The 67,760-nt window shown below is 37.6% G+C and overlaps 2 protein-coding genes across 7 annotated transcripts; both read right to left on the reverse strand.

Annotated features, from left to right (window-relative positions):
* Nucleotides 1–7,921: 7,921 nt before the first annotated feature.
* On the reverse strand, nt 7,922–23,995 carry CD200 (CD200 molecule). 4 transcript variants are annotated; one of them, XM_031455864.2, is made up of 6 exons: nt 23,861–23,995; nt 21,680–21,761; nt 18,261–18,581; nt 15,655–15,927; nt 13,596–13,703; nt 7,922–9,222 (listed from the first exon to the last, which is right to left on the reverse strand). In XM_031455864.2, exons 1-6 carry the CDS (start codon nt 23,870–23,872, stop codon nt 9,215–9,217), a joined length of 804 nt encoding a protein of 267 aa, XP_031311724.1. In that variant the 5' UTR covers nt 23,873–23,995; the 3' UTR covers nt 7,922–9,214. The 4 variants fall into 4 exon arrangements, with proteins under 4 accessions (XP_031311724.1, XP_031311715.1, XP_064351508.1 ...); XM_031455855.2 differs by having other exon boundaries at nt 15,534–15,927; XM_064495438.1 differs by lacking the exon at nt 23,861–23,995 and adding an exon at nt 22,960–23,203 and having other exon boundaries at nt 15,534–15,927.
* Nucleotides 23,996–24,431: 436 nt separating this feature from the next.
* On the reverse strand, nt 24,432–55,645 carry LOC116154271 (OX-2 membrane glycoprotein). 3 transcript variants are annotated; one of them, XR_004138091.2, is made up of 6 exons: nt 55,457–55,645; nt 49,879–50,217; nt 48,858–49,157; nt 40,173–40,306; nt 38,888–38,971; nt 24,432–24,604 (listed from the first exon to the last, which is right to left on the reverse strand). XR_004138091.2 is itself a non-coding variant. In XM_064495466.1 (6 exons), exons 1-5 carry the CDS (start codon nt 55,548–55,550, stop codon nt 38,937–38,939), a joined length of 807 nt encoding a protein of 268 aa, XP_064351536.1. In that variant the 5' UTR covers nt 55,551–55,645; the 3' UTR covers nt 24,432–24,604; nt 38,888–38,936. The 3 variants fall into 3 exon arrangements, 2 of the variants coding, with proteins under 2 accessions (XP_064351536.1, XP_031311755.2); XM_064495466.1 differs by having other exon boundaries at nt 40,268–40,306; XM_031455895.2 differs by having other exon boundaries at nt 40,207–40,306; nt 55,457–55,644.
* Between the last annotated feature and the right edge of the window lie 12,115 nt (nt 55,646–67,760).

A 67,760-nucleotide genomic window follows, 5' to 3' on the forward strand; every position in this document is an offset into this window, starting at 1 on the left:
ATAGATATGGATGAGATCATACAGGGGAGAGCACAGAGTGAGAAAATGAGAAGGTCTATATCCAAGCTTTCAAGAACTGCAGAATTTATGTTAGGCACAGGAGGATGGGATGTAAAGATAAGAGGAAAAATCAAGAACACATAGTATCTCAGATGATAGTGGAAGGGAGAGTTTAAAGAAAGGCAGTCTACTGTGAGATGCTGTGAGAAGAGATAAAAAACAAATTTGCTTGTAATTTTAAGAGATTTGTAGAGTTATCCCATCACATATCCCTGAAACCCAGGTTAAAAACTCCTACCTGTGGTTTCCTAAAAGCCAACGAATCAGATAACCTAACTGGATTCAAAATATTAATTCTTCACCATCTCAGAGACAGGGAAAATTATTTAGTTGACCTTAAAGTCAACTGCAATTATGTGAGTTTTTAATCCCTAAGTAGGTTAGTGGCCCAAAGAAAGAGAGTATAATAATACAAAGAAGGTAGCTTCTTTATTTTCCTGTAAGAAAATCTGCTCCTCCACAAACGTAGAGAGCATCAGATAAATCAGCTTCAGGGAGATGGCTGCACAGTTATGAAGCTCTGCCAGGTATCCCTGATCTCGTTTCCAGTCATGGTCAACACTGGCTTCCTCCTGCCCTGGAAACTAATCTTCCTGTTTGGACTTAACTGTATTATTCTTAACTCAAACAGAGATAATGGACAATGAAATGAATAAAAGCTGGGGATTCTGAGATGTGATTTCAGAAAACTGTAGTCAGAAATATGTAAATTTGATAAAATAAAACCGTAAGACTCTCAATTCCGTGCAATGAGCGCTCTTCCTCCTGACCACTCAACAACCGAACCACTACTCTGATTGCCAGAAGCCAGCAATTTTATAACTCTGCTCCTCAGACTCTTCTTTTTAAATTGAAATGAAGTTGATTTGCAATATTGTGTTAGTTTCTGGTGTACAGCATATTGATTCAGCCATACATATATGTATTCTTTTCAATATTCTTTCTCATTATAGGTTGTTACAAACTATTGAATATAGCTCCCTGTGCTAAACAGTAGGACCTTGTTTATCTATTTTATATATAGTAGTTTGTATCTGCTAATCCCAAACTCCTAGTTTATCCCTCCTCCCTTTCCCCTTTGGTAACCATAAGATTGTTTTCTATGTCTGTGAGTCTGTTTCTGTTTTGTAAATAAGTTCATTTGTGTCATTTTTTTAGATTCCATATATAAGTGATATCATATGATATTTGTCTTTCAATCTGTCTGACTTACTTCACTTAGTATGATAATCTCTAGATCCATCCATGTTGCTGCAAATGGCATTATTCCATTCTTTGTCATGGCTGAGTAGTATTCCATTGTGTGTGTGTGTGCGTGTGCGTGTGTGTGTGTGTGTATAGAGAGAGAACATCTTTTTTATCCAATCATCTGTTGATGGACATTCAGGTTGCTTTCATGCCTTAGCTATTGCAAATAGTCTGCCTCTTACACTATAGAGCAATTCCAACAATTAGAAAGTTCATCCTTTTACTTTCTCCCAATTGGTTCTAGTTCTGTTCTCTTGATCTTTGTGTTATGTTCCTAGGGCTGTCATAACATATCCACAAATTTGGTGGCTTAAAACAACAGAAATTTATTCCCTCACAGTTCTGGAGGCTAGACATCCAAAATCAAGGTTGTCCACAAGGCTACCCTCCCTCCAAAGTCTCTGTGGGAAATCTGTTCTTTGCCTCTTTGGTGGCACCAGGCATTCTTTGGCTTGCTGCCACATCACTCTGATCTCTGCCTTCATGGTCACATTGCCTTCACCTCTTCTCCATATGTCTCTTGTAAAGATTGTATTCATTAGGTTTAGGATGTGCCAAGATAATCCATTATGATCTCATCTCAAGGTCCTTATCTTAAATTACACCTGTCCAGACCTATTTTCTAAATAAGATCACACTCAGGTTCCAGGGACTCAGTTGTGGACCTCATTATCTTACAGAAGTGTGAAGTGGGCTGTTTGATGCACCAAAGACTGAGTTTTAAGTATTACTTACTGGAAATATTCTCCAAAACGTTTTGATCAAAACCACTTCAAAAATTTGTATCACACCAAAATCCTTTTCACCTACTTATATCTAGTTCTGCCCATTTATAACTGGAAAGATGCCTCAGTCCTCCCAAGCCTCCAGGGTTTTTCTTGTACCTGTTGTCATTGTTGTTGTTGTCGTCAAATAGTAAAGTGATGCTCTTTCATAGGTTTATTGTGAATATTAAATGACAACATGCCAGCAAATCACTCTGTCTGGCAAAATATCAAAGTGCTCAATAAATGTTAGCTGTTGTTATTATTATCACTATTCTTCTTCTGTTATAGTACTTTGAAGTTTTTAATGTGTAACCACTGACTCATCTGATTTAATAGTTATAATCCCACAGTCGGGTTGGTATTATGTCAGGAGACCTAGACTTGGCAAGATACTACCATAACGTTAGTTTAAGAATTAAATTTTATTTGCCTATTCTCTTCCCCCAAATGACTTGAAGCAATTAAAACACTACATATGGGAGGGAGGGTATAGCTCAAGTGGTAGAGCACATGCCTAGCATGCATGAGGTCCTGGGTTCAATCCCCAGTGCCTCCTCTAAGAATAAATAAATAAATCTAATTACCTCCTCCCATCAAAAAAAAAAAAAAGCAAATTAAAAAAAATACATATATAAAGTAGTAAATTGGGAAAATCAACATGTAAAGATCAAAGTATAAATTGAATTTTAATAAATACATTTCTAAATTTATTTCCCATTCATGACATTACTTCACGAAATTTCACAAGTTGTTTTTAAATACATGCAAGTAGGTTTATTCTGTCTGCCATTAAGTGTTACATTTCTCTAAGAGATGGATTTTTTCAGTGCCTCCCTCTGCTGCAATCTCTCCAGACCCAGAACAGTTGGGTGACTACCCACAGTGCTTGATAAAATGTTACCCACTGCAAGACACAGGCTGCTGTTCTGATTGCCATGGACACAACTAGTATAAATACATGTATAAAACAGTAAAGAGAAATGCAGTGTTGTTCTCTAACCACTGTACGGTCAGAAAATTCATAGATACTTAATCGGTATAAAAACCAGTTATCACGACTTCATCGAGTAACATCATCACCTCTATTCCATCTCAGCCCCCAAACTTGTGAAATCACTTGTTTTCTTTCTCTTCATATTTTCACCACTTTTGAATTGTTCTCTCTGATATGCTTAGTTTTCTGAAACTTGATGAGAGTGAGTGGAAATTCATTCAAGTCTACCCTTATAAGTGTTAGCTTCTTAAGTGGTTTGGGGGTATTCTTGTTTTTGTTTTTAACCTGATATATCTGGAAACTTTCCCTTCCCTACCCAAGAATGTGCTCACTTGCTCCCTCGCCCTCATTCTCTCTTTCCCGTCAAGATTCTCCCCTCAAGAAATACCTTTGCTGAAAACAATCAAAACTATTCTATCCAAGGGAAAGAGTTTTCCAAAATTTAAGCATCAGGTTAAAACCACATATTATCTATCAAACCAGTTGTTTACCTGTTCACTGCCAAGGAAGCTGGAGGTACATCAAAAACCAGTGATAAGAACAGCATTGAGCCTCACATAGGAAAGTCTGGGGTTTCAGTAAAGCCCCATTGTCTTGAAGCTATGTTTAAATTCAGAAAAGTTTTTCTTGGCTGAGCCAGCACCCTCAAGCAGATTCCATCATGCTGCATTAGAGTCTTTGGTCTGTAGCTATGTTGGGAATTCCTGCTGCCTGGTTCTCTCCTGTGTCCTGGTAAAGGATTGAGGTTTGTGTGATTTCAGCGAGCCATCTGACATGTTGAGCCCTGTTTTCTTATTTCTGAAATCTCTTCTGACTCTGACTTCTGATTCGTACTCAGTCTCTTACGGCGCTCCTCGGCACCCATGAGGAGACGCAGCCTTCCCAGGGGCACAGGTGCCAGTCAGTTCCGGACACGCTAGACCACATACTGTTGCTGACCTTTGTTTATACAAGATGGTGGCTTCCGATGACACTTTGGGGATAGGGCACGGTCAAATCAAATACAACTTGGTAAGCATAGGCTTCCCTTGAGGAATAGATTCTCTCTTTTCAAGGGATTTGTAAATTGAGGTTAGTCCTAAGACACAGTAGAGAAAAGTGTTTCCTTTCCCCAAGTGGTTCCAACCATGCATGGGCAGCCCCAGAACTGGCTTGGTCTCATAGAACGCACTGGGACAAGTAAGGGGGAATCAAATTCTAGGCTGCCTTTAGGCTATATTTCACAAACACTGGTCCAGGCCAGTGCTACTCACCCATGAAGGTATCCATGTGCTTCCCTCCAACTTCTTCCCCATCAATGAGATTTTAATGCTTCTTACCTGAGAGCCATCTGGTTTATTAGTCAACACATTACTTAAAAGCATTTAATTTAAGCCATCATCTGACTTAATTTTATGTGAGCTATTTACAGTATTGTCGTTGATTTATAAGAAGGGAAACCAATACAAGTTAAGGGAATTACTAAATACAAAGCTAAACACCACCACCAGATCCAGAATCCTGGATTTGAAGTGTATCAGCCGAGCAGCTGCGTTTCAGTGCCTTTCTGCTGCTGGACTGTATTCAGAACGCTGATGCTAAATAGAAAAGACTTTAACTTTTGTGTGTTTTTTTTCCTTTGGGCTTGTCCTCAGCATAAGGAGGTGCCAGATCATCCTGGATGGTGCAGTAGGGCCCCTGCTTGTGTTGAAGCAAAGCGCAGCAGTTTTTCTCTCTACTCAGCCCCTTATCTCCACCTCCACCTCAAGTCCACTTCTGACAAGAGTGCAGTTGCCTGTGGGAATGAGAAGGAACTGGGAAGCAACTGAGGACAGAGGCCTGTGCTGTTTCAGCGGGGGTTTGGAGGTCTCAGGGCAGGCACGCCTCAGCACGTAAACTTGCACATACTGGGAGATAGACCCTTTCTCACCCGAGCCTTTACAGCCACTCAGAAAGACAGACTTAATGCACATTTGATTTATAATTGAGGACATGTAAATTCGGAGAGATTAAGTGACTGGCCCAAGATCGCACGTTACTAAATATCAGGGGTGGAACTTAAATCCCATTCTTTTGGCTCCAAATCCATAATGCTTTTCTCTATGCCTCATGACTGACAATTTCGAAAAAGTCCTTTTCTACTCTCGAGTTCCATCATGCCCTCTCAGAGGGCAGGAGGGATGTTCCAGGGCAAAGTTGTTTGAACTACTCCTCTCTTCCATGATGTATTAGCATAAAACTTACTTGTTCAAGACATATTTATTGATGGTTTGTACTAGGTGCTAGGGAAAAGCAAGCAAGCAGGCAGATAAAAACCACTGCCTTTGTGAAGCTTACAACCCATTGGAAGGAGACAGATAATAAACTAGGCAAATAAAGCACAGCGCCTGCTAGATGCTGATAGGGAGGAAAAATGAAGCAGGAGAGGGAGCTAGAGAGGGTTTTTTTGGTGGGGGGGAGGAAAGAGCTTCTGTGGTCCTCCACTGAAAGAACATTCCAGGCAGAGGGAAGAGTAAGTGCCAAGGTCCTGTGGTGGAAACATGTCTGAATGTAGGTGCAATAGCAAGGAGGCTGGTGTGGCTGGCAGAGCATAAGCAGGAGAAAGAGCAGTAGGAGGTGATTTCAGAGAGTATCAGGGAGCTCAACCATGTGGAGACTCATAGTCCATGTAAAGTCTTTGGCTTCTACCCCAAATAAGATGGGATGCCTGAGAAAGTCTGTGCAGAAGGACATGGTTTGTTTTGACCCATATTTTAGAACAGATATGAGAATAGACTAAAGGGGGAGAAAGCAGAAGCAGGGAGACTAATTAGACAGCTATGGCAACAGTCTAGGAGAAAGATGATGGTTTGGGCCAGGTGGTAAGATTGGGGGTAAGAGCTAGATTCTCAACATATTGATAGAGCAAGTAAGATATACTAACAAGTAGGACAAGAGATGAATTACAGCACGAGTGGAGGGAACAGAGAGCACTGGGCAGGAAGTCTGGAATTCTGAGCTGGAGTTGCAGTCCCATCTAACCTTTTCAGTGTTACCCAAGGAAGGTCACGGAAAAGCTTGGAGCCTCATTTTTCACACCTATAAAAATGGGCTTAAATATTTTCCTGACCTCACAAGGCTCAAATGAATATGATGTCTATGCAAAAGTTCGCTTGCTTACAATTGAATCAGAGCTCTGTTGTGACCCTGAGCAAGTTCATTAGCCTAAGTGACTAAGGTGGGGAGACTGTAGTCCAATCTGGAATGTCTTCAGAACAAGATAGAAAACAAAAAACAAAAATGTGACAGTTGTGAGAAATTACTTTAGGAAGCTTTGTTTTTAAAAAGTTGAATCTCCTTCTTGATGAGCTAAGAATAACCATAAAAGAAAGTCCCCGAAAACTATTTTAACCAGAGCCTCATAATCTCTAGTCATAATATAGATTTTGTACTCTTTCAACTTGTATTTATGAAATATTACCTAGTTGGTGGTTTATAAATTCCCACCCCTCCCCCAAGTTCTCATATTCAGTTTTAGTTCTATTTAAGCACAAAATGCTTCTTTTGCTTTCCCCTGTCTCTGGAATTTTTCTAAATTTTTACTAACAAAAAAACTATGATTGAGTTTTTCTAAGTGACTCAAATGTTTACAACTTTCCCGGCCTTGCTTAAGCATGTAAAGCCCAAGCTGTCTCTTTCCAATTCACAAATTCAGAAAAAGCACTGGTAGGTAAAAGGCTCAGGATGAGTGTAGGGGAACTGGTGAGCCCCTCCCAGGGGTGGGGGAGCAGGAGTCACAAGGCAGAGTGGTACTCCACAGGGAGCTGCCTTCTCAGACAGAGCCATGTGCTCTGAGCTACAGCTTCCTCCTCCTCTCTTCATTCTCTATGACCCTCCCAATCTTTCCCATCAAAACCTACCTACGCAAGGTAAATGATAAGCCATTTAATAAGCCAAGGTAACTGATAAGCCATTTAATAAGCCAATTTATATTGAATTATTAGTGCGGAAGAAGGATTAGTCCCCAGGCTCTCTGCGCTTTAAGGGGAACTCCCAGAAAAGTAATGGCCTAACTCACATTATGGTGGGACGGTGGGATGTTTAGGCGTTGTGAAGACAGCTGTCTCGTAAGGAGTGCCTTTGGGAAAGACTCATGAAATCTCATAAGGTGGGCTCCTTCTCTGCCTATACTTAAAGTGAGCAGTCCTCAATATTGCCCCTGAGACCATTTCAGGGGATCCACAAAGTCAGAACTATTATCGTAATCACATCATTTCCTTGTTTCTCTTTTTCACTCTCATTATCTCACAAGTGTGCGGTGGAGTTAGTCACACAATGTGTGACGTTGTCATCACTCTGATGTCTAATGAAATGCATGCTTGTATGCTTTCTAAAAAAAAATTATCAGTTTTAATCTCAAGGATGGTAACTATCAACAGACATAATTCACTTTACAAGAAAGCTCTTTGGGGTCCTCAATGATGTTTTAAGGGTGTAAAGGGGTCTTGAGACCCTTCAATGTTTGAGAGCTGCTTCTTAAGTTTCCCTGTCTGATCTGGCAGCTGAGATACCAGAAATACAGCAAAACCAGAAGCAGGGTGGTAACGCTTACTAAATTTAAAACTGTAAGCCAACCCATTTGCAAATGTTGGTATCTAGAAGCAAAATCAAAACAGCACATGTAAGGAAGTGCTCCAAAATTGACCAGGTCACATCAAAAGGACAGGCACCAACATGAAGGAGCTCTCACTGGTCAGATCAAGGACATCTGATATGTGACCTTGTCACACAAATGTCAACAGCATCTTTTGGGAGTAAGAGCTAGAGGGGAGAGGAAGGCTTCACACACAGAAGGAAAAGACATAGATTATCATTAATTTACACATTTTCCACATTTCCCAAGAGAACATCATGCACCAAATATTTAGACACTTTTAATTACTCAGTATATTAATACAAATATACAAAATAATATAGAATTAAATAACATGAAAACACTTACTAAATATATAAATATGCCATTCAAAAGTGAAAACAATTTAAGTTTTAGTTCCTACATCACTGGATAGAGACAAGAAAGCAAAAGATACTGAACAGGTCACTAACTTCATCTTATGACTATTGAAGAGTTCATAACTGTTCTACTAGTTCGAACAATATGTTTACAACAAAGATTTGTACACCCATACATGCTTCCACTGCTTTTATGAGAAGTTAACTCGTGAAAAAAGAAGCTAGGAGACACAAAGCATTGGAACTGGCTGACTGCTATTCAGGAAACTCCCTAAATGCCTATGTTCATGATATGTTTTCATATTACTAGGCTGAATTTAAAATGACTAAAACAGGTCTGGGTCTTACCGTGAGACAAATGGGACAAGATATGCATGCTTTTTCAAAATATGAGCCGCTGTCTAATACTAACAATAATTAGTCGGCTATAAAAATAGATAAGTAAAGTTAAGGTTGCCAATGTTATTTCACGACAAATCAGTTCCAGTTTCATTGTGGTAAACATCACAGAAGTACATGAAGAATAGCAGTGACACTGAAGCTTCTAGAAAGACCAGTTATTAGCAAAACAGTAAGCAGGCAGTAGACTACATCCCAAGTGATGAGGAAACAGACTTATGGACCCAAGAAGAGGAAGGGAAGAAGAGACAGAGCATCAGCAGAAAGGCAAAAGGTAGTCTCAGAAAAGTTCTTTGGTCCTCAACCTTCCTGTATTCTTCTCTTTCTTTTTTATTCATTTTTTTTCCTGGAATTTCATCAGTTTTTGGAACTAAATGGCAAATCATCTGGTCCCACCTCTTAATTTTCTGGATGCAAACATGGAAGTTCACTGTGTTAGTGATGAACACAGAGTTGCCACCAGTTGGAGTCAAAGTCGGCGTCTGAGCAGTGGCTCCTGATTCTAAGTCCAGAATCCTTTCAACAGCACAGCACTGCATCGTTTCACAAAGTCAAGTCCTATAACAGACCTGAGAGGTAAAATGACTTCCTCTTGGAACTCACATAAGCTCTGGGTAGCCTAGATGGCGGCAGAAATTCTCAAAATCCTTAGGCTTTGACTCCCACTTCTTTTGCTCTGTTAGGTTCCTTGGAGAATGACCCCCTTTCTCCTGCTATCCTACTGAGTCAGATTCAAGTAGACCAGGGAATAACTTTCAGGGTTCTGTTGACTCCTCTAGGGCTCTGGGTAAAAGAAAGATCAAAATATTAACTTTAAACATTTATAATTTCTACCCTAATGGATTTTAAGAAGATAACAGGAGAATCAATAAACACAGAACTCTCCTGCACATCGGCAAAGATGAAGTAGACATTCCTGACCCAAGGTGATATGAGGGTCAGGGTCTCTTTAAAAAAATATAGGTAATTCTAGGAAATAATGGTTTGCACAATCATTTAAGTCTTGAAGAAAAAGAACATGTTCAAGAATTCCAATGTTCTACATGTATTTTATTTATAAGATCTTGAGTTCTGTTTGCTGTGGATACTCACTCGCTGGACGTTGGGCTGGGAATGGTCACAAAGTAAACAGATGGTGGTCCTTTCAAGGGCTATTAGCTTTCTAGCACTTAAAGTGGGAGGATGTGGGCCTCCCTACAAAGCACGTAGACAGTTAAGTAAAAGACCAGGGATTTAATCTTGGTGCCATGTCTCACTCTCTGTGTAACCTTAGGTCATTCTTTACCAGAACTTGCAAAGCCCTACATGTTTTAACGTTGCTAACGTTTCCAGTATCAGTGATCTGTGGTGAAAGACAGAATAGCTCAGGCAAGAATGCCCAGGCTTGTGGGCCTGTTAGCCATCTACTTCATGACTGGATTTTGCTATGACATTTTGATGTGATGTGTAGCATTTGCACCCATTCAAGGGCAAAATTTTGTAGAAAAGTAGAAGCCTTAGAATGCAAGATTTTCCCCAGCAATTCTAACCTGGGCAGTTCTGTAAAGATTGCTTAACACTTTTCTTATATATTACATTTCTGCTGCTTGGACCTATGAGGAAACTGGGGTAGGAATGAGGGTCACCAATCATCTAGCCTTAATCTGGGAAGCATAAGTACAATTATCTAGCAAAGCCAAGATTTTTTTTTTTTTTGGAAACAAATATTCTTTGTACCATCCTTCCAACTAATCAACAAATTCACCACCACAAATTGTTTATTGAGGAGCCCTCTTATGTGACATAGGACTAAGCTTAGAATAGGAGAAAGCAACACGATTCCACCCAGGATACAGTGTTTGACTAACACTGCCATTGGTACCATTGCGAAGAGTCCACTTAGAGGTTAGGTTATTATGAGGTGAAGTGAAAAAAATAGTTTAAAAAAAAACCACTTCTATCTGAAATAGTTAGATACTTGAGGAAAAGTGAAATTTGGAATATATGTTTCACATGATTGTCTAAATCTTCTATTGCTTTCCAATTCAGCCTTGACCCAATCAAACAAAAGAAAACTGCTACTCAAAGATTTCTACAAATTAGGTAATTGTCTGCAAATATCTGCCCCAAAGTGAAGGTTTTGTTTCTGAGAAGCTTATAATCACTGGTGGGTTGACTCATGAGAAATAAAAGATTATTCTCAACCTCAAATTTAACTTCATTGGAGTATGTATGGAAGGGGCAAAGGTACGCTATCAACTGGGTTTTAACAGAAAGAACTATCATGAAATGGTGGGAAATCTCCCTAGGAAATTTTAGTTTCTTCCCACTTTCTATTTCAGTAATAAAGGACTGATTCATGAAAGAAAAAAAAATGTTCTTTGAAAACCTATCTAATGTTGTATTATTATAGTCTCATGGGAAGTAACTGTGATGATCCCCCCAGGAATGGTGCAAAGAGAAATCGGCCCTGTCTCATCACACCTTCCTCCAGGGTGCAGCTTTACAGTTGAAAAACCCAACGTCATACTCTCTGATATTACACAGCATCACAAGCAAGGTGCAGGGAGTCTGACTTCTCCACGAGGATAACATCCATCGTTAGAGATTATCCTTCTGTCCACAAACTATGAATCTGCTTATGTTTTAGTGAGCAATGAATAAGTGATTTTAAGCTAAAACAAACTTTGTTATGGTCATTTATTTTTTAAAAAGGTGAACCTTACTTAACAGACTTCTTTTACTTACCAGATGCGTCTTACCACTGGGCAGCTCCATGGAGATGACTTTTTGTCTACTCATACTCAGTAAGCTCAAGAACTAATTCTTTTCTCCTCTACTCTTTCTCTCCCCACGAACTCGGAAAACATACACACACACACACACACACACACACTCAGGTCCCCCTCTCCACTTCTGTTTCTGTTCACATCACCATTTTTCAGGTCACCAGGTCCAAAATCTTAGAGTCATTTTTGACTAATCATGTTTCCCTGCCCATCCAAAAGTTTTCTGTTTCAGAAGATAATAGAAAGAAAAAGAGAGAGAGAAATAAAGTAAGAGTAAGTAGAGATGAAAGGTAAATGTGGTAGGACTATTCGCTTTCATCACAAATTGACAATCAGAATGCGATACTTGAAGAAATAAAAAAAAAAATGACAGCATCTTTGATGATTTTCTTCCTTTTTTCCCAACTTTTCATATAACTTAAGTTTTTGTCTTAACAAACCAGTATTTCCCCAACCTTGAGGTTTTAAGTCTCCAGCATAATTGACACAGGATTTTACTAGTTTTTAAGTAAGTGGGACCAAATAATCTGGTTGTTAAAACTTGTGAAACCAGACCAAAAAAAATCTAGTCACTCAAAATTTGTTACTGCACGTCCAGTGTAATTAACTGAATTGGCCGTATGTCATGAAAACACTGTCAGTAAATGGCGATCCCAGCACTTACAAGATTCATACAGATTTGGATGTTTACTTCATAAATGAGAAAAAGCCTGGGAACAGAGAGAAGCTGAATCGTCACTTCAGGAACTGAATAAGGCGGTGAACAATTAGATTTCCCAGAAAATACAAGACTTAATGAACAAAGGACAGTCATTTTGCAAACACCCCTTTCTAGTGAAATTTAGCTTGTGCTTGAATAGATTGTATTATAAGACTCTTATCCAAAAGGGACTTTTTAAAATGAACACTTTATACTTTTCTGCCTGCACTTTACAAAAGAATACAGAAAAGTCAGCAAGCACTAACAATAGCGCCTTTCAAGTCAGGAAACCATAACTGAAAGAATATTCCAGCAGAAATCAGGAGACCAGGATTCTAGTACCAGGCCTGCTGCTAACTGTGACCTCAGGGAAGAAGGTCAACTTCAGTTCCTAACTGGAAAAGTGAAATGTTTGGAAAAAGTAGAATCCAATGGGCCCTGCCTTTGTCATTTTGCAGAGAGCTCATGGGTTCCATGGGTTTATGTTTAGGTGCAATAAGATGATCTGATGTGCAGTCTCCTGTCCCAGACAGAGCAAATCCCTGTGTCTACTTTTGCAAAAGAGTCATTGACACCAGTGATGTGTTGCTTTTCTGATAAAATCACAAGAATTAATCTGGTGTTTATGTAAGGTTTATGCAAAATTAAGTGTTCTAAAAACCTAGAGCATGAAAGATATTCATCTATGAGACAAAATGAAAATGCAAAAAAGGTAGCGTTTGAGTGAGATTTTTTTTTTAATAGAAATGTAAAATAACACTCAAAGCCAGCAGTTTTTCTTCCCCCTCTTTCAGGCATCTGAGATGCAGAAAACTCCCCCATCACCACTTCGTCCTAGGGAAGTCCCATTACCTACAACAGAAACTGCAGCTCTGCATTAGCTTTAATAAATTATGTGCCATCTTCAGAAGCCAAGGAAATTTAATTCTCTCCCTCTAGCTGACCTTTCTGGGTTTATAGCGTCTCTTGTTTTAGGATGTCTCACAATGTTTTAGACTCAGCACCTATGAGGTTACTGAATTTACAATACAAAAAGGAAATTGAAAAAAATCACTTTGCAAATGTATCCTTTCATTCATTCACTCACTTTTTAAATGAGCATCTACTGAGGACCTGGTACACATAAGACACCATGCTGGATGTTGTAGGGCACGGAGAGAAATGAACGGTGCAGAAGTGGAGAATGATATGTCACAGTCATCATGAGTATGAATCACCTGTGTGTTGTCTATAGCGTCTGAGACATAGTGAGTGTGTGACACAGAAAGCACTACATAATTAGTGGTCACATTGGACGTATTCAGGGGAGCTGACCTGTGGGATGCTGTAAAAAGAGAAGAGATTGTCCAGGGTAGGAAGAACACAGCGTGGGCACCAAGACTTCTCTGGCTTTGCCATCAGACGATTCCGTAGTGATAGAATAAATATTTTCCACATTTCCTCTCCTCAACCCTGACTCTCAATTTACAAAATAATTAGCCTTTAAACAATCTTCACAAATGAAAAGCAGAAATGTTTCATGTCCAATTGCAAGAAAATGGTCCCAAAGTGTTTCAAAATAACATCAACATGTATGTATTTTGGAAACATCAAGCCAAATCCCCTTATTTATATCTTTGTGTGACCCCCCCCCCAATTGTCGTGAACAATCATTTCTTTTCGCCTTTGTACTTCCCTTAGGGACTCACCTCGGTCTTGGTTCCGACGGCGTTTCCAGTACAGTAGGATTGAGATTAAGACCAGAAGAATTACCAGGGAAACAATACTTAACAACAGTGGAACTGAAAACCAAAAGCCTGTGGATATTGAAGGGAGAAAAGGAAAAACAAGGTCATAAGTGGAAGCCGTTGAGGTAAGAAGTGATAAAGCCATACTTGTGATGAGTTTTTATTGGAGTTGAGATTCTGATGAAGATTATTCTTAGATATATACAAATTGAGGTCTTAATTCATGAGCTCATATTATGTTCATAACATTTAGATGCTAATAATTGCTAACATGTTTAATGTGGTTACTATGTAATAAGAGCTTTGAATATGTTATCTCATTTAATCCTCAAAATAGCCCATGAGTTAGGTATTACTACCATCATTAAACAGATTAAAAAATAAAAAACAAAAAACCCCCAAGGCTCAGAGAAATTAAGTTAGCCCAAAATCAATGCCATAAGTGGTAGAACAAGGCTTGGTCAGAGGTCTGTTTGCCTCCAAAGCACATATTCCTTGCCATACTGTCCATTAAAGGACTGTGTTTATTGAGGAAGTTTTAGAAAATACAGAGAAATATAAAGGGAAAAAAATCATGAATCTCGTGATTCCAATGCCCCAGGAATAACTCATCTCAATGTTTTTATTCTATTCCTTCTCGTCTATGTCCTTGTTATCATATCTCTTCCCAATAGCCCATAAACGCAACTTAGCCTGGATCTCAGCTCCTCGGTGTCACTGTGTAATACAAAGGCAGGTGCTCACTCCCTGACTCGGGCGCCTCCCGCACCTTCTCCATACCTTTCTAATGAGATTTATCACATCATAATTTAACTGAGCATCTTCAGATTTGTGTAACTTCAGTAGTTCTAGTGCTTGATATAATGCTTTAAGCATGGAAGATTTTTTAGTAAATTGTGGTCACAGGATGAACAAACATTACATGAGTGATGTATAAGCATTACAAATAAGTCAATTTGGGCATTCTTGGAAGAGGAAGACATGTTCCTTTTCAGGTTCTTGTTTTTCAGGGAAATTTACCCTTCACTTTGGCTGAATCTGAGGATCTTTTCACAAATGTCCAAATCGAATGCCTCTTGACCCATTTTGACAAAATGTTGACTTTCTGACTAGTTAGTTTTCAAGGACCCCAGAAATGACTACAGGAGATGTTCCTTGGAGGCCACCGTGCCAACAAGGCACAGGCTTTTCCAGATTTTTATTGTTCACAATGCCTCTCCGAAAAAGCAGCAGTATCTTTTTAGGAGGCTTATTCCTGAGTGCCTCATCGGAAGTTAGTGCTTAAAACTACCCAGAGAAAGAAAACTGGGATTGTTATCGCTAAAGGGTCTCGTTTCTAAAACCACTGCTCCCTTTATTCTCTCTCCCATAGTCTTCACCTCCTGAATCGATGAGACCCAGAGATAGCAGTTTAGATAGAAACACAGGCGAGCAAAAGGGGTCTTGAACAGGAGGCAGTTTACTTTTAAATGGGGTGAGGAAAACACCTCTGATCAGCCTTCTTCCCAAAAGCTCTGTTGCCCCCTTCCCACAGTGTAGACTATGCAGGGGTTTCATCACAGATGTCGCTTCCTCCAGGAAGACACCCTGATCCCTCCAGACTAAGCTGATGCCCCTGCTTCCCACCCTAGGTCCTCCCAAGGTGTAGCACAGCTTTCTTACTGAAGCATGTGACATGCAGTTTTTCAACTGCCCAGCCCCTCCTCTGCATTCCCTAGTGGACTAGAAGCTCTCTCTGTCACATTTCTGGCATAACAAATGCTCAGTAGGTGGCACAGAGGACACAATCAGCAGCTGGATCTCAGCAAAAACATTTGGTAAGTGGGCAGCATCCCACATTCGCCAAAGTAAAACCAGCATCATTGGCTTCCTCGACTCAGTTTTTCTTTGCCTACTTACCCCATTCTGTCTCTTATCAGCTCCTTTGCTAAGAGGCTGAGAGGCTCTGCAGAGCATTCAGCGCCTTCCACGCGTGTGTCTGCAGATGTGACCACCGCCATCTCGGCCCACTCTCTCTTACCTTTGTTCACCGTTTCCCTGTAGTTGGTCACAGTCCCCAGGTACAGCACCTGGCAGATCACCTCCTTCCCCACCTGACTCTTGGGGTCTTTGACCTGGAGGATGCTGGTGACAGATGTTGTCCCATTGGGGTGTGAGAGAATCTCAGTACTGTTCTCAATCCCCGACCCAGAGACCTTCCAGGAGATCACAGGGGCTGGGCGAGCATTGGCAGAGCAAGTGATATTTAGGTGGTCTTCAGAGAATTTGTAGTGAAGGAAAACTTTGGGCTGTACTGGGACAAAAAAAAAAAAAATGACCTGCCATCAGTTAAACATCTAGTCAGAGGCCCACACTCTCCCCAGAGATGAAAGAAAGATCTTTACAGAAAGACAGTGGGGGCTAGAAACATAAGGTGGCACCTCCGATCCAAACTGGGGCCTTCTCAGTTCCTTCTGTATCTAATTCTCTGACCTGCAGGATAGAGACTGACCTAGTACAACCCTGTGACAAGAAAGATCCTCTGTGTAGTTTGTCTCTAGGAGGTTAAGCTGCGCGGACAGAGGGTACCCTCCCCCTCCCCGAGCCTCAGTATGCTTTTCTCTTTTCCTTGTGCAACGCAACATCTCCGCCTTCTTCTAGATATCCCCTTCAAAGAGTTTGACAATGACCACCAGTCAGCACCTCTATCCATGTAGCCTGCACTTCTCAGAAGCACCAGGGCAGTTTCAGAACAGAGAGCCTATAGAGGGGCTGCCACTTAGAGATGGCCCTCTTCTGCTTGGAACTGGGCTAGTGAATGACATGTATGGAGCAGACTTGGAAAGCCCCAGTTTGAAATATCTATACAAAATGTAACTTAGGAATTCACAGCCAATAGTCAGAAAAAAAATCACAGAATGACAGTTGTAAGGACCTTGGAGATCACCTTCTGGAGTTAAGAGAAAATTAACTAGCTTATGAAAAAAGAAGATTATTTTTAGGTCAGCTGTACCCCATTCCCTTTCAAAAGTCCCTTGACTAATGAGTTCATTTTCCTTGTAATATACAGCTTATCTCTGCTGGGGAAATGCAAACTTGCCTTTCTGTGGTTGGCTTTGGAGCCCACAAGATGATTAAAGGATAGTGCTAAATAAAAATCTGTCTGACTTAGAGGGTCAAGGAGTGGGTGGGTGGCAGTAGGCTGGAGGAAATGGGCCCTATAGGAATGTGGCTCTGTCCAGAATGTCCACATTACTAACATCAGTGAGCCCTGGAGGAAGTGAGATAAAATGAAGGAAGACGAGTATGGTGGCATGGCCAGATTGGCTGGCAGGGCTCTCTAGTATATCAAAGAATGACTTAGATGAAAGCTATAAGGTGTGGCTGGAAAGGGTCAGTGTGGAAAAGAACTACAGGATTACCAGCTAGAAGACTCAGAGGCATCTGCTTTTCAAGCAAAAAAATATAATGAAAAGTAAGAGTAAAGAAGGGGGAATGGAAGAAAGAGAAAGATGAGCAAAGAAGAGAAAGAAAAGAAAAAGAAACAGAAATGATAAAACTATGACACAAGAAGGAAAAGGAAGAAAAAGGAGACAGGAAGAAGAAAGGAAGGAAAGGAAGATGGAAGGAAAGGAGAGAGAGGAAGGGAGGGAGAGAAGAAAAAAGGGGGCAAAGGAATAAAAGGAAAGGGAAGAGGGAGGGGGGATTGGAGGTGGGGAGAGAGACAGAAGGGGACAGAGAGGATGAAAGAAGTGGAAATCAACAAGAAAGCCTGATGCAAGATCCTGCAGAGAGGACTCACTATAAGCAAAATATTCGGTGTCGTCCTTCTGCTTGCATTCCTATTTACTGAGTTTCCTCCTATCCTCTGTTCAGTATTCTTACTGTGCTCAAACTCTCACTTTAACATTCCTGATAACCCTGCCTGTTTCTCTTCCCTTCAAAGACCATCAACAAGTGTGCCATGCTCCAATGTTACCCCTTATTTCTACCTCTCAATTCTTGATCTCAGCTAAGCATCAGTTAAGAGGAAAGGAACCTTGTCAAGCTAAGCCTTTTGGATTTTAAAAGAATGCTTATTATTCAGTTAAATCCCCAGTAGGCATCAGGTATGAAAAGCCTCATATCCCCTTATCAGTCCTGAGAAAGTGAGCCTGAAACAAAATGAGAGGGACGCCCATAACCAGCTCCAGGTGAGCCCAATCTAGCTTTGTCCTTAGATCTAAAAATATTAAAGCTGTTAGAGACCCAAGAGATGATCTATTTCACACTTACAGTGCAGATAAATAAACTGTGGTACAGAGAGTAGACAGGACCCTTCTAGGGGCATGTGATTGCTAATGGCAAAGCCAGGTCTGAACCATGTAACTGCTTACGAAGAACTTGTCCTCATTATGGTCCTTAATTTACTCTTGTTGACAACAGGATTCTTTAAGGCAAAGATAACTCTAGCCAGAGATTCAATATATCATGTAACCGTGAACTCTCCAAATAACCATAACCACAATTACAGTAGACGTGGAAGCCAAGTGTTCTCCCATGAGCCTCTGGGATTAGGATCCTGAAAAACTAGGCACTACCACTATGTTCCAGACATTCTTGAGAGTAACATTTCTAGCTAAAGACAATGTATTCAGAGATTCTCACCAGAGAGGGTGAGGCAGGCTACTCCTGAGATCTTCCCAGAACCAAAGGTATTGAAGAGGCACTTGTAACACCCCTCATCCTCCAAGGTGGTATTCCAGAAGGTAATGGTTGAGTTCATGAGTCCCAGTTGGGTGATGTTTATCTTGTCCTTATAGGCAGGCTGGACTACAACCCCATGGTTCTCGCTGAAGGTGATCATGTTTTCCGGGCTTACAGCCTTGATTTTTTGCCATGTCACAATCAAGACTTCTTGGGGATTTTGCAGAGAGCAGCTTAAAGAGGCAGGTGTGTTCAGCGGCTCTCTTACATCCTGGGTCACCACTTTCACCATGGAATCATAAAAGAACATTATACTTTAAATTTTAATACATACACAAATATACATTTTCTGATTTAAAAAAAACACATGCTTAAAGTCAAATTTAGGAAAGTTAAAAAAATGCAAAGAAAGAGAAAACATTTACCTACATTCCTGATGCTGCTAAAGAAATATAAGTTCAAATATATTTGTTCAGTCTTTAAGAGTAGAAAAACAAGAAAGCGAATTCCCGGTGACCAGAAATTGCATGAAGAATCCTTATAAGCCGAAAAGTAGGTGAAGTGAGGTTGAAGATGGCAACTGCCAGATAGGACAGAAGCATCACCAAGTGTGTTTACTTGAGAGGTATAAGCTAGGAATGAGAAAGGGTCAATGGGCAATAGGCAGAGTGATTAGTTTACGTGAAGAAGGTATATAGGCCTTAACCATTCCCTGCACACACTCTGCAAAGGAACGGGCAGCAATAGTGATGGCTGCCTTCAGGAAGCAGTGGTGAAGGCAGGAACATAAGACAGAGAGATATACAGGACAATGCTCCAGGAGGCTGACTGTACCAGAGAGCTTTGACAACCGAATGACAATCTACACATTCTCCCATTTTTACTGAATGCAGTGCAGAATATAAGGTATGGCAGTAATTCCTTCTCTCTCCAATACTGGCTATTCATGTTGATATGATAGATGACTCAATGGGAAATCTCAATATAATAACAAAAAGCCAAACATTCGAGAAAGCTAACAGAATGATAGAAGAGTAATAAACTTTACAAACCCAAGAACTCATACCAGATGAATAAAGATACCATAAATCAAAAAACACTTTGACACGAATAAATGTGGTATCTTAAGTGCGAAAAGGAAGCAGCATCGTAAATAGTAGAAACTGGAGATGTAGAAATGAGAAATATAAAATCTTGACAGATTGGCTGACTTAGCAGAGTGGTTATCACTGAAGAGTAAATTAGTAAGTAGGAAGATCAGGTCATGGAATTCTCTCAGAAAGTAGCACAAAGGGATAAAGATATAAAAGGTATTAGAGAGAAATTGAAAGACTGCACTATTTCAGTATCAGTCCAGTAGGACTTTTAAAAGGGAAAAAAAAAGGGAGACCAGAAGTCAAAAACACTGTAAGGGACAAAAATGTAGTTTTCAAAATGATAAAAGGAGGAATATAAAATAAGATATATTAATCATGAACCTTCATGCACCTACAAACACAACTGAAATATATAAAAACTAATAGAACTACAAAGAAAAATATATAAATCTACAATCATAATGGGAGAGTTTTTCATAGTTCTCTCAGATTTTCACTTGTATATATTAAAAAAGAAAAGCAGTAAGATCAAATATAAGGATATAGAAGATTTGAAAAACAAACATATATATACAAATTATTATATATGTATGTGTATAATAGCATGTATTTATAAATTTTACCCAAAAGAAAACAGTCTTTTCAAGCAACACGTGGAACATATCCCAAAACTGAATTTAGTGCACAAAAAATGACCTTGAACACTGTCCATAGTGCAATAACATTATAAATTTACATAATTCTTTTCACTCTTTAATTATACCAGAAATCATAGCAAGAACTATGAGTTACTATGAATGACAATGAGAATATCCTATATTAAAATCTGTAGAAACTGATAAAGCAGTTCTCAGAGGGAAATATTTAATCCTAACTTAATTTATTAAGAAACAAGAAAGATTGAAAAATGAGTACACACACATATCCAAAATTCCCACCCACCAAAAAATAATAAAAGGAGTTAGTTAATAAAGTTAAAAGTGTAAATTAATAAAATGGTACACAAAATGTAGACTTAATCAAAAACACCAAAATCTGTTTTTTCTAACACTAATGATACAGATAAAATGGCTAGAGTAATCAGGGAAAAAGGAGGCAGCCCAACAACATCCTCTCAACAACCCTGAACATCAGGAATGAACAGATGGGCACAGCGACACGTACAAATCAGGACCCCCGGGTGTCGTGTAAGTCTGGTTTTAGTGAGGGGTACTCTCAGTGGATGTGCAAAGTTCCAGGGCAACATCCGTTATTAGGACCGGCGTTTCCTAAACATTGGTTGAGATGTTGCAGAGCAGAGATGTGAAGAAATTGCTGCTTTAAGAATGGAGAGGAGAAAAGGGTATCAAAGCTAGAGTTTTAACACCTTGGGCGATTTTCCTCTTTGACTATGGAAGAAACAATTTAGTGGAAAGTTTACAATTCTTTGCTGCTTGTATGAAATTCCATTTAGAGTCCCCCAGTCGTAAATCCTGTGCTGCAGATGGTGTGACGCTACCCCTTCCCACCCCAAGAAGGCTGATGGAGAGCAACAGCACACAGGAGGAGATAAAAGCCCAGCAGCACTTCCTTCTGTGTAGCACAGGGAACTACAGTCAACATCCTGTGACAACCTTTAATGAAAAGGAATATACGTATGTATATGCATGCCTGGGGCATTATGGGGTACACCAGAAATCGACACATTGTAACTGACTATATTTCAATAAAAAAAAACCAAACGGGCCAGCAGCAAGGTGAGGGGTGGTGTCTTATGGAATCATGGAGAAAGGTCTAACACAAGTAGGAAACTCAGCAGGTAAGTGGGCAGTGCAGGTGTATGGTTTAGGCAATAGACTATGTGAACCTATGTAACCTCCCTATTTCATTATTTTTAATATTTTTCTGTAAAAGAGGGACACGCCTAATTTTAAGGCTTATTGCTAAATTACCTTCCAAAAAGGCCCTATTCACTCATATTCCCCCAAGTATTCCCAATTCTTTACAAACATAGAGCATTACTATTTTAATCATTATTCAACTTGATAGATGAAAAATTAATCTTAATTTAGAAAGAATTTTTACATCTGTTTTGTCTATGAAAACAGTTTCTAAATATCAAAGTCTTTGATAACAAAAATGGGGAAAGTAGAAAGAACCACTCCCACTCTTCCAAACGAATCACACGTTGAAATAATCCACGCAGACAGACGAAACAGCACAGCACAAACAATAGTGGCCAAATGGCTCCACTCTAGAAATTGTGTTTCCTGGATTCCAAGCAGGGCAATGGAGTATCTTTACCTTGTGCCTCGCATAGTATCAGAGCTGACAAGAACCAGATCAGTTTGCAGGAGAACAGATGACAGAAGAGCCTCCTGAACACCTGAAGACAGAAAGCAAAGGACAGAAATGGGCATTTGGATGAGGACAAGGCTAAGGAAGCTTTGATCTGATCGCTATGTCAGGGAATGTTGCAGCTACAGTTTAACCACTTGGAAACCTTTGGTTTTGTGGCAGAAAAGCAGCAGCGTGTCTCTCATCATGGTGGTCCCTAGCAATGGGAGGCCTTGGCGTCACGGCAAGGGAACAGTGAAACAGAAAACACAGGAAAGCAAGGCACAGATGCTTTCTGCCCTTGAATTTCAACCAAGTTCTATTACCATCCTCCTGAATTCCCCATTCCTGGGGACCAGGCACAGAGCATCCTTTTCAGGACACAAACTGGTGTCTTAGCATAGACACTAGTCAGTCCCTCTTTGCTCCCCCAGCCTAGGGTCAGAAAAGCTGCCACCTCCATCACCTTGTATTCTTCCCATCAACTCCTTCTTGGATGAACGTTTATCCTTGGTCTTTCAGCATTTAGGCTTTTAAAACTCAAATATTTAGGCTCTCGCTATTTAACAACTTTGGCTTCTGAAACTAAAACATTTTCTCTGACATTCTAATCCCATATCAATTTTTTTTAAACCATCATGCCACATTGAAATCCAGGCTTTAGCAAAGGCTGTGATGAGGAATGCAGAATAGTTTGTCTCTCAGCATGAAAAATCTGAGGTTTAAGATAGGCGAGAAAGCCAAAACACAAGATATGTGAACTGGGAGCCAGCAGTGGTCAAGAAACAGAAGCACAGTGACTGAGGCAAAGGGAATTAGAAGGAAAGGCCTGCTATTAAATATATACATATTTCCTCTGGCTGACTTGAGTTCAGGCAAGCACAAAGACTAGATGTGTAAGCTGGGACAGATCATTTTACATTTCTGAGATGCAGAAAAAATATTCCCAACCTTCTTTCTGTTAAAAAGACTAAATGAGGTCATATATGTAAAGCTCTTGGAACAGTGACTGATAGAAATAAGTACTAGATCAATGTTGCTGTTATCTCATTGGGTTACACTGAGAATTTAATACAGTGCCTAAGATATGGTAAATGCCAACATGTGTTACGTGGTTAATCAAATTATACAGAAATGGAAATGGATAAGTTCATTTAATAACCCTTCACAAGAGGGCCAGGGTTTACAGAGCCCTGGCTCTTACCTGATAGCTGCCTGCCTGGCAGCTCCATTGTCCCTATACGTACCTCGTTCCCTGAAAGCTTCTAGGTCCAAATCCTGACCCTGACATATATTACACAGTCACATGGACTTGGAGACATTTTCTGCCTGTTTCTTTGTGAAATTGGGTAATAATTCCTCCTTTGACGGATAGTTGTGAAGGTTAAGAGCATCTAGCACATGGTAAACATCACTTGAAGGCCTTTGTTAAGAAAGACATTGAAATAACCGGCTGTGGGGTCTTGCCAATAAACTATATATGAAAAAAAATATACCCTGAGGCATTACCTGTATTTGGATGTTAATTTTTATTGTTTTCTAAAATTATACCAGTGTAAATGAAAACCCTCTCCTTCATTTTGTCATGTATACAGATCCTGAATAAACAAAATGTCTGTCTCTCATAGCCTGGGTTTTAACCCTGATGTAGCCGATCGTTTATGGCTTCCCAAGGCAAAGGCGCAGAGGATGGAGAAAGAGGCTGGAGCGTCATGGAGGGAGCGAGCTCTCCCAGGGACAGTAATCCCGAAATTCACAACCCCACCCCAGCTTTCAGGGCCTAAACGGAGCCAATACAGCACCCTCTATCCCTGCCACCAGCGCGCGACCCCCAGGCCCGGTTCCCCTCCAGGGATGTCAATGGTCTTCGGAGAAGCGCCTGCGGAGCCACCGCCCGGCGGCATCCTTTCTCTAGCACGTTGAGACAGAGAACCGGATGGCCAGAACGGCCTGTAAACCATCAGCTAGAAGGCAAAATCAGCTTCTCTGCAAGGATAAGCGCTGAGAGGAAAGCGCTAGCAAAAATCCCAGCTCCGGACCAGCCTGAGGAGGGCCGCAGCCTGGCGCTCTCAGCCCGCCACCGCCCCAGGGCCGCCGGCGCGACACCGCCCACCCCGAGCCCTCTTTCCCTCGCCTGGCCCGGCTCACCAGCCTCTCCATCCTCGCTCCCGGCCGCGCGCGCTGGCGGGCTTCAGCTGGAGGTCCGGAGGGATCTCACGCCAGACCCGGGGTGCTGGAGGAAGGTCCTCGCCACTAGGAAGCCCCCCGCAATCGCAGTGATTCCCCGCCCCTCACTCCTCCCCCTGCCCCGCCCCCTTACTTTCCCCTGCACACACACATACACACACTTACACACATCACACACACAAAGGAGCCGAGGCCAGGTAGGTTAGTGCTAGGCAATTAAATGCCTTCTAAAAACATGCTCATCTTTTTTCTATCTTCAAACAGTTCGAATTTTTCAGAGATGGCAACTGGGGAAACGGAGAAAGTGTTTGAAAAAAATATACACTTTTCCCATTTTCATCTTACAGAGAGAAAGGATACAGGGCGAGATCGGAGGACGTGAAGCGTTTCACGGCATTCGCGCTGGGAGGAATGGCAGTCTGCGCTGTGGAGCAGGCATGTAGGAAATGATTTTTGAGCAGTGTTACAGTTTCCCCAGTTACCACCTCTGAAAAATGCAAATATTTTGAAGCCGAATCTAACCAAGAAGCACTTTACAAAAAACAAATGTATATTTATTTTTATCCAGAACCAAATTGTATCTTTAAGCCGTCAACGTCGCTCTTTCACCAGTGTGACTGGATTTCTTTTCTGTGAGGCATTTTCTAACACTTGCGTTGATGCTGAGGATTCTTCTTATTTTAACAAGTTCCAGAGTTCTTGGCTCTTAAAAAATAAACAAAGACAAACAGATCAATGAAGTGCTCAATTCCTAAAGCCTTTCCTGTTTGCCCACCAGCACCCCTCTGACAAGGTGCTGGAACAGAGCCTTTACTTAAGGATTCATGGGGCTGTAAATCCCAGGGCTGTAAATAAAAAATGACTGATTTTTTTTTTCAGAAAAACATTAACATAAAGTACACATTGAAAGGACCAAAAGATTCACAGAGTGGCAAACAGGCATTTATAAGAGAAAGCCAACTTAAGGACATATTATAATGAAATGAAGAAGATCAAAGTAAGGAAATCGAAGAGAAAATTCTTAAAGCTTCAAAAATGAGAAGTAGAGACACTGAAGAAAAGAAACAAAGTGACTTTGTCACAAGGCAGTGCTGGATGCAATGAGCTAATTTTCAAAATATTAAAGAAAATCAGCTTTGAATTCCACTTTGCCTTTTATAAATATTGCTACAAAGGTATATTTTAAAAAATACTTTTCACTTTTGATTGTGTTATTCATAGAGGAAAGTGCATACCTCATGAGTACACAGTTTGAATTGCCATAGAGTAAACATGCTTGCATAGCTGTGAGCAGATAAAACCCTGACGGTTCCCAGCCCCACAGAGCCGGTTCCACCCTCTTTGCTCACTCTTCCTGCACTACTGCCTCTGCCACCACCCACTGCTCTCTTACTCTTAGCATCATGAAATAGGCCTGCCTGTTAGTGAACTTGATATAAATGACATCATGGAGTATGTCCTCACTTGTATCTGGGTTCTTTCACTCAACAGTAGATTTGAAAAATTCATCCATGATTTTGCATGTCGCTGTGAGTCATTCATTCTCACTGCTGTATACTATCCCATTCTGTAAACACCACATTTATTTACTACTTTACTGTTACTAGACATTTGTGTGTTTTCCATTTGGGGGTTATTTTTAATAGTGGTGCTATAAACATTTTTATACATGGCTTTTCCTAAACATGTGTACATCATTCTGTTAGATTATTTTTTGTTTTATCTCTTCCTCTTCATTTTTAATCTTTCTCTATTCTTTTCTTTCCCAATTGTGTAGATGATATTTTGTGGGACTTCAATTTTTTAAAACTACTGGAAGACTCTGTCCTAAATTTTAAGAGCAAAATATTACAAAATGACAGGATGAAAAAAGATTTTGTTAAGCATATAAACCTCAGAAAATGTATTATATCAGGACTCTCCTTGAAAACACTTTTGAAAAAAGCATTCTGGAAAAAAGAAAAATGAACCCAGGAGGATGCTACATAGAAAGATATGCAGAAAGGACATATAACTTATCAAAATTTGTAACTGCCTAAAAAAGCAAGATTCCCCCAAATCATGTATCTATAATAAAATAATACAAAAATTCAAACCTACATGGAAGGACATAAGGGTTTAGGTAATAAGATTATGAGAAGTAGGTGAGAATTATGCCAAGATGTATATGCTTAAGAAATAGACATTAAAAAATAAATATAAGTATTATTCTTAGTAAGTTAGGGCAAAGCATCAAAAGAATAGCATAATGTATGACTCAAACTAGAAAAAGAATATTTAACCTAATGAAAGACAGCACAGGAGAAAATAGAAAAATATTACCAAAATGACATATAAAGGTAAAAATTAAATGGAAAAAAATGCCCTATTAGTAACTATGACACGTATGAATAAGGTGAAAACACAAAAGATAGAGACTTGGGATACAGATGAGTGAACCAAAGAGGGGAAAAAATTTCCTGCCATCATGGAAAATAAATATTACTTTAAAAATTCTTTGGAAGAAGGGTGAAGGTACAGCTCAGTGGCAGAGTGCATGCCTAGCTGTGGACTTACCATATATGGCTTTTATTATGCTGAGGTTAGTTCCTTCTATACCTACTTTCTGAAGAGTTTTTATCATAAATGGATGTTGAATTTTATCAAAAGCTATTTCTTCATCTGTTGCGATCATAATATGGTTTTTATTCTTCAGTTTGTTATTGTGGTGTATCACACTGGTTGAATTGTAGGTATTGTACCATCTTTACATTCCTGGGATCAATCCTATTTGATCATGGTGCATGATTCTTTTTAAATATTGTTTAATTTAGTTTGCTAATATTTTGTTGAGGAAAGTTGCATTTATGCTCACCAGTGATATTGGCCTATAATTTTCCTTTTTGTGTGATATATTTATCTGGTTTAGGTATCCAGGTGATGCTGTCCTCATAAATGAGTTCAGAAACAAACCGTATTCTGCATTTTTTGAAAAAAATTTGGGGAGGATAAGAGTTAACTCTTCTCTAACTGTTTGATAGAATTCACCTGTGATTTATCTGGTCCTGGTCTTTTGTTTGTTGGGAGTTTTTAAGTTACTGATTTGATTTCCGTACTGGTAATTGGTCTATTCACATTTTCTATTTCTTCCTGGTTTAGTCTTAGGAAAGTGCACATTTCTGAAATTTCTCCATTTCTTCTAGGTTGTCCATTTTATTGGCATATAGTTGCTCGTAGTAGTCTCTTATGATTCTTTGTATTTCTGTGGTGTCAGTCATAACTTCTCTTTCATTTCCAATTTTATTTATTTGGAACACTTCTCTTTTCTTGATGTGTCTGACTAAAGGTTTATCAATTTTGTTTATCTTTTCAAAGAACCAGCAATGAGTTTCATTGATCTTTTCTATTTTTTAAGTCTATTTCATGTATTTCTGCTCTGATCTTTATGACTTCTTTCCCTCTATTAACTTTAGGTCTTGTTTGTTCTTAATTTTCTAGTTCCATTAAGTGTAAGATCAGATTGTTATTTGAGATTTTTCTTGTTCCCTGAGGTACACTCGTATCATTTGAACTCCCCTCTCAGAAAGCTTTGGCTGTGTCCCATATATTTTGTATTATTGTGTTTTCATTTGTCTCCAGATGTTTTTTAAAATTTCTTCTTTGTGATTTAATGATTCGTTGGCTATTTAGTAGCATATTGTTTAGCCTCCATGTGTTTGTGTTTTATGCAATTTTTTTCTTAGAGTTGGTTTTTAGTTTAATAGCCTCAGGGTTAGAAAAGATGCTTCATGTGATTTCAATCTTCTTACACTTACTGCTACTTGAATTCTTCTATGAATTAGCACGTGATCTATCCTGGAGAATGTTCCATATGCACTTGAAAAGAATATGTATTCTGCTGCTTCGGATGGAATGTTCTGTATAGATCTACTAAGTTCACTTGGTCTGAAGTGTTTTTTAAGGCCACTATATCATTATTATTTTTCTGTCTGGACGATCTGTCCATTGATGTAAGTGGGGTGTTAATGTCCCTTACTGTTATTGTATCAGTGTAAATTTCTCCCTTTATGTATGTTACTATTTCCTTTATATATTTAGGTGCTCCTAGGTTGAGTGTATATATGTTTGCAATTGTTACACGTTCCTGTTGGACTGATCCCTTTATCAATGTGTAATGTCCTTCTTTGTGTCTTGTTACATCTTTGTTTCAAAGCCTATTTTGTCTGATACAAGTATCACTTCCCCAGCTTTCTTTTGATTTCCATTTGTGTGGAATACCTTTTCCATCCCCGTACCTTCCGGCTAGTGTATCTTTAGATCTGACATGAGTTTCTTGTAAGTAGCATATATATATGGGCTTTTCTTTTCATTCAGCCACTCTGTCTTATTTTATTTCTTATTTTATTTCTCTGTCTTATTTTATTTCTTATTTTTTATTGAAGTTTAATCGATTTACAATGTCAGTTTCAGGTGTACAGCAAAGCAATTCAGTTATACATATACATACATATATATTTTTTCAGTTTCTTTTCATTACAGCTTATTACAACTAATTGTGCTATACAGTAGGTCCTTATTGTTTATCTATTTTATATATAATAATGTGTATCTGTTAATCCTAAACTCCTAATCTATCCCTCTCCCCTTTCCTTTTTGATAACCAGTGTTTTTTTTTTTTCTATATCCATGAATCTATTTCTGGTTTGTAAATAAAATTTGTATCATTTCTTTAAAAATTGCACATATAAGTGACATCATATGATAGTATTCTTTCTCTGCCTGGCTTCCTCCACTTAATATGATAGTTTCTGGGCCCATCCATGTTGCTGCAAATGGCATTACTTATTGTTTTGTATGACTCAGTAACATTCCATTATTTCATATATGGAGAGAGACAGAAATATATAGAGATATAGATAGATAGATAGATACCACATCTTTTTTCATTCATCTGGTGATGGACACTTAGGTTGTTTCCATGTCTTGGCTGTTGTAAATAGGGCTGCTGTGAACATTGAGGTGCATGTATCTTTTCCAACTATAGTTTCTCTGGATGTATGCCCAGGAGTGTGATTGCTGGATCATATGGTAAGTGCATTTTTAATTTTTAAAGGAACCTCCATACTGTCCTTCATAGTGGCTGCACCAATTAACATTCAAACCAACAGTGTAGGAGGGTTCCTTTTCTTCACACCCTCTTCAGCATTTATTACTTGAAGATTTTTAGTGATGGCCATTCTGACTGGTGTGAGGTGATACATTATTGTAGTTTTTATTTGCATTTCTCTAATAAATAGCAATATTGAGCATTCTTTCATGTGCCTGCTGGCCATCTGGATGTCTTTGGAGAAATGTCTATTTAGGTCTTCTACCCATTTTTTGATTGGGTTGTTTGGGGTTTTTTATGTTAAGCTACATGAGCTGTTTGTATATTTTGGAAATTAGTCCCTTGTCAGTTGCATCATTTGCAAATATTTTCTCCCATTCTGTAGGTTGTCTTTTTATTTTGTTAATGGTATCTTTAGCTATGCAAAAGCTTTTAAGTTTAATTAGGTCTCATTTGTTTATTTTTACTTTTATTTCCATTACTCTAGAAGCTTGTTTGAAAAAAAATATTGCTGTGATTTATGTCAAACAGTGTTCTGCCTATGTTTTCCTCTAGTTTTATAGTATCCAGTCTTACATTTAGGACTTTAATCCATTTTGAGTTTGTTTTTGTATATGGTGTTAGAGAATGCTCTAATTTCATTCTTTTAGAAGTAGCTGTCTAGTTTTCCCAGCAACATTTATTGAAGAGACTGTCTTTTCTCCATTGTATATTTTTGCCTCCTTTATTATAGATTAATTGACCATAAGTGTGTACGTTTATTTCTGGACTTTCTAACCTGTTCCGTTGATCTGCGTCTCTGTTTTTGTGGCAGTACCATACTGTTTTGATTACTGTAGTTTTGTAGCATGGTCTAAAGTCATGGAGCATGATTCCCCAGCTCCATTCTTCTTTCTCAAGATTGTTTTGTCTATTCAGGGTCTTTTAACATTTTTTGCTCCAGTTCTCTGAAAATGTCATTGGTTATTTTATAGGCATTGCATTGAATCTGTATATTGCCTTGGGTAGTATGGCCATTTTAAAAATATTGATTCTTCCAATCCAAGAACATGGCATTTCATTCCATCTGCTTGTGTCATTTTCAGTGTCTTTCTTCAGTGTCTCGTGGTTTTTGGAGTCAGGTCCTTTGCCTCTTAGTAGGTTTATTCCTAGGTATTTTATTCTTTTTGATGGGTGGTGAATGGAATCATTTCCTTAATTTCTTTTTTATGCTATTTTGTTCTTAGTGAATAGAAATGCAACTGACTTATGTGTATTGATTTTGTATCCCGCAACTTTACCAAATTCATTGATGAGCTATAGTACTTTTTTGGTAGCATCTTTAGGATTTTCTATGTATAGTATCATGTTATTTGTAAACAGGGACAATTTTACTTCTTCTTTTCCAATTTGGATTCCTTTTTTTTTTTTTTTTCTTTTTCTTCTCATACTGCTATGGCTAGGACTTCCAAAAGTACGTTGAATGAAAGTGGTGAGAGTGGGCATTCCTGTCTTGTTCCAGATCTTAGAGGAAATGCTTTCAGCTTTTCCCCACTGAGTATGATGTTAGCTTATGGCCTTTATTATTTTAAGGTATGTTCCCTCTATGCCCACTTTATGAAGAGTCTTTATCATAAATGGATGCTGAATTTTATCAAAAGCTTCTTCTGCATCAATTGAGATGATCATATGGTTTTTATTCTTCAGTTTGTTAATATAATGTATCACATTGATTGATTTGTGGATACTGAATCATCCTTACCTGTCTGAGATAAATCTCACTTGATTTGGTGTATGATCCTTTTAATGCTTTATATATTTCTATTTCCTATTATATTCTTGAGGATTTTTGCATCTATATTCATAAGTGATATTGGCCTGTAATTTTCTTTATTTGTGTGTGATATCTTTGTCTGATTTTGGTCTCAGGATGATGGTGGCCTCATAGAATGAATTTGGAAGTGTTCATTCCTCTGCAATTTCTTGGAATAGTTTCAGAAGGATAGGTGTTAACCTTTCTCTAAATGTTTTGTATAATTCACCTGTGAAGTCATCTGGTCCTGCAGTTTATTGGGAGTTTTAAAATTACTGATTTGATTTCTGTACTGGTAATTGGTCTATTCATATTTTCTATTTCTTCTGGTTTAGTCTTGGCAAATTGTACCTTTCTAAGAAATTGTTACATTTCTCAACCTTGAAGAAATGGCCCTTTGTATGAGCTATCATATGCATCCCAGCAGTGCACTCAAGGACCAGGGTTCAGCTGGTCCCAGGGTAGAGTCTGGCCTGCATTTGTGGACGCCTTCCACAGGCTGTGGGATTGTTGTTTTCTTACTTCTGGTATCTGCCCCTTGGTAGGTGAAGCTGGACTAGAGGCTTGTGCAGGCCTGGCAGGAGGGGTTGGTGCTTGCCCACTGGTGAGTGGGCCCAGAGGTCCAACATCAAGAGAAGAAGTCTGCAGAGCATTTGTTTTTGAAGACCACCTGGGCTTAATTGCAGGAGCTCCATAGGATAGGGGGAAACAGAGACTTCACTCTCTTGGATCACACACAGAATCTCACATGCACTGGGACCAGGGGAAGAGACAGTGATTTCATAGGAACCTGGGCTAGACCTGCCTGCTGGTTTTTGGAAGGTCTCCTGAGAGGTGAGTGTGGCTGTGGCTCCCCCTTGGGAAATAAAAGCTGGTGGAGAACATTTGGGGAGTATTCATCTGTATAAGCTTTCCCTGGAGGCTGACATCTGGCTTGGATTATTAGCACCAAGAGCTGGCTCCACTCAACAGCCTGTAGGCTTAAGTACTGGGACACCTCAGGCCAAACGATATACCAGATGGGAACACAGCTCTACCCATCAGCAGACTTCCTGAGCCCACAAATGCCTCTAGATATGCCCCTGGACATAGCCCTGCCCGCTAGAGGGTCAGGACCCAGCTCCACTTATTCAGCTTTTGCTTGTGTATAAATTTTTACTTTCTCCATCACATATGAATGAAAAACGTGATGGGTAGAGTATTATTGTTTGTAGGTTTTTCCTTTCGTCACTTTAAATACATCACACCTGCATTCATTCTAGCCTGCAGAGTTTCTGCTGAAAAGTCAGCAGGAGTTCCTTTGTGTATAACATTTTGCTTTTCCTTGGCTGCTTTTAATATTCTGTCTTTAATTTTTGCCATTTTAAAAACAATGTGTCTCGGTGTAGTCTTCTTTTGGGTTTTTCCTCTTTGGGACTGTCTGTGCAACCTGTACCTGGATATTTGTTCTTTTCCCAGGAGAGGGAAGTTTTCAGCTATTATATCTTCAAATAAGTCTCTGCCACTTTCTCTTGTCCTCCTGGGTTTCTTATCATGAGAATGTTGGTACCCCTGATGTTGTTCCAGAAGTCTTTTAAACTGTCCTCACTTTTTAAAGTTATTTTTTCTTTTTCATGTTCAGCATCAGTGATTTCCACTACTCTGTCTCCTCGTATGCTGACCCATTCCTTTGTGTCATCTAATATGCTGTTGATTCCTTCTAGTGTGTATTTTTTATGTAAGTTATTATATTCTTCAACTTTGTTTAGCTCTTTTTTACATTTTCTAACTTTTTGTCAAACTTATTACTGTGTTCATCCATTCTTCTCTCAAATTCATTGAGCATCTTCATGATTATTACCTTGAACTCTTATTAGGTAGATTTCCTATCTCCACTTTGCTTAGCTTTTCTTCTAAGTTATTATCCTGTTCCTTCATTTTGAATATATTCCTTTGTCATTTCATTTTTCCTGATTTTCTGTTTTTATGTTTATGTATTAGGTATGTTTGTTACATTTACAGATCTTGGAAAAGTGGCCTAATGTAGAAGATGTTTTATGGTGCCCTGCAGCATACTCCCTTCTGTTAAACAGAGGTATATGCTCTAGGGATGCCTCTAGGTGAACTGCATAGGCCCTTTAATTGTGGCAGGACTGGCTACAGTGGGTCACTGGTAAGAATGGCTGGCCCCTTGCCTAGTTGATTGTCAGGCCCTGCCTAGTGTAGTGTCTGCCAGACAGACACTGGTGGGTGGAGCCACGTCCCGGAACTGGTGCCAGCCTATTGATTAGTGGGTTTGTGTCTTATTGCAGATAACTGTGGTATTCAGGAGGTCCTGGGGATAGTGCTGGCCCACTGATGGGCAGGACTGGAGCCTAGGAGGTCCTGTGGATGATGCCTGTCCACCACTGGGCAGGGCCAGTTCCCAGTGCAGCTGTCTGCAGAGGTCTCTTAGTTAATGGGTTGATTTTTGCCTGCTGGTGGGTGGGACTGGGTTCTGGTATGTCTGACTGTGGTGGCCTGGGGTTCTCAGGGCTGGTGCCTACCCACTGTTGGGTGAGACCAAGTCCCAGGACTGGTGCTGACCCACTGGTGGGCAGGGTCAGGTCTCGCCAGCATCTGTGTCCTCAGGGTGAGTGCCAGTTGCCTCCTGCCTCTTCAGGAAGCTCTACAAGATCAGCAAATGAGTCTGACCCAGGCTCCTTTCAATTACTGCTTCTGCCTTGGGTCTCTGAGTGTGTGAGATTTTGTGTGTGCCCTTTAAGAGTGGAATCTCTCTTTCCTACAGCTTTCTGGCTCTCCTGAATGCATGCCCCACTGGCCTTCAAAGCCAGATGTTCTGGGGACTCGTCTTCCCAGTGAAAAACCCCCAGGCAGGGGAGTTTGATGTGGGGTGGACCCCTGGTTCCTTGGGTGTAACCTCTGCAATTATGATTATCCTCCTGTTTGTGGGTCCACGTAACTGGAGGTGTAGTCTTGACTATACTGCGTCTCCCATCCTCTTACCACCTTATTGTGATTCCATCTGTATATCTTTAGCTGTAGAAGATCTTTTTTTGCTAGTTTTTAGTTGTCCTTATTTATAATTGCCCTGTAAATCATTGTAATTTTGGTGTGCCTATGGGCAGAGGTTTGCTCAGGGTCTCCCTACTCCACCATCTTGACAAAGTCCAAGCCTGTAAGAGGCTTTTAATGTGCTGTTGAATTCAATTTCCTGTTGAGGATTTTTACATATATATATATATATATATATATATATATATATATATATATATATATATATATATATATATATATATATATTAGGATATTGGCCAGTAGTTTTTCTTTTCTTGTGATGTCTTTGTCTGGCTTTGCTATCAAGGTAAAGCTGACCTAGTAAAATGAGTTTGGAACTGATGCCTCCTTCTCAATTTCTTGAAAGAGCTTGAGAAGCCCTAGTATTAATTCTTGTTTAAATGCTTGGTGGGATTCTGTAGTGAAGCCATCTAGTCCTGGACTTCCCTTTGTTCAGAGGTTTTCGGTTACTGATTCAGTCTCCATACTGGTTATATTTCTGTTCAGACTTTCTACTTCTTCATGATTTAGTTTTGATAGGTTGTATGTTACTAGGAATTTATCTATTTCTTCTAGGTTATCCAGTTTGTTGGCATATAATTTTTCATAGCAGTCTCTTACGATATTTTTTATTTCTGTGCATCAGTCATAATGTCTATTCTTTCATTTTTTATTTAATTTATTTGAGTCTTCTCTCTTTTTTTGTTAGTCTAGTTAATGGTTTATCAATTTTATCTTTTCAAAAACGAACTCTTAGTCTAGTTGATTTTTTCTATTTTCTATTTTATTTAATCTTTGTAACTTCCTTCCTTCACCTAACTCTTGACTCAGTTTTTTGCTTCTTTTTATAGCTCCTTAAGAAGTAGCATTAGGTTTTTTGTGCAATTCCTATCAAAATTCCCATAGCATTTTTTACAATAGAAAAACAATTCTATAATCCATATGGAACACAGAAAGCCCACAAATAGCCAAATCAGCCTTGAGAAAGAAGAATGAAGCTGGAGGTATCACACTTCTTGATTTCAGAATATAGTACAAGGTTACAGTAATCAAAATAGCTTGGAACTAGCATGAAGAGAGACATACGGATCAATGGAATAGAATAGAGAACTCAGAATTAAATCTACACTATACAGTCAACCGATCTTTGACAAGGTGCCAAGACACATAATGGGGAAAGGACTGTCTCTTGAACAAATGATGTTGTGAAAACTGGATATCCACATGCAAAAGGATACAACTGGACCTTTATTTTACATCATACAGAAAAATAAACTCAAAATGAATTAAAAACTTAAATGTCAGAGTTTAAACTGTTAAACTCCTAGAAAACTCCTAGGGAAAAAACTTCATGACATTGGTCTTGGCAATGACTTCATGGAAATGACACCAAAAGTACAGGCCACAAAAACAAAAATAGACAAGCAGGACTATATTAAGCTAAAAAACTTCTGCACAATGAAGGAAAAAATCAGCAGCGTAAGGGCCAACCTACAGAACAAGAGAAATACTTCCAGAGGTCTTTAAGAGTCATAAAACCCATCACAAGCATGCAAATGTTGGTTTCTCGCTGTACTAATGACATTTAAAACCATAGCCTATTCATGTGTTTTCCAGTTATGGAACAGGAAACAATCACTCAGGTACACAGGCAAGTAGCTCTAGGATGGCGACAGCATTTGGTCACTCTCAGGGTTTGTCCTCCTTCTGAATCTCAGAGGTCTTGTAGCAGCCCTGAAGTGCTTGCACATGGGACTGTTCTAAGCCTTATTTCTTCCGGTTACAGTCACATCATTTGGCCTAATAAGTTTCTAAAACTAGTTTCTATTTTATTTAGGGCAAGTTTCCAAGTGTGTTTTTAAATTAATCAGTGCTAGTAATAAAAGATAACATGATCCTGAGAAAAATTATTTCAGACCATGTATCTGATGAGGGTTATCACCAAAATATATTTAAAAATTACTAAAACTCAGTAGCAAAAAAAACCCTATAACCCAACAAACAAATAGGCTAAGGATTTGAACAGATATTTCTTCAAAGAAGATATAAATGGCCAACAAGTATATGAAAACATACTCAATGACACTAATTATCAGGGAAATGAAGATCAATACCACAGTGAGATATGACCTGGCATCTGTCAGCATGGCTATTATCAAAAAACGAAACACAACAAGTGTTGATGAGAATGTGGAGAAGTTGGAACACTTGTTTGCTGCTGGTGGGAATGCAAAATGGTATGGCCACTATGGAAAACACCATGGAGGTTTCTCAAAAAATTTAAAATTGAACTATATATAATCCAATCCCACTTCTGGGTATTTATGCAAAAAAAATTGAAATCAGGATCTAAAAGAGATATTAGCACCCTTGTGTTCATTGCAGCACTATGCACATTAGCCAAGGTGTAGAAACAACCTAAATATTCATCCAGAAATGAATGGATAAAGGATATGTGGTATGTACAAACAATGGAATACTATGCAGCCTTAAAAAGAAGGAAATTCTGCAATATGTGACAACATAGCTGAACCTCAAGGGCACTATGCTAAGTAAAATAAGCCAGTCACAAAAGACAGGCGCCGCACGATTGCACTTGTGTGAAGTACCTAAAATAATCGAATTCATAGAATCAGAGAGTGAAATGGTAGTTGCCAGGGGCTGAGGAGACAGAGAAATGGGGAGTTACTAATCAATGGGCATAAGTTAAGCAACTTACAAACAAGTTCTAGAGATCTGCTCCACGTTGTACTGATAATCAACAATACTACATCATATGCTTAAAAAATTTTGTTAAGAGGATAGAGCTCATGTTAAATGTTCTTACCCCAACAAACTAAAAAATAGAAGTAAGAGGATAAAAAATTATGAGAAATTGAAAACTGAATAAGCCAACAATTTTGAAAGGAACTCAGTTGAAATGAAAGAATTCTACTACCAAAACATCCATAAATCCAGATGGTTGTTAAGGAAAAGAAATCGCTCTCGTACATATTTCTAAAAGAAGAAATACTAAATGACTAAACCCTTTCTTTGAGGCTAGTGTTAATTTCAAAACCTAATTTGTAATCTTTATTTTAAAGCCAAAAAATAAAACTATAGTCGTGTTTTACTTATAAAGTGGAAAAAAAATCCCAGAATAGTTTAGCACTAGAAAATCTGTCAATGTAATTTATCATATTAGTGGACTGCTTTGGAAAATTCGTATCATTGTCTTAACAGGTACAAAAAATTATTTCTTAAGTTCAACAACCTATATATGATAAAACCACAGAAAATGGAAATAATGAAACATCTCCTAAACTTGATAATGTGCTTAACAGCCAAAAACTGTAGCAAATATCATACTTAGATAAATTTTAGACATGGTCTTTAAATTCAGAAATGTTTTAAAGCAAAAATGTCATTATGTGCAAGACAGATGGTTATTTACAGGGAAAATCATTAGATCAACAGAAAAGCTTTGAATAAATAGAGTTTAGCAAGGTTTCCAGCTACAGGTTAACTTCAAAATCCATAACTGTTCCTAAACCACTAATAATCAGCTAGAAAATTTCATTTAAAAATGATACCATTCATTATAGTGAACAGATTAAAAGTACCAGGGAATTAACTTAACAAAAATTACATAAACCCTGCAGAAAGAAAATTTTTAAATTTTCCTGAAAGGCGTCCATGAATAAATGGATGACATATTTATAGGTGGAGCAAATTACACTGTAAAGATATCGATACTTCCAAAATTAAATTAATCTAAAAATTCAATGTAGGACTAACCAAAATTCCAGCCACATTTTTTAAAGAACTTAGTAAACTTAGTTCATGATGTATGCGTGTGCTTGTGCATCTCTGAATTGAAATATCAAGTTAAGAAAGAAAAGAGGGAAATCTCTCCCTATCACATTTTAACACATAACAAAAAGTCGTCGAAATAAAAACTATATGCATTTAAAAAAAAAACAAAAAATTAAACAATGGAACAAAAGTTCCACCTGAGAGAGATGGAAATGGAGTTCATAAGTAAGAGAAGGGAAGAACAGATTGTATAGAAGCTGATGGTGGGAAATCTGAATCATTATATAACAACATTTAATACTATATATCAAGTCTACATTATGTACAAAGGTTTAAATACCTATATATAAAATAGAAAAAATAGGAAGCTAATAAATATGATTATATTTTTGTGAATTTAGGTGAATGAGGACTTCTTAAATAAGATCCCAAACTCAAACTATTGGGTGAAAAAATGTGGATTTAACAACATCAAAACATTAAAGACTTCTTTTAATGATAAAACTGAGAAATTTAATGGAGTTATGCAAAATAGGGAGAAGTAATCGGTATCTAGTACATAAAGGATCTAGGATATAAAGAATTTCGGCAAATACAGACAGAGATCATATGAAGATGTAGACAACAACATTACAGAAACAGACTTGCAGACATAGTAAACAATCTTATGGTTACTGGGTGACAGGAGGTGGGAAGGGATAAATTTGGGAGTTTGAGATTTGCAAATGTTAGGCACTATATATAAAAATAGATTCTAAAAATTCCTTCTGTATAGCACAGGGGACCATACTCAATATCTTGTAATAACCCTTAATAAGAAAGAATATGAAAAGGAATATATGTATGTATATGCATGACTGGGACAGTATGCTGTACACCAGAAACTGACACATTATAACTAATTGTACTTCAATTAAAAAAAAAAAAAGAATGTTACAGAAGAGGAAACCTGAATGGTTAACAATACATAAGACATGCTCATACTTAATAATCAGAAAAAAATCCCGTAAGTCAAAGCAGTCATTAAACTGGTAACAGTGGGAGAAGTGAATAGACAGTGAATCAGGGAATGAGTAGAAACATTCAAAGACATTAATATTAATATAACCTTATCTGAAAGCAGTAATTCATGAAACTGGATATGTAAACAATCTTTTTCTTCCATTTATTTTTAAAATAATGATTGCTGCTACCAAATGGAAGATTTAATATGGAAGGTTAGTTGTCTTAAATTTGAAGTATATACAATGACAACAAAAATTACGCATCTTCCAATTACCTGTGCTCATTCGGGTGTGTGGCTCATTCGGGTGTCCAGTTAGGTTATCTCAGGTGGAGCGTGTTTTGAAGCACATTCTCTGACCTACAGATATAATGACAGTAATGGATCCATTGTTGAATCAGCCCAAACCCTCCCCCAAATGGAGTCCATTGTAAGAGCATGTGCTCTGAATTAAAAATTGAGAGATTGAAGCTCTCCTGACAGACAAAATATCTTTTCAATAATATTTTTGATCACTGATTTTTAATAATGTTTTGATATGATTTATAAATTTCCTGGAGAAATTTCCTACTATACTCCCAAATTTATAACTCTGGCCCTTATCATCTCTGTAAATTTCAGGTACTTAAATCTGGTTCCTTGTACTCCTTGGTTTTAAGTACTTCAATGGATTGATATTGCAGATAGTTAAAAGCCCAAATGCCTGTCCAGGACTGTGGGCCTTATCTGTTCTGGCCCCCATTCCTATTTTTTGAAGTATTATTCTATACTTCAAAAGGTTACACTGACCTTCTCATTTTTCTTGGGGCACACCAAGCTCATTCCCACTGAAGGACCTATACTAACTCCTTTTTTTGCGTGGAATGCTCTGCCAAGAACTTTACTCATGACTTTTTTCTGACCTAGTTCTCAGTTTAAATGTCATCTCCCCAAAGAGATCACTCAACATCAATTAGCCCCATGATCTTTTTCAATTATATCATTCTGCTTTGTTTTCTAAATAGTACTTATCACTACCCAGTATTTCCTTCTATCTTTTCTTGACTACCCCTCCCCACTGGGACATTAGCTTCTGATGGCAAAGAACTTGTCTGTTTCAGTTGTGTCTCTGTCTCTCACACTGGGAACAATGCAATACATAGACCCTCAGGAAGTATTTGTTAAATCACTGAATGGATATTTCATTATACTAGTCCTGTAAAGTAGGACCACTGTCATCTTACTGTGGCTCTGTCAGGTAGATTTATCTCAAACTTCCAACCTCAGGCTTTTTTTTACCACCCAGTAGTCCTCCTCCCACCAGTTGTCTGAAGTCTATATGCTCTCTCTTGTCAAAATCTGTCCTCAAGAAAGAATCTTAAACTCAATTTACCAAAAGCATGAATGATTACTAACACCCTACCTTTGTAACAATCCCAAGTAGAGTATCATCTTAATAAGGATAAATCCTTGACTGCAAAATCACCAAGGATATGGAAAAGAGTTTTCCATGATTCTTTTTATGATCCAGAGCCCTTGGGTTATTTTTTTCCAGATTTGAAACTAGCCTGATTTTACTCACCTTCTCTATCAGGACAGGTAGTAATAAAACTTACTTTTTCTTTCTCAGAACAATACAGATGATAAATGAAATACATAGAAAAATTATAAGCACACCAACTATATGCAGCCGAGTATAAGAAGAACGAGCAGAACCTGAAAAACACAAATCAGAAACACATTCTTTGGGACCATACCTCTTTTTATACACTGTACTGTCATTTTGGTACCTTTGAACTGCAATGCCCTTGATTTACCATTGCCTTGTTGACATTCAAATCGATACTATTAGATTACTTGCCATACTGAATTTTATAAAAGAATATACTAATCTGCATTCAAATCAAAGACAGATAACATTTATTATCATCCTACCATTCTCAAGAATTAACAAATGGTATAGCCATTTAAATATTCACTTAGATATAATCACATAAACATGATTAAGCAAAATGTAATACATTCACTTGATGAAATATTATTCAATTACTAAAATGAAATTTCCAAAGATTCCGTAATACCCTCAGAAAATAAATTTATAATAATAATTAGTATTTAAGATTAATAGTCTAAGCAATGTGATAAGCATTTTATAAAGATTATGTAGGGGAGCAATATTTGCCACCCCAATATATGTCTCTTTGACATAAAGATTATTTTAGACTGATTGTAAGAAGCTGCAAACACAGGACAAACACTGAAAATCAAGTAGAACTTACCCTTTTTGTAACAGACATGTTCATGTATATAAGAGAAATCTCCATTTGTTCCAGGAGGAGGTGGATGACCCTAAATCTCTAGAAACTTGTCAATTGAGGAGGCAAAATTTAAATCTACATAATAAACTTACCCTTGTTTATAGTGCTTTTCCTGGTAACCTCCCATAACTAACTCCCCACCCCACCATCTTCTTTTGTCTTTAGCTGAAGATGGTACTTTACATGATGTCTTCAGTCCTTTCAAAGACCTGCTCAGTTTTCTTGGGTATCTCCCATGTATACATGTTACTAAACTTTTGTTTGTTTTTGTCCTGTTAATCTGTCATACAATTTTAATTATTAGACTCACCAAAGAACCTAAAAGGGAAGAAAGGAATACTTTTTCAACCTCTTCATTTTTTTATTAAAGTATATTCAGTTTACAATGTTGTGTCAGTTTCTGGTGTACAGCATAATGTTTCAGTCATACATATATATGTATATATACTCCTTTTCATATTCTTTTTCGTTATAGGTTACTACAAGATATTGAACATAGTTCCCTGTGCTATACAGAAGAAACTCGTTGTTTATCTATTTTATATATAGTAATTAGTGTCTGCAAACCTCAAACTCCCAATTTATCCCTTCCCACTCCCTTTCCCCCTGGTAACTATAAGTTTGTTTTCTATGTGAGTCTGTTTCTGGCTTGTAAATAAGTTTATTTATGTCCTTTTTTCAGGTTCCACATGAGTGATATTACAGCATTTTTCTTTCTCTTTCTGGCTTACTTCACTGAGAATGAAGATGATCTCCAGGTTGATCCATGTTGCTGCAAATGGCATTATTTCATTCTTTTTTATAGCTGGGTAGTACTCCATTGTATATATATACCACAACTTCTCTATCCCATCACCTTTTGATGGACATTTAGGTTGCTTCCATGTCTTGTCTATCGTAAATAGTGCTGCTATGAACATTGGGGACACCCCTCCAATTGTTTACATCAACTAGGTGAGCACAGTTATTTGGTACAAATGGCAAAATGGAGGCATTGAAATGTAAGAAAATTGCCCAAAACTACAGTGATTAGGTGACAAAACTGGGGAGCAAGTGCTGTTCTGTCTGATTCTAGGGTCTGTACTCTTAAGTAAAACACAAATTGTAAAATTTTGAGTATCAACACTTTTACAGTAGCTATTTTGACCACAATGTTTTTAAATTGCATTATAAACTTCACTTCTTTCTATGTAGACTTCTGAACATAATGTTATCTTTTGTTGCAATTTAAACTTAACAAAGGCCATTTTTTATGATTATCAATGGTATTTCTTAAATGTAATATAAAAATGAACCTAAACTTTGTGGATAGACTTTTAGGAAATTTGCACTTATATTAAATTGCATGAACTACTGTGCATTTTACATTCTTAGGTCTTCTCGTGATTGGCTGTTTTTGTCCTCTTTCTGATTGTCAGATTGATGTCATTTTTCTGCTCATTGTAAACTCTCATTCCTTTTTAATTTGCTGCTTTAATTTTCCAGTACCATTGAAGGAAAAGAGAAATCCTTGTTAGCAATTACTTCTTCCCTGAAATACTACTAGAAAGTCTATGTGTTTTAGTTGAGGAACGTTGTGCCATTTATTTTTGACTGTTCAGCTATCACTTTGTCTCAGTTTCTAGTTTTAACTATGTTCTTTTTTCAATGAGATGCTACATAGCTCATTCAAAGTTGGTGGAGGAAGCTAAATGGGAAGAATTTGGCATGAAAATATGAACACAGCTCTGAAGTCAATGGCAACAGAACACAGAGGAAAAAACTCTATACAAGGTTTCAGCAGAATCACTGATTTATACCACAAATACTTGTTACAAAACTAAGCAAGGAGAAGTCCTCTTCTGAACTGATGTTACTTTTTACAGACATTTATATCTCAGTGAGAAGTGAAATTAACCAGAATAATCTACCCAATAGTTTGATGGGTGATACATGTGCTATTCAATTGGCATAATTCATTCTCATAATTTGGGGAAATTTACTAGGAAACAAAAAAATGCTGATTAACTCCAGTTTCAAGAGATACATGTAACAAAAATAGTTATTTCTACTCTTTCCTGAGGCTCCATGAAAATAATAGTAACAAAAATAAAATGATTAAACGAAAAATAACAAACAGAAGAGAGATCTTCATTAGCAAAAGGTTTAAACAAACTTATGAAAGATGTAAAAAGCATAGAGGAATGGCCTATAAAGGTGCAGGATGAAAGTCACTGCAGGCTCGGCTACGTACAAAGGAGACTATATGAGCAGAGAGAGCCTGGAGAGCCTGGAAAGGCTCAGGATTCAGAAGATAAAGAGAGGAAGAGTGAATCACAGAATAAAAGTTGCAGTCAAAAGCATCCACTTCCATATCCCAAAGCACAACTTTGGACAGACAAATGTTTACCCCTCAGGCAAAAAACATGGAGGGAAAGTAATTTACTTAACATATGGGAATAACTAGGCACCAGAGTAAAAGGCCTCCACATTCTGGCTTTTAGAGTCTCCTGGCTAATTGCTGCCTGTTCTCTTCAGCAGCCAACTACAGGATTGTTGGATCTTTTTCTTTAAGGAAAATTAATCTCTTCACAAGACACAATAAACCAAATAAAGAGTCTGTAAACTTTCAGTCAAGGCTCAGAGGACTTTGAAGGTAGACTGTAATCAAAGTGAGAAATACTGAGTAAAAGAAACATAAAATTAAAATGATGGTAGTGGAGGTGAGGAGGGGATTGGTGGAGATAACAAACGGGATGATTTAAAATAACTTTAATTTGTGACATTAATTTTAAATTGTAAAGGCAGTTCAGAATTATAAACCTGATTGTCAAAAGAAGGAAAACTGAATGAAAGAGTTTGAAGACAAATTTTAGAAAATCTCCCAGATAGCTTAAAGAAAAGAAAAAGAGATATAAATATTAAATAATAAAATAATATAAAATCCAATCTACATGTTTTATTGCCCACTTAATCGAGGTTTATCAAAAGAGAATGTTAAATGAACAGGGGGAAATTCTCAAGGAAATGAGGAAATATTCAGAGTTGAAGGATTGGAGTCTCCAGATTGAATGAACTCACCAAATACCCATCACATCAAAGATTAAAAAAAAAGACAACTAAAAATAGCACTAGGAAGTTTCAAAACTCGAACAATAAAGAGAAGATACTATGTTACCAAAGAGAAGATACAATAATATTTACTATTGCAATTTTCAGATTGACATTTGACTTCTCATCAATAACAATGGATGGTCAAGGCAGTGGAAAAATACTCTAGAAGTTATGAGGAAAGAAGGATGATTAAACTAAAGTCGTATAAAGAGCAAGCTGTCAATCACATGTAAAAGCATTATAAGACTGTAGGATATATCCTGTGGCCTGTTAGCATGACCACCAGACTCACTAAGAAAATCACTGGTTGTTCTAATTCTAAGCATTGAGTTGAACCAGGTTGCATAGCCTGGAGAGGCTGAAAATAATGAAAGAGAGTGGTTTGTGTTGACCTGAGTGTATTATGCTTTACAATAGTCTCATTTTGTGTTAGTCATCATTTTGTGCTTTACTTAGATTAATCCAGAGATTGCTTAATTCAGAGATTGATGAGATGTCCTAGGCCTAAATAAGGTTATGTTTAGCCCATCTGGACTGCTTACTAAAGTGCTCATTCCAACCATCTTGTAGTTGGCTATTTGCAAACTGTTAGATTTCCAAAAACTGTGATGTCTCCTTCACTCATTTAAACTTTATGATTCAACATCATGGAAGGCTAGTGATGCTTTTTGGGTCTTGGTGAATGTGACAGATTATGGAGATATTTTAACCTTTTCATCATTATAAAAAACAAAAATATGAATTATGTAAAGTTATCTTAATAAAACAGGATATCTTCTTACAAAACTGACATTTAATATTGTCACCCACCCATAGCAATTTTATGAAAGCTATCAAGATATAAAACTGAAAATTAAACACCTTAAGTTCAATTGCAGGCTGTCCTATCAAATCAGATTCTGAAAAAGTCATTAGCTTGTGCTTTCTGCAGAAGATACGCTGAAGTACTATAGTCTAGTTTCTAAAATGATCTGTAATAAAGTAGTTGCCTTCTCAATGAGTATTCTGGAAAAAGAAAATATTTCACTCTCATTTTAACGTCTAGAAATTGAAGTGTTATTATCTGAATACTAAACACTTACAGTGTGATTAGTATTAGCTAGCTGGTCTACTCCGATATTATTAAGCTGATTTGCAGAAGTTGATATCTCCCTTGAAGAATGTTGCTAATCCCTTTGCTGTATATTTTGATGTTCTTTAGATAAATAAATTTTGTTTGATTTGCCCAAGTGATGTCTGTCAATCCTTCAGTTCATATTTAATATTGAAATTTGTTGCAACTCTGTTCATGCATATTGGAGTCTGAAGTGGGAGAGACACAAAAACCCTAGACTCATTATACCTAAATCCTTCAGGGAAATCATTAAGGTAATTTGAAAAAGAGAGAGAGGAAATATATTGTTTAAGCCATTACATCTTCTGATAATATGTGATTTGAAAAAGCTAAGGCTTTAACAGAAGAGGGTATGTTTCAGCAAAATATGTACATGTGTTTGTTAACTTCCAGAAATCTGAGATGTAGCCCACTAGTTTGAAAAACCATCCAGAAATAAAGGTCAAGGGATGAGACTTAAAATGCCTTAGGCTATGATTTAAGACTTAAGTTAAAATATATGGAATGTTATGAAAAGATGCTCAATATAGTTAATTATCAGAGAAATGCAAATCAAAACTGCTATGAGGTATCACTTCACACTGGTCGGAGTAGCCATTGTTAAAAAGTCCACAAACAATAAATGCTGGAGAGGGTGTGGGGAAAAGGGAACCCTCCTACACTGTTGGTGAAAATATTATTTGGTGCAGCCACCATGGACAAAAGTATGGAGATTTCTTAAAAAACTGAAAATAGAGTTACCATATGATCCAGCAATCCCATTCCTGGGCATATATCCTGAGAAAACGGCAATTGGAAAAGATACATGCACCCCAATTTTCATAGCAGCACTGTTTACAATAGCCAAGACATAGAAGCAATCTAAATGTCCATAGATAGATGAATGGATAAAGAAGTTGTGGTGTATATATATATATATATAGTGCTATAATATATCACATACATATACACAATGAAATACTACTCAGCCATTAAAAAGAATATATACACAATAATATATACAATGAAATACTACTTAACCATAAAAAAGAATGAAATAATGCCATTTGCAGCAACATGGATGGACTAGAGATTGTCATACTAAGTGAAGTAAGTCAGACAGTGAAAAACAAATAATCACATGATATCACTTATATGTGGAATCTAAAAAAATGAGACAAATGAATTTATTTACAAAACAGAAACACATTCAAAGGTAGAAAACAAACTTATGGTTACCAAAAGGGAAAGGAGGGAAGGGATAAATTAGGAGTTTAGGGTTAGCAAATACAAACTACTATACATAATATAAATAAATAACAAAGTCTTAAAGTATAGCACAGGGAACTATATTCAATATGATGTAATAACCTATAATAAAAAAGAATATGTATATATATGTACGACTGTATGCTGTATGCCAGAAACTAACACAAAGCTGTAAATCAACTTAACTTCATTTAAAAAGTATATAGTATTTTGAAGGTAAGGATGACACAACTATAGGCTTAACTGTCTGAAGCTCTGTGACAACCCAGAGAAATGTTATTTCTTTATCAGATGCATGGAATCATTTCTTTGCATCTCCTAGTAACTCATTAGGATATTTAAGTGGGATACTTCATGGCAAGATAGTCACCAAAACTCTAGGCTTCTATAAAGGAATGAGAGCACTTGCTCTAAAATGTAGAGAAGGCATGACTGCCTTGGGTCCCTTGTTTAAACAGAAAGGAGAGAGTACATTATTCTTTGACACTAGAAAATGGTAAAGATTGTTTGGTTTGTCATTGGACCTTCAGCCACAAGATCCAATGTATTCTTGTCCTAACTCAAAAGGAAAAGTTGGAAGGGAGGTGAAAAGAGAAAATCCAGCTCTTTGCAATTTGGAATAAAGTTGAGAATTTGGCATGTTTGCTCTGAAAGGAGGAACTGATCAAATTCCCAGGTATTAAAAAGTGGGAAAAGCCCTCAAAGTTAGTGGAAGTTTCATAATAGGAAGCTTTGTTAGCCTTGTCTTAATAATGGTCAAATGATATTCCCTAATTATATTAGATTTAACCTTATAAAATAACTAATTTTATAGATAAAAAGATTGAAATATTATCAATATCACATGGTTCAACCTAATATTATTACAGACACAGCTATTAAAAGAACTCCTTATGAGTGACTTCAATGGTTATCCACTGAATTAAACAAATGATGACAGTCACATACAGTGACTGGTATGGTTAGTTGGCCCTCCAAAGAACAAAATTTGTGAGCCTTGAAACTAACAAAAATTGGATAAAAAGAACTGATAAACTTAAGAGAAAAATTATTATTTTATTGCCTATGGAAAACATAATATAAAAATAGACTAATTTATAGTTAATACCATAGAACAATGACTATCATTATCTGTGATATAGTGATGTGATATTATCATAGATTAAGAGGTAAGCAGGATTCACCCACCATAACTGACATCTAAACTTATTCTGTAGTATTTACTCAAACATAAAGGTATCCAGAAAGTGTGGGGAAATGCTAGAATGTGAGTAGAATGTCTACTTTTCTTCAGGAGGCGGATATCTTCTGGAGGAAGAGATGGAAACTCTAGCTGGCAGATAAGCCAGGAGCTCTTCTCTATTTCTATACAATATATTTAAGACTATGTAATGAGGGCAGGAAACTGGGCTTTCTCACATCTAGAAACTGGGGTCAAAGCACATTAATTTCTGAACATGATGACAAGAGCTCTGTTGACAATGAAGCTATGGAAATGCAGTTGTAAAAGATGAAAAGGTAATAGCTCGTATAAAATTAGATAATAAGATAGGATTTTAAGGATGCGTAATTTCCAAGTCAACCACTTAAAGATGGATATAGAAATGTATAGTTAACCAACTATCAGAGGAGGGGAAATGAAATAAAAATAAATAATTAATCCACAGGAATTCAAGAAGAGAAAAAAAAAAAAGACATAAAACTGGTCAGATAATAAATAGTAAGGTGGCGAATTAAAACCCAAATACATCAGTATTTGTACTGAATATATAGAGATTAAAGGTTCTCATTTTAAAAGATTATTAGGTGGAATATTTAATTATTTAAATTCTACAGAAATGTATATATTTGAATTATTATTTAAATTCTTTAGGGAAGTTATCTGTTTTGAATTATGGCTTTGAAACAGAAGATACCATTGACAAAGCTTGAAAGGAAGATGGGCAAGCAGAAGTGGTAGCTAACAAAGGCTTTCTATGGTGAATGAAAAAGAAAAAAGGTTTAACCATACTGTTGAAAGTTGCAGAGTTTAAGCAGCAAAAGAACTATATTGAGAAGGAAAGGGACTTTATGAAAGGAACAAAAGTTGAAGGAGCCTAATCTTCATTGACTGTAGCAGAAATTTAGGGAAAAATATGTAATGGAGATCAATTAAAAATTTACCATGTAAGTGGGGTATAGCTCAGTAGTAGAGTGTGTGCTTAGCATGCACAAGGTCTTGGGTTCAATCCCTAGTACCTCCATTAAAAAAAATAAAACTAATTACCTCCCCAACAAAAAGAGAAAAAATAAATAATTTTTTTTTAAATTTTGCAGTATAAGAACAGATACCCCTGAAGCAGGGCTGGGGTAGATCCTATCTTCATTATTTGATTCTCTTAACCATGTGGGTGTATTATCCTGATTTATAGTTTTACAAATAGATGGCCACACAAATACTTGTGTGAATTTTAAAGGTGAATATTCCCCACTGTTGGTTATTACTTCTACTTACATTCTTGTTTGACTGTCAGAGGAATGATCTTCTTTTCATTCTTCAGAGGATGATCCATGTGCACAGTCAGGTGTTGGAGTCTGAGGGACCTCACAGTCTCTAAGGAGACGTTATACACTTTAGTGACAGTGACTGTGCCATTGGGGTTCAGAGCAAGGGATTCCTCTGGTGGATTAATCAAGACTTGTAATGGGAAAAGAGATATTTGAGGAGCAGGTTTTCCCACAGCTGAGTAAGTAAATCTAAGAAAATCTTCACAGTCAAGATTGGACTGGAGTTCAGTTCTTAATTCAGATAGAGCTGAGGCAAAAAAGAAAGAGAGAGAGAAACAAAATTAATATAAAAATACGTCATCCTAGATTTCTATGGTGTTAGAGGTGGACTCGCCAATAAATTTTTCTATGAAAATAAAATGTTGAAAACATGTCCATCTCAAATACCTCTCCCCACATTTTTACAAAAGCTCCCAATTCTACCTCCTACACCCACTATCCTCCAGTTTGAGAGGGACAATTGGTATCTCTACTTCCATTCAGCCTTAAACTTAAATTATATAAACCCTTAATACTTTAAATTTATAGAAACATAATGAGGGAACAGTATGACACTATCACTATCCCTTCAATGGTCTGTTAATTTGAAGATTGGGAAATTCTTATTCTCTTAGCATCTTTTTTCCTCTTTCTCCTCTACTGTCTCTTTTTCTTCTCCTCTATTTTCCCAGTGAAAATCCTAATGCCATTCATGAGATTCATCCAGTGGACTAAAGGCAGTGCAGTGTAGTACCAAAAAGTCTGATAAGAAGTCTGAAAACCTAAAAGCTGTGTTAGGTCTTGCATTGTGTGGAAATAGGCAAAGCATGTGACCATCATTGGTTCCTGTTCTGTTCTTCTGTAAAATAAAGGACTTTGCCTGAATGAACTCTATTATTGTTGTTCCTTTTCTAAAATTCTTTCTCTGGATCTTAAACTTCAAAGACCACATCCCCATGATTTTGACTCCACATAAAAAGTTTATATACTTATAATGTTAAGGCAGATTTGTCCTCCATAGCGTCCATGTGGGAAAATATTAAATAAGCATTTGTAGCAGGCTTCATCTTCAAATGTCACTTCACGGATAGTTATGAATGAACAATTCAATTCAATGGCCTCACAGTGCAGCCGATCTATATATGGTGGAAGAATATTTTCTCCATATTTACTGCTATATGTGCCAATATTTTGTGGCAAAGAATCTTGAATCTTCTGCCAGGTAATTTGAACAACATCTGCTGGAGTTGTTAAATTGCAGAAAATTGTCACATTTTCTCCCAATACAGCTGTCTCATTATTTTTGTGCTTTATCCTCTGTGGATAATCTGAAAATAAAATCCAGTACAAATTAAGAGAAATGTATTTTCATACTACCCTAGACTTACCACATGATAGCACTTATCTCTCTGTTTCATAGTTATCTTTTTATTTGCCTCTCTTCCTCCATTAGAAAATAAATTCTTCTATCTTCTTCACCACTGATATGTAGTCTTTGAAAATGTTTCTGGTATATACTATCTAATCAATAAATATTTATTAAATACAAAAGTTGAAACATAAATTAAACAACATAAGACGAATAATGATAATTTTGATGAATTTCTGAAGGCTAACTGCGACCTAGCTAGAGGGTGATGAACTCCTCAGGGACCTAGTCTTAGGGAGAACCCCAGGTTTTATAGGTTTCACCAGCTGGAACTCCACCAGTTCTCATGATACAATGCCAAAAAAATCACCTCATAACTTTAGCAAGAGGAAGGGAATGTCACCATTTTAAAATAAGCCCAGCGCATGTTCCATAAAAAGACTTACTACCCAGGAAATAAGACTTTACCAGAGCCTTATCTCATGTGGATGGAAGGACAATGACCCCGCTCCAGTTTTCTTTAGCTTCCCTGTCTCATTTAAGTTGGGGAAGGAGGAAAAAAATAGGTAAAAAATTTTGAAGGTCATAGCCGAAGGACACAGGCCTACTAAAAGAGTGAGGTTTAACCGTAAGATTTTTCTTTATTGCACAGATTTTATTTTGAAAACAACCCAGAGCTTATTTCCAAAGTGATGTACTTTATAGTCTTTGTTTTACGATTTTTTTAAACTTTTAAATTAAATTAAATTAATTTTTTAACACCTTTATTATGATATGGCTCCTGTACAATAGCCTACATGTATTTCAGATGTACGTTTTGATGAATTTTGATGGTCTCTCTAACTGTAAGATTTTTAAAAACTTCTCCTCCTTCACTCTTTACCACCACATCAACAGGGCTCCAATATGATAGTGGATTACAGCTGAAATGGTTGCAAGTCTCAGGCTTTAATAAATAAGGAGTTCTTAGGGAAGTTCAAATCAACAGGGGAAGCAAAAACAAGGAACTACAAGAATTTGAAGCCTTTGACACCTAGACCTACAGAAGAGTCAACACAACCCAACTCCTAGCCAGATTAACATAAAACCCATGCTAAAGCTCTATTTACCTTAGTTCCTATTACCTGAGGTATCACATCTGGATATTAACAAAAAATTATAAGGCATGCTATGAGCCAAGAATAAAAATAGTCTGAAGAGACAAAGCAAGAATCCAAACCAGACTCAAACACAGTATTGTAAAGAAAAAAAGTTGCCTGACATTCCAGTTCTTTAAGGATCAAGCCATTAACCACTGCAGTCACCCACCAACAGTGCATCTGAGGGGAATTCAAGATGGAGAAAACAGGAAGCACTCTGTGCTCTGGATATATCAGCCCTGGATAGTTAAGACACATATCTAAAGAAAAATTTCAGTGACCCCAGGTTCTTGCATCTTCCTATATACAGAAAAGCACTAAAATCATTAACTTGAGAATGAAATACTTAGACATAAATCTAACAAAATACATACATGATCTGTATGAGGAAAACAACAAAACTTTGATGAATGAAGTCAAAGAAGAACTAAATTAATGAGAGATATTCCATATTCACAGATAGGACAACTCAATATTATCAGTTCTTCCCAAGTTGATCTGTCAATTAAATGCAACCCTAATCAAAATTCCAGCAAGTTATTTTATGGATATTGATAAACTGATTCTAAAGTTTATGTGAAGAAGCAAAAGACCCAGAATAACACAATACTGAAGGAGAAAAACAAAGTCAGGGGATTGGTGCTACCCAACTTCAAGAGTTAGTATAAAGCTGCAGTAATCAATACAGTGTGGTATTGTCCAAAGAACAGACAAATAGATCAATGGAACAGAAGCGAAAGTCCAGATATGGACCCACACAAACACAGTCAGCTGTTTTTTTGGCAAAGATGCAAAAGCAATTCAATGGAGGAAAAATCATCTTTTGAACAAATGATGCTGCTGGGGGAGCTGGATGTCTGATTACCTTCCTAGGGATGCCATGACAAACTACTACACACTTGGTAGCTTAAAACAATAGAAATGTATTTTTTTCACAGATCTAGAGGTCAGAAGCCCTAGATCAAGTTGTTAGTAGTGTTGATTCCTTCTCTCCAAGTTTCTTGTGGTTGCCAATAATCCTTGGAATTCCTTGATTTGTAGGTGCATCACTATAATACCTGCCTCCATCTTCACATGGTGTTCTATGCTGTGGCTCTATGTCCTTCCCTCTTTTTATAAGGATGCCATCATTGGATTCAGAGCCCACCCTAACGCAGGATGATTTCATTCTTAGATCCTTACCTTACTTTCATCTGCAACGACCTTATTTCTAAATTAGATCACATTCTGAAGTTCCAGATAGATACGAATTGGGAACAGGGTGTAGTGGACACTATTCAACCCCTGATAACATTCATATGCTAAAAACTTAATATAGACATCTAACTGAGTTTCACAAAAATTAACTCACAATGGATTTATAGACCAATAAAAATGCAAAACTATAAAACTTCTAGAAGAAAACATAGGAGGAAATCCAGCTAACCTTGGGTTTGATGATGAGTTATTAGATACATTACTAAAAGTATGACCCATGAAGGGAAAAAAATTCATGAGTTGGACTTCATTAAAGTTAAAATTTTTTGTCCTGTGAAAAACAATGTAAAGGGAATATAAAGATAAGCCATAGATTAGAAGAAAGTACTTGTAGAATACATATGTGACATAGGACTTTGTCTTAGTCCTTTCAGGCTGCTGTAACAAAATACCACAGACTGAGTGGCTAATGAACAACAGAGATGTACTTCTCACAGTTCTGGAGGCTGGAAGTCCAAGGTTAGGATGCCAGCATGACTGGGTGAGGGCTCTCTTACAGTCTGTACATTTCTCATTGTATCCTCACATGGACAGGCACTAAAAAGCTCTGTGGATCTGTTACAAGAGCAGTAATCCCATGTATCAGGGCTGTACCCTCATGCCCTAATCACCACCCAAAAGCCCCACCTACTAATACCATAACCTTTATGGGTTAGGATTTCAATATATGAATTGAGGGAGGAAGTGTAAACATTTAGACTATAGCAGACTTGTATTCAACATATACAAAAAATAGCAAAACAAACAACTTAATTTAAAAGTAGGCAAAAAATTCTGAACAGACACCTCATCAAAGAAAATATACAAATAGCGAATAAGCACATGAAAAAATACACAAAATCTCTTGTCATCTGGAAATTTCAAATTAAAACAATAATGAGATTTTACTACATACCTATTAAAATGGTTAAAAAAATTATAATACCAAATGTTGGTGAGGATATGGCCAAAAACAGAAATTCTCATTATTGCTGATAAAAATGTAAAATGGTATAGCTTTGCATGACAGTTTGGCAGTTTCTTACAAAATTAAACATACACTTAATGTATGATCCAGCAATTGTGTTCTTAGGTATTTACGCAACTTATTTTAAAACTTAGATCCACACAAAAATCTGCATAGATGTGTTTATAGCAGCCTTATTCATAATCACCAAAAATGAAGGCAGCCAAGATACTTTCAATAGGTGAATGAGTAAATGATCTACATTTATATAATAGAATATTTCTCACCTATAAAAAGAAATGAGCTACCAAACCACAAAAAGACATGGATAAACTTTAAATGCATATTACTAAGTGAAAGTGGTCAGTCTAGAAAGGTTATATACTGAATGAGTCTATGTCATTCTGTAAAAGATAAAACCACAGAGACAGTAAAAATACCAGTGGTGGCCAGGGATTCAGAGGTTGGGGGAAGGTTGAATGGGTGAGGCACAGGGGAGTTTTAGGGCAATGAAACTATTCTGTGTGAAGCCAGAGTGGTTGATAAGTGACATTATGCATTTGTCAAGATGAATTGAGCATTACAGCAGGTAAAGTGATCTTTAATGTATACAACTAAAAAAAAAACAATCATTTAGGAGACTGAGGATGCCAAGTAATAAAGACTGTAACCTGAAAATCTAAGTTTATTGCACATGTAACCTATATAGACATCAGAGTTGATAGGGTATACCCTGACTCACAGGGTATTGTGAATATCAAAAAAGAACATGTAGATGTAATGTCAGTTATATGGGTTATATAGTCCCTACCCTCAAGGAAAGATCCAATAATACATAAGGAAGTAAAAAAATAGCAATATAGAAGAGTTAACAAGCTATCACTATCTCCATAACAATTTCTATAATTGTGCTTACCACACAGTTTCATCATTACTTTTTCACATGCTTGTCTCCCTTACTAGATTCTGAGTTACTTGATGACACTACCAATCTTTCCCATTTTTGCATTTTATTTTATTTTTTTAAACATTTTTTATTGACCCATTTTTGCATTTTAGATGCAGAAGTAAATTAAGGAGAAGTAACATAATGGTTTCCTCTACCTCTCACACTTTTTGTCCTCAGCATATATCATCCCACATTCAAATTTTGATTGAACCGTCTAACTAAACTCAGATGATACTTCCCCCAGTAAAAAAAAAATTCTTAACTAGAAGCTACTATGAGTTTTTTTTCTCTATTGAATTTCTATAGAACATTAGTTATTGCCTTGACCATGAACCAAACTGGTTTTAGATGGATCTGAGTTAAATATATTAGATGGATTTGAGTTAAATTATTTTAAATGACTAGAAAATAACAAGACTTGAAATATTTACTAAATTTTTAACGTGTTTCAGGTGTACCTCAGTTTGTCATGATAAGTAAGCCCACAAAAAAAATCCCAACAGATTTGACAGCATAAAAATGAAAAATTTTTTGACCAAGAAAAGCCTCAAAACAAATAAAACCTAAAAGGCAAATGGGCTGCAAAGAATACTGCAAAACAAACTAACTTGCAAAGAGCTCATTTGCCTCCAGCAGGTTTCTGGCTCTCTAGTTTATGAGACTTGGGCTCACTTCAGAAGCAGGACTCATTACATTTCTTTCATTCTCTGTTTACAAAGTCACTATTTCAAATATGCTCAACTTCAACTGTTTGCTAATTGCCAACAACTCAGATACGTACGTGATTAACATGCAGACCCAAACATAATCCTCTATCTAACCTTATAGAAGTAAAAAGACTACAGTCTGGTATTTATTTGCCATTGATTTCCAGCCAATGCACTTGAGAGAAAAAATTAAAAGTTACCTGATCCTCTTACCCAGAGGGAAAGCATAAGGAGCTGGATAGCAGGATGGAGTGGGAAGCCCATGAAATTCGTTGATAAATTCTTCACTAGCATTGGGAGTTTCTCACTTTCTACCTGAAACTCTGGAACTCAGATGGAACTGTTGGGGTTTTCCTCCCAAACCTGTTACTCAATAACCATTACTCTGGTAATCTGTTAAAACTTGATTTTTATTTTTGGACTTCCTTGCTTGCCTAATCCCTGGTTATACCACACCCAAGGAACTATACTCAATTTCCTGTAATGAGCTGTAATAGAAAAGAAACTGGAAAAAAAAATATATGCATGTATATGTATAACTGAATTGCTTTGCTGTACACCTGAAACTAACATTATAAATTGACTATACTTTAATAAAAAATAAGAATAAAAGAAAAAAGAATCTTAGGTTTATGCCTAAAATCATAAACATATCTGCCCATTGTTCTGTAACTGTCCTGTGATTCATACACAGGGTTTGAAAACTTACCTGCTAACTTGTAAGAAAATTTAATTAGATCTCCTATTGAGAGTGTTACTAATGAGTCTTTGAAGTCCTGCTATTTATGTACATAATGTACATTAAACTAGTATATCCACAATGAGATCTAGTGAAGACTGCTCTCTGCAGAGGTATGCTAAGTTTCTAAAAATCATTCCCCTTGGCATCTACATCTCTACAACCCATCTCCTCAAACAGCTGGAATGGGAAAATCAAACACAGACACAGGTCCCTTTCATCTTCCTATAAACTCCCCTCTCCACATACAATTTTAAATACAGGGAAAGCACTCCTTTCCTGGTGCTCTTGGTTTCTATTTTTCTCCTTTAAACGCCAACCCAGCCACCTGCTTATTGGCACTTTATGCACATGAACTCATACCAGCTTCCCCAGAATGTCTTCCTCCTGCTGGAATCCTGGAAAAGAAGTGCTTTTACTACCAGATCATAGCATACTTTAACATGAACAATTCTTTTGAAAGTGAAGTTTTTTATTTCTTCTTGCATCCTGGTATTGCTGGTTTAATGATTAATGTCTTCTGGACTACATATCTTGCCTTACAACTTAGGGGTAGTGATCTTTATCTAGAATGTCCTAGAATTACACTTTATTAGCCAAACAGACCAGGGATGGGGAATGAAACCAGAGCTAGGGCTGGGGCTTGGGCTTGGGCAAATACTGTTCTCAGAGGAGTACTGTTGGGCTTAGCTTCTCTAAAGTGAGATCATTAACCAGCCTCCAGTTAGTACACATACAGCCACACTTCACCCCCAACACGAACAAACACACGCGCACTGTGTGTACACACAGAACACATTTTGGCAATAAGCCTTCTCTTTTCTTTTTGTCACTATAAAAATTACCTTTCCCTCTCATAACTTCTCCCTCAGCTCCTGTCTCAGGAAATCAAAAGCCTCTATTGGCACGGACTGTCACTACCCGCCACTCCCCCACCTCATATATCAATATTCATCTCTTTCCTATGACTCTAGGTGTTGGAGGTCTTTTTTCCTCTGACTTCCCTTAAGATAAACCTTCCCGGTATCTAAATTCTAGCTTCTAAACCCACTACCCACCTGAGAGCTGTTGCCTTGGTTAATGAAGCAAGAAAACTCAGTTTTTAAGGGAAAATGAAACTGACACTACAAATATATTACCTCTGGTTCGGGGTCATCTCTGAAAAAGACAGAAGACTCATCGTGAATAAAAGGTATTAGGATTAGATGCCCAGCAGTCTCTGACTCAGTGAGAAACACTGCTGCTATGTTAGGGGACAGGAAGTTATATTGAGGGGAAAATCCATCCCCTGATCCTTTTCCTGTGAGTAATAAAGATGTGAACTCAAGCATTATAACTTTAAAGAATGACTGGGATCCCAGCAAAGTACTCTAAAGGAAACCATGTCTAAAGAATTAAAAGAAAGTATAAGAATGATGTATCACTAATATAAAATATCAGTTAAGAGATAACAATTATAAAAAAAAGAGTGGATAGAAATTCTGAATTATAGAAGTGTAATAACTAATGAAAAATTCACTAGAGGGGCTCAATAACTGGTTCAAGGAGGCAGAAAATAGAAACAATGAACTTGAAGATAGATCAGTTGAGGTTGGCTCTTCTGAGGAACAGAAAAAAGAAGACTGAAGAAGAATGAACAGAACCTCAGAGACCTGTGGAACACTATCAGAGCACCATCATATTCATAATGAACGTCCCAGAAGGAGAGGGGATACAGAGAGGGGACAGAAAGAATATTTCTTTAAAAATGACTGAAAACTTTCCAAATCTGATGAGAAACATTAGCCTCCATATCTAATAAGAAAATCAGCAAACTCTATGTAGAATAAACACAAAAAGATCCACACAAAGACACATAATAATCAAACATAATCAAAGACAAAGAGAATCTTAAAAGTAGCAAAAGACAGGAACTCTTATATACAAAAGATTTTCAATGACATTAACAACTAATTTTTATCACAAACCACAGAGGTGAGAGACAAACTAAAATTGCCAAGAGGAATGGCCATGATGGAAGGGTATGAAGACCCTGAGCTTGCCTTCTCCCACAGGCACACCAAAATTACATCTACTCATAGAGAAACTATTGATGAGAAAAAAATCAGAAGACTAGTAGAAGCTAAAGGTATAAACAAAGAACCACCATGAGACAGGTAGAGGGGTGGAGAGGTGATATAGTCAAGACCCATATCCACAGGTGGGCAACCCACAAATGGAAGGATAATTACAATTGCAGCACTCCCAAAGGAGCAAGGGGTTCAAGACCCAAACTGGGCTCCCCAGCCTGGGGGTTCTGCAGCAGGAAGACAATTTCATAAGAATATTTGGCTTTGAAGGACAGTGGAGCTTGCTTTCAGGAGAGGCAGAGGGCAATAGGAGCTAGAGATTCCACCCCTACAGGGCGCACACAGAACCAGAACAGAAGCAGTAATTTGAAAGGATCCTGGGTCATACCCAACTGCTGATCTTGGAGAGCCTTTTGGAGAGGCAGAAGGCAGCTGGGACTTGCCCCAGGGACATAGACAGTGGTAGCAGCCACTTTGTGGAGCTCATTCTGCCACATGGATATTGATGCTGGCAAGCACCATTTTGGAATCCTGCCTCTAGCTTACTAGTGCCAGGACCTTGTGCCACACATCAGCCTATAGGCCCCAGTACTGGGACACCTTAGGCGAAGCAACTAGCTGGGCAGAAACAGAACCCCACCCACCAGTAGGCCTGCTGCACCCCTGAGCCCACAGCTGCCCCAGGACCAGTCCTGTCCACCAGAGGACCCTAGACCCAGGCCTGCACACCAGCACACTGGCACTAGCCCCAGGACTCTAGGACTCTGTAGCCAGAGACAATGGGACCCAGTTCCACTCATCAGTTAGCCAACAGTAGCCCCGGGACCAGCCTCATTCACCAATGGGTAGACACCAGCCCCAGGACTACTGCAGACCCTCAGCCAGACACCCAAGGATCTGGATTCACCCACCAGCAAGCCAACACCAGCTTGGAACACACAAAGACCCTTCAGCCAGCCATGTCAGCCTTCTCACCAGTGGACCTACTCCAGCTCTTAGCCCTTCAGGGCCCTACAGATTGAGGCTCAGAAACCTGATTCCACCCACCAGAGAGCCAGCTCTACTAGCCTTGGGACCCCCCCCCCCAAACCCCAGGCCCAAGTCCTGCCCAATGGAAGGTAAACATCAGATCCAAGACAACTTGGACACCTCAGCCAGCTGCCATAGGATATACCTCACTCACCAGCTGGTCAACACCAAATTCAGGACACCCTGAACACAACAGCCAGCCACACCAAGAACCAATCCTACCCACCAGCAATCCAACATTAGATCTGGGACTGCCAGCACCACATTCACCCACTCCAGAACCCAACTCTGCCCAGCAGTAGACCAGCACTACACTGGGACCTCCTGGGGCAATGCAGCCAGCGGCCTTGTGACCCAACCCTGCCCTCCAGTGGCCAGGAGCCTCCACAAAAGGCAAGGCATGGCAAGTAACCAAACCAGGGATCAGCTACACCTACCAGTCCACCCGCAGTAGTCAGCCCACTACAGCAGAAGGCCCCACATAGCCCAAATAGGGAGCAGAAACGGCAGCCAGAAGGAAGTGGCATGATATATTTAAAGTGGTGAATGGGGAAAACCTACAACCAAGAATACTCTACCTGGCAAGTATTTCATTCAGATTTGATGAAGTGATTGAAAGTTCCATAGACAAGCAAAAGCTTGTTCAGCACCAGTAAACCACTAAACCAGTTTTATTAGAAATGTTAAATGGACTTTTCTAGGTAAACAAGAAAAAGCCACAACTAGAAATATAAAAACTTACAAGTCAACTACAAAATTAAAAGTCTCATTGGTAAAGGCAAATATAAAGTAAAGGCAGTAAATCAACAATGTATAAAGGTACAAGTAAGGTTAAAAGACAAAGGTAATAAAATCATCTATATCCACAACATGTAGTTAAAGGATACACAAAACATAAAGATATAAAATATGATGTCAAAGTCAGCAAGCATGGTGAGGGGGAATGCAGAGTTGTTAAAATGCATTTGAACTTAAGAAATAAGCAACTTAAAATAACCACTTATACATATATAGGTTGGTATATATAAACCTCACAGTAACCACAAAACAAAGATTATAATAGATACACACACAAAAGAAAGGAACCCTACTTCAGGATGACACCTACACCCCAATGTTTATAGCAGCATTGCTTACAATAGCTGAGAAATGGAAACAGCCTAAATGTCCATCAACAGGTGACTGGATAAAGAAGATGTGGTATATTTATACAATGGAATACTCCTCAGCCATAAAAACCAACAACATAACGCCATTTGCAGCAACATGGATGTTTCTGGAGAATGTCATTCTGAGTGAAGTAAGCCAGAAGGAGAAAGAAAAATACCATATGAGATCGCTCATATGTGGAATCTAAAAACAAACAAACAAACAAAGCATAAATACAGAACAGAAATAGACTCATAGACATAGAATACAGACTTGTGGTTGCCAAGGGGGTGGGGAGTGGGAAGAGATAGACTGGGATTTCAAAACTGTAGAATAGATAAACAAGATTATACTGTATAGGACAGGGAAATATATACAAGATTTTATGGTAGCTCACAGAGAAAGGAATGTGACAATGAATATATATATGTTCATGTATAATTGAAAAATTTTGCTCTACACTGGAATTTGACACAACATTGTAAAATGATTATAAATCAATAAAAAAATGTAAAAAAAAATAAAAAATAAAAGAAAGGAATCCAAACAAGATACTAAAGATGGTCATCAAAGCACAAGGAAAGAGCAAAACAAAAAGAAAGGAACAAAAGAGAACTACAAAACAACCCCAAAACAATGAACAAAATGGCAATAAGTACACACCTCTGTCTTTCCTAACCTGCATCCTCATATTTCAAAATTTCTACCATTCTATTTTATCTAGGGAATTCACTGCAACTGGAGTTCTGGAAAAACAGTGTCCGTTGGCTCTTTGCCAGAAATTCACTGTTCCTAAGGTTTAAATTAATATAGTAATACAATTGCTGGAATTAACTTTTTTAAATACACGGTCTTAAGACTTCAAAAGTTGCCATAGGGGTACAGGGGCAATGATGCTGTGTAGTGCCTTCTAGGACTGATTTCGTCGTCAGCCAGTCAAGTCAGGGGTTGTGAACCTGAAACCAATGGGTGCAGGCCGGGGGCGGGGCTTAGAGGAACTAACTGTCAGTGAGGCTGCAGTTGGTTGTGGCAGTTCCGGGTGAACGTATTAGCTAGCCTCCACTTGTCACTTACATACCATATGATGCTCCTCCTGAGGCGCTGATGGTGAGTCCTCCCCTGGCTTCCCCTTCAGGAAGTTGCCCTTCCCCTCTGGTACTTTCTCCCTCAGCCTCTCCTCAGAAAGAAGGAAATGCTCCTACAGTGTTCCAGCTACAGATTCAGCCAGACATTCCCTCTTATAGTTTCCACCTTTCCTAAGGCAGCGGACTTTCGCGAAGATCAACCAGTCACTCAGTTTGAATTTCTGCCCCCAGCCCTCCGTCATTACACTTCCGGTATCAACTTTCCAGACTGCTCACCTGCCTTGTGTTTGTTCCTTTTGCCTTAGGCAGTACTGGAAGCACACTGATGCCGTGGTGCATCTCCTCAGGTGTCTGGAGCGGAGCCCGAGGGAGGAAGGGCTCGTTCTGAGTGAAGGTCATTGGGAGGACAACAGACCGCCCATCTTCAGGGTCTGTGAGTCAGACGGCCGCTGCGTCGTGTGCTGGGAGAGTTTTCTGAGCAGACAATCCAACTCCAGTTCTCTGTCATAAACCATTAATAGCTTTGCAACTTGTGATAGTTACTGAGAGCCCACAGTACCCCTTCAGGATAATTTTGTCGCACAGTTCCTACAAAATGTAGTGATTAAAGGGAAGAAAGACTTCCCACTTTCAGGGACAAGGTGAATCCATTTCCCCTCCAAGAGAAAGAGAATTTCTCAGGGCTGACTGACATTGAGGACAAATCCACACGCCATTTTTGAGAGGACAATCATTAACTCCACATAGAAAGAGAATTGAGGCATTATCTAATTTACTTATAAATTAATGTCAGAAATCTATGTAGCAATTTTAAGACAAACCAGTATTTTTTTTTTCTTTAATGAGACATGGACTCAAAAAGTTATCCACAACTGTTAAAAGTCAATTTAAGCTGGAAAAGAGTTTTAATAACATTGAAATTCTGTTTATTCTAAACCACTACTTCTTTACCCAACTCTTTTAAAGTATCAAAATAGAGTAATATTAGCATTTATATGCTAGCTTAACATTTCTTGGGGGAAAAGGTTTGTTAGGAAACTCTGGAGTAGAGACTAAAGAAGCCAATCTGAGTATTTGTCACATATTCACAGTCAGGCAGTGAGATTCTGTTGAACTTGGTTGCTATAAAAATATATAAAAGTTGGAAAAAACCTGGCCCATCAAGGTCTCAAATGAGATAAAAGAAAGTTATGACTGAATATCATTATGGTCTATTAATTTCTGTCTGGATAGAACAACATAAGAGATCAGAATATTCTCCACCCCATCACCCAAACCCCCACCGCTTCTGACTTTGAAGTAGCTGCCAGAACATGCTTCCCGAGGCTCAGATAGGCTGAGGGCAAATCCCTCAGTTGTCTATCCCTAGAGCTAAGTAACCTGTTTCAGCTTGTGGTCCCGGTGACTGGTTACATGAAAAATCCTCTTTTCAGTTGGATAGATACAGAGTGAATAATAGCTGAGTAGTGCTTGGTATCATTAAGAACATGGGATGACGCTGACTAGCCTCTGTCCCTTGGGGTTGTACCTTTTCTATCTCATTTAAATCAAAAGCATCGTAGAAGAGGAAAGTATCCCTAATTTTCGCAGACTCTAAGAAATCACTAGAAATAATTAAGGAGAAATATGAGCTTTTTATTTGTCTTTCGAAGGAAAGCTTTAGAAGGCCATCAAGAAGGCAAATCCTACGTTCCTTTGGTCCTAGGTGAGTTTTGCCGAGAGTCCTAAGAGTTGGATTCAGAAAGCCTGTGACAAACAACAGGATGAATTCCAGCGGTTCTGATTTGGATTTTCTTGACAAAAGATTTACTAGTGGATGGCTGAAATTTTTCAGGACTGTATTCATGAAAAGTTCTGAGGATCTTCCTGAAATCATTCTAATATTGTCTTTGATCTGTACAGTTGGAGGTAAGTATAATCCTTTTTATTTTAGTTTATTCTATGGACATATTTTGTAAATGTCATTGTAAAGAATTAAGGAAAGTAGCAAGAGTAGGAAATTAGATTTTTGTTTTTAAATTCATACCTCTATCCTCAGATTTTTAATCAAATGAATCCAACAGTAATCTGCCCCGAGAAGAGACATGTAGGATCTAATCCATATTCTTCACTTCTATTGAGTTCAAAGTATTCATACCTTTTTACCAGCTAGGTCATGGTTAGATTTAAGTGATGTGGAGAACTGAAGCACATAGGCAGAAAATCAAGGGTTTAGGGATTTTATTGTTACCTGCATTATCATAAACTATTGTTTCATTCATATTTTAAAGTTAGCTGTCCCACAGCTTTCTTCCCCTGGACAAAGAATTTTCAAAGTGATAGATCTTCTGAATGATTCAGTTACTTTTTAACCACGTGATAGGATGTCCCTTAGGTTTTGTCCAAGTGCTAAATTATACTCAGCTTTTATGAGAAGAAAAGAACACTGTAGAAATCAAGAGAGAGCACCTTTTCTGCATTCTTTGACCTGATTAGGAAATGTATTACCAAGATAATCAGAAAACATTAAACTGAAGGAAACACTGTAATATTGCTATTGCACTTTGAAAACAAGTAATGAAAGAAGTTAAGCAAAGTTAAATATTCATTTTGGGCTTTAATAGGTAGTAGGTAACTAGTAATAGGTAGCCATTTTTTTTTCATTGTTAAATTATTTTACTAATTCCTCATTGTTATCTTGGGAATCAGCCAGAATATTTCATTTAAGTTATTTATTATTAACCCCTTATTGCAGGGTTGCTAAAGATTCGTTAACAAAGCAAATATCTGACTTATGACATGTACAAAAATTGATACAAATATTTTAGTACAACCCAACAGCCAGTGATTGCTAACAATATTTACTGAAGATTCTAAGGAAATGATATACCTCATAGAAGAGGTAAAGCATGAATTTAGCGGATTACCAATTACACTGATTCTGTATGCCGAAGTGTGAGGAAGGGTTTCAGTTACAGGAGTATAGCAAGAAAGTGGTGGAACAGCATGTCATTGTCCTTGAAATTAAGAAATCATATCAAATTAAAGTTCTGTAAATGTGGTATTTCATTGCCTTTCAGTAAAGACATAGTTTTTTTGCAGCATTTTTGAACCTACACTTGAAAGACTTTCCAGTTCCTCTCCCTGTGATATTATTTTTAATTGGATGCAGTTTTGAAATGTTAAGTTTTACATCTGACCAGGTGTGTACAGTGAATATGAGTATTTTATATATCTGAGTATATCTAAAATTCACGTAAATACAAAGATGGCTTAAGAAAATTTGTGAACCTATCTCTTCACTGCTCTGCCAGTTGAAAGATATTTGTGGTGTGGGTAGCATCAGATCAGCTGTGTAGAAAAAGGAACCAGGAGTGAAAGAGCTGAAATCCAGCTAAACATAGTCTAAACAGAGCCTAGGTCTGAGACTAGGTAAGCAATTCAGAACGAGTACACTTACAGCTACTGAGAGTGTGAGTAGCTGAGTATTTAAGCATAATTCAAACGCTCAGACAAGAAACTGGTTAAAATGTTAGAAGCCCAGAGAGACTTTGAGTTACTGGTACAAGACTCTAGTAGTAAGAGAATTCTGACATTGAACCAATGCCTCAGGAATGTTTCATAGAAGCCTCATAGACTAGGGACCAGTCTCTAAGTGTACCTGACTCAAGCTACAGTATTATGAAATCATCAGAAACAGCTGGAGTCTGGTAGAGGAGAGAGAATACGCTTACTACAAGGGATACAGAATACATTTTTTTTTTAATTTTAATTTTTTATTGAAGTATAGTCAGTTTATGATGTGTCAGTTTCTGGTGTACAGCATAATAGTTCAGTCATACATATACATACATATGTTCATTTTCATACTCTTTTTCATTATAGGTTACTACAAGATATTGGATATAGTTCCCTGTACTGTACTGTATGAACTTGTTGTTTATCTATTTTATATATAGTAGTTAGTACCTGCAAATCCTGAACGCCCAATTTATTGACACACTAAATAGTTCCCTAGCCCGGGTATTGGCAGTAAATTTTTTCTGTAAAAGATCACATAGTAAACATTTTAGATTATGCAGGTCATATGATCTCTTTCACAACTACTCAACTCTGCCATTGTAGCTCAAAAGCAGCCATAGACAATATGTAAGTAAATGGGCATGGCTGTGTTCCAATAATACTTTATTTATAAAAACTGGCTTTGAGCCAGATTTGGCCCAGAGGGTGTAGTTTGCCAACACCTGCTCTAGTTAATCAGTGCGTAAATGAGAATGTGTGTGGAAATGATTGACTTTCCCAAACAAATTTAACCAGTGATGTTAAAAAAAAACATAGTGGAAATCATGTATCTATGCGAGAACCAGAAGCAGATTACTACTTCATTTGTCATGAACAGGTTTCATAACCATATGATTTTTGACGTAAGTGCAATTTTAAGTACTTCTATGAGCTTGTGTGTCAAGATCTGTGAAGAGTCTAAGACTTTACTCTACTTTCAAGCTATTCAGTTGGCTTGCCACAATTTCATGGTCCTGGCAAAAGGCATGGGACTCCTGGGCTTGAGAGAGAGGATTTGTTACTCACAGCAATAGCAGAAGCCAGAGTATCAGCATTTTCTTGTCCCTGTTCCATGAGCCCCACAAGGAGAAGCAAAGAAGTGAAACCTGCACACTCAATGGGTTGCATTACAGGAGGAGAAATCTGAGATTAGAGAACTTGAATATTTTATGATGGGCAGTAAGCTTTTCTGCCCTCTTGCTCCGGAGAGAGATTATCATTATTACACTGGCGAGTATAGTAAACCTGCCCTTTCCTCTGGAGGGACACTTGCTCTCTCTTCCAAAGCTGTTAGATATTCTTGAAAGAAAATATTCCCGGAAGAAAGCAATCACTGCCTCCATCTGTAAATTATGGAGAAACACAAGAGACCCATGAAGAATCATCTCCCAAATTCAAAGATAATCAACCAACACAGTAGGTACTCAGTGTTTCCTTAATGAATGAATGTTGAATGGATGCCCATAATAGGATTTACAAATATCAACTAAAACACCATTAATTTGTTATTTCATGAACTGCATTACCTTCCTAGTCTCTATCCCTGCTATTCTCCCATACACAGCTTCTGTGTAAGCCATGACTAATTACACAGTTTTGGGAATTTGATATGATTGTTTACTCCTTTGCAGACTTTGTACATCATCATGAAATCTCTTTCATCTATCTGAAATCTCTTTATCTTGTACGCCTGAAAATCTCCTACATATTCTTTAGTACTTATGTCAATGTGCTTCCTATATCTGTTCTTTAAGAAGATAAAATAGGCATAGAGATTACACTAACCTTTTCTTGTAGTTGGTAATGATCTGATGAAAAATTGTGAATATCCAACGGTGTTAAGACTTTAGTGTTTATCATGTTGTGATGGATCTTTCTATCTTTTGCTAGAGATAGGAGTGCCTGGCATGTATTCTATGCCAAAAGACCAATGGATAAATGAGAAAATGACATGTTTTTATATTATTAGGTCCAACAATTTGCAGACGCCATACAATGGATAGATCCACATTTATTTTTTAGTTTATTTACACCAATAATTATCTTTAATGTTGCATTTGACATGGATGTTTACATGCTCCACAAGTTATTTTGGCAGGTAAGAAGTACTCTTTTTCAAAAATATTATTCACTCAAGAACTACCACATGTTATCAATGTTGAGTTTTTTTTTTATATTTTAAAATTCAATTTTATTGAGGTACAATTTACATGCAGTAGTAAGCATACATTTTCAGTGCACAGTTTGATGAGTTTTGATAAATATGTATATCTGCATAGCCACACAATCAAGATATAAAAATTTCTACCACCCTAGAAAATCCCCTTAGACTTCTTTAAACTCAATCCTTCACCAGTGCCTCAGAGAAGCAACCCCTGATCCAATTTCTTTCCTTTTTTTTTTTTAATGATCCAATTTCATTTGATTTACTTTAGAAATTCAATCCAAATATTGATGTGATTTTTGGCACAGATAGTCATTTAAAAGGTCATAGGGTATGAGTGAAAACACTTTCTCATTAATTGTCATTTACATATAGTATATGTCCTTTTGAATATTAATCCTCAGAGAAAAGTTGGAGATCATTTCTATAGCCTTATTATTAAAGTCTCAAATAGATGTCAGGTGAAAAAATGTGCACAGTGATTATTACAGGCATTATTTTCAAAAGCCATTTGTAAGCAAGATAAATTTTATTCAATTACATTGATTTTAAAAAATCCACTACATGTTGTTTTTAGCAGGTTCTGTAATATTTACATAACAGTTTCATTGTCTTCCATGTATGACTTAGATTCACAATCAAAAACAGCAAGTCTCTGCTTTGGTACCACTGTAGATTTTTTCCTCCCCAAATTTTTACTTTTGATGAAGTTCAACTCATCAATTTTTC

This window comes from Camelus dromedarius, chromosome 2, assembly GCF_036321535.1.
Source record: "Camelus dromedarius isolate mCamDro1 chromosome 2, mCamDro1.pat, whole genome shotgun sequence".
Classification (NCBI taxonomy): Eukaryota; Metazoa; Chordata; class Mammalia; order Artiodactyla; family Camelidae; genus Camelus; species Camelus dromedarius.

Bases quoted from the DNA above. Each gene is read 5' to 3' on its own strand.
- CD200 (XM_031455855.2), bottom strand. The intron at 18,582-21,679 runs GTAAAGATACTC...CCATGGTGAAAG, and splicing joins GATACTATGCGAGGCACAAG to TGGTGACCCAGGATGTAAGA. The intron at 9,223-13,595 runs GTGAGTCCCTAA...TCTTTTACCCAG, and splicing joins CCGTCGGAACCAAGACCGAG to AGCCCTAGAGGAGTCAACAG.
- LOC116154271 (XM_031455895.2), bottom strand. From the start codon at position 55,550: ATGCTAGTGAAGAATTTATCAACGAATTTCATGGGCTTCCCACTCCAT. The intron at 49,158-49,878 runs GTATATAAACTT...TTTTTGCCTCAG, and splicing joins AATCTGCCTTAACATTATAA to CTCTATCTGAATTAAGAACT. The intron at 40,307-48,857 runs GTAAGTAGAAGT...TGTGTTTTTCAG, and splicing joins TCTGACAGTCAAACAAGAAT to GTTCTGCTCGTTCTTCTTAT.